The sequence below is a fragment of the Bufo gargarizans genome, chromosome 3, assembly GCF_014858855.1.
Source record: "Bufo gargarizans isolate SCDJY-AF-19 chromosome 3, ASM1485885v1, whole genome shotgun sequence".
Classification (NCBI taxonomy): domain Eukaryota; kingdom Metazoa; phylum Chordata; class Amphibia; order Anura; family Bufonidae; genus Bufo; species Bufo gargarizans.
Genome location: NC_058082.1, coordinates 60825454 through 60897542, shown reverse-complemented (window position 1 = coordinate 60897542; position 72089 = coordinate 60825454). Strand labels below are relative to the sequence as shown.

Here is a 72089-nt window from a genome sequence, read left to right as displayed (position 1 = left end):
GCTGCCACCTTCAGACTCTGTCATTGGACTACTCTGTGGTCTCCTCATGCTGCTGCCACCTCCACAGTATGTCACCTAGCCACTCTGTGGCCTCTTGATGCTGCCGCCACCACCACACTCTGTTATTGTATCTACCACTTTTAGCCTCCTAAAACTGAAGCCACCTACAGACTCTGTCATTGGGCCACTCTGTGGTCTCCTCATGCTGCCTCTACCTCACTATGTCATAGGGCCACTTTGTGGACTTTTAATGCTGTTCCTAACCTCCTCACTTCATGACTAGGCCACTATTTAGCCTTTTTGGCTTGGCTGACATCATCATTTATTTAACCCATCCACTGATCTGTCAGAAGGAAGGAAAAATGAGACATCTGTGTAGCAGCTATAAGGCCTGTATGGTCCCATCAGAATTGGCTTATGATTTGGTATCCAAAAGCAGGAGTGGGTACAAAACACATAAGACATGCAAATATTCTATTCACGTGTCATCTCTGTTTTGGATCCACTCTTGTTCTTTTTGGTATTAGAAATACTGATGGATTACTGACCAAATGCTGACCGAGTAAAGGCAGATGCTCCACAGACAGGATTCATTTTTTTGTGGGTTATTGTTCTGACGGATCAGAGTAAGGGCAAAATAATCAGTGAGGTCAACACAAACTTACTGCTGACACCCTCTCTACTCTGTCGAGGGGGGGCTCTACTTGTATAAGCGTTTAATAGAACAGGTTCTGTAGACATCTATGTGGAATCAGCTGACGACAGTGTAAAAGGAGTGCGCTTCTCCTTGGTGCTAACATCGACATGTAAAGCTGAGGTCATGCTTGATTTATTTGGTCAGTTTTTGCCCCATGACTGCCCAAATAAGTAAAGTGTGCAGTGATTCTAAGTGCGACGCCTGTCATCTGCATGTCATATGGACTCACATTATTATTTCACTGCCAAAGCAGACTCCGTATGCGTATTACTGCAAGCACAGTGTTCTACACCACTATAAAGGCTCTCTGCAGCCAGGAAATAGACATTCTTTAACGTAATTCGCCAAAAATTTATTCGGATCAAACCAAATTTTTCCCCAAAAATTTGGCGAACCAGTGAATTGAATTTTAGAAAAATTCACTCATCTCTAGATGATAATATAATTATGTCTAAAAGCAAGTTAGTGGTGACACAAGTGTATTGTATACATGCAGTAAAATAATTACTGCTAGTCATGGGTTGTGGTTATGGGTGGACTTTAGTTTTAGGCAGATTTACAAACTGTGCAAAAATGCCACAAAAGATTATCAAACAAAACTAATACATGTTGGCCAGAGTTGTTGATGGCCAGCTAAGACCTGTTCTAGGTTGCTAATATAGGTTATATGTTTATACAGCTAGACCTGCTAATAACCTTAATACAGTTCCTATGAATATATGTTAAAGACAAAAGCAGTTATTTACTGTGACTTCATGTTTTTGGATAGTAAATGGTTGGATCGCACTCTGAGATTGGAAATTTTCGTGGGTGTCAGGAGACGGTTCCCAGGCCGAGTTGCAATGTAGAGAAAGACTCCTGAAATCCACTTGTTTGCTTTAAGTGCAGTACTTTATTGCATAGGTTGTTTTCCAGTTCACATTAATTAAACGTTTTTCGACACATAGCCTTCCTCAGATCACTGGAACAGTTATACAAGATAAGGCAATAATTAGTGACAGTGCAATATTTGCAATGTACATAGTAATGTAAATGCAGTACAAGATTTGAATTGACGGGTGGTCATCCTATTGAGGTGAAGAGTCCCAGGCGATAATGTGCTAGGTGTGACAGAGACCCATATAAATTGTTCGTGTACGTGGGAGGATACCCTCGGGTGAATCCGGATGGTAGTAGGTAGCCAAAGTACATCAAGGCCGTATGTTAAGGGAAATGACCTTTTTAAATCTTGACATGAACAGACTGTTATATTGGAAGTAACCGGACATTTCATGCAGTAATGAGAACTTATACATACAGTTGCAAGAAAAAGTATGTGAACCCTTTGGAATTTTATGGATTTCTGCACAAATTAGTCATAAAATGTGATCTGATCTTCATCTAAGTCACAACAATAGACAGTCACAGTCTGCTTAAACTAATAACACACAAAGAATTACATGTTACCATGTTTTTATTGAACACACCATGTAAACATTCACAGTGCAGGTGGAAAAAGTATGTGAACCCTTGGATTTAATAACTGGTTGAACCTCCTTTGGCAGCAATAACTTCAACCAAACGTTTCCTGTAGTTGCAAATCAGACGTTCACAACGGTCAGGAGTAATTCTGTAATAAATATATTAGTTGGATGCACAGGATGGTTGATGCACCAAAAAGGGTGCTCTCAGTCTTGCAGTGTCACCCCACTGCTAAAAAAGACAAAAATTATGAAAGAGATGACTGGGCACTAGAGTTGAGCGAACACCTGGATGTTCGGGTTCGAGAAGTTCGGCCGAACTTCCCAGAAATGTTCGGGTTCGGGATCCGAACCCGATCCGAACTTCGTCCCGAACCCGAACCCCATTGAAGTCAATGGGGACCCGAACTTTTCGGCACTAAAAAGGCTGTAAAACAGCCCAGGAAAGGGCTAGAAAGCTGCAAAAGGCAGCAACATGTAGGTAAATCCCCTGCAAACAAATGTGGATAGGGAAATGAATTAAAATAAAAATTAAATAAATAAAAATTAACCAAAATCAATTGGAGAGAGGTCCCATAGCAGAGAATCTGGCTTTACGTCACCCACCACTGGAACAGTCTATTCTCAGATATTTAGGCCCCGGCACCCAGGCAGAGGAGAGAGGTCCCGTAACAGAGAATCTGGCTTCATGTCAGCAGAGAATCAGTCTGCATGTCATAGCAGAGAATCAGGCTTCACGTCAGCCACCACTGCAACAGTCCATTGTCATAAATTTAGGCCCAGCACCCAGGCAGATGAGAGAGGTCCCGTAACAGACAATCTGGCTTCATGTCAGCAGAGAATTAGTCTGCATGTCATAGCAGAGAATCAGGCTTCACGTCAGCCACCAATGCAACAGTCCATTGTCAGATATTTAGGCCCAGCACCCAGGCAGAGGAGAGAGGTCCCGTAACAGAGGATCTGGCTTCATGTCAGCAGAGAATCAGTCTGCATGTCATAGCAGAAAATCAGGCTTCACGTCAGCCACCACTGCAACAGTCCATTGTCAGATATTTAGGCACAGCACCCAGGCAGAGGAGAGAGGTCCCGTAACAGACAATCTGGCTTCATGTCAGCAGAGAATCAGTCTTCATATCATAGCAGAGAATCAGACTTTACGTCACCCACCACTGTAAGAGTCCATTTTCATAAATTTAGGCCCAGCACCCAGGCAGAGGAGAGAGGTCCCGTAACAGACAATCTGGCTTCATGTCAGCAGAGAATCAGTCTTCATATCATAGCAGAGAATCAGGCTTCATGACACCCACCACTGTAAGAGTCCATTTTCATAAATTTAGGCCCAGCACCCAGGCAGAGGAGAGAGGTCAAGTAACAGACAATCTGGCTTCATGTCAGCAGAGAATCAGTCTTCATGTCATAGCAGAGAATCAGGCTTCACGTCAGCCTCCACTGCAACAGTCCATTGGCATATATTTAGGCCCAGCACCCAGGCAGAGGAGAGAGGTCCCGTAACAGACAATCTGGCTTCATGTCAGCAGAGAATCAGTCTTCATATCATAGCAGAGAATCAGGCTTCACGTCACCCACCACTGTAAGAGTCCATTTTCATAAATTTAGGCCCAGCATCCAGGCAGAGGAGAGAGGTCCCGTAACAGACAATCTGGCTTCATGTCAGCAGAGAATCAGTCTTCATGTCATAGCAGAGAATCAGGCTTCACGTCAGCCACCACTGCAACAGTCCATTGTCATAACTTTAGGCCCAGCACCCAGGCAGAGGAGAGAGGTCCCGTAACAGACAATCTGGCTTCATGTCAGCAGAGAATCAGTCTTCATGTCATAGCAGAGAATCAGGCTTCACGTCACCCACCACTGCAACAGTCCATTTTCATAAATTTAGCCCAGCACCCAGGCAGAGGAGAGAGGTCCCGTAACAGAGAATCTGGCTTCATGTCAGCAGAGAATTAGTCTGCATGTCATAGCAGAGAATCAGGCTTCACGTCAGCCACCAATGCAACAGTCTATTGTCAGATATTTAGGCCCAGCACCCAGGCAGAGGAGAGAGGTGCCGTAACAGAGGATCTGGCTTCATGTCAGCAGAGAATCAGTCTGCATGTCATAGCAGAAAATCAGGCTTCACGTCAGCCACCACTGTAAGAGTCCATTTTCATAAATTTAGGCACAGCACCCAGGCAGAGGAGAGAGGTCCCGTAACAGACAATCTGGCTTCATGTCAGCAGAGAATCAGTCTTCATGTCATAGCAGAGAATCAGGCTTCACGTCAGCCATCACTGCAACAGTCCATTGGCATATATTTAGGCCCAGCACCCAGGCAGAGGAGAGAGGTCCCGTAACAGACAGTCTGGCTTCATGTCAGCAGAGAATCAGTCTTCATATCATAGCAGAGAATCAGGCTTCACGTCACCCACCACTGCAACAGTCCATTTTCATAAATTTAGCCCAGCACCCAGGCAGAGGAGAGAGGTCCCGTAACAGACAATCTGGCTTCATGTCAGCAGAGAATTAGTCTGCATGTCATAGCAGAGAATCAGGCTTCACGTCAGCCACCACTGCAACAGTCCATTGGCATATATTTAGGCCCAGCACACAGGCAGAGGAGAGAGGTCCCGTAACAGAGGATCTGGCTTCATGTCAGCAGAGAATCAGTCTGGATGTAATAGCAGAAAATCAGGCTTCACGTCAGCCACCACTGCAACAGTCCATTGTCAGATATTTAGGCCCAGCACCCAGGCAGAGGAGAGAGGTCCCGTAACAGAGGATCTGGCTTCATGTCAGCAGAGAATCAGTCTGCATGTCATAGCAGAGAATCAGGCTTCACGTCACCCAACATTGGAACAGTCCATTGGCATATATTTAGGCCCCGGCACCCAGACAGAGGAGAGGTTCATTCAACTTTGGGTAGCCTCGCAATATAATGGTAAAATGAAAATAAAAATAGGATTGAATGAGGAAGTGCCCTGGAGTACAATAATATATGGTTAAGGGGAGGTAGTTAATGTCTAATCTGGACAAGGGACGGACAGGTCCTGTGGGATCCATGCCTGGTTCATTTTTATGAACGTCAGCTTGTCCACATTGGCTGTAGACAGGCGGCTGCGTTTGTCTGTAATGACGCCCCCTGCCGTGCTGAATACACGTTCAGACAAAACGCTGGCCGCCGGGCAGGCCAGCACCTCCAAGGCATAAAAGGCTAGCTCTGGCCACGTGGACAATTTAGAGACCCAGAAGTTGAATGGGGCCGAACCATCAGTCAGTACGTGGAGGGGTGTGCACAAGTACTGTTCCACCATGTTAGTGAAATGTTGCCTCCTGCTAACACGTTGCGTATCAGGTGGTGGTGCAGTTAGCTGTGGCGTGTTGACAAAAGTTTGCCACATCTCTGCCATGCTAACCCTGCCCTCAGAGGAGCTGGCCGTGACACAGCTGCCTTGGCGACTTCTTGCTCCTCCTCTGCCTTGGCCTTGGGCTTCCACTTGTTCCCCTGTGACATTTGGGAATGCTCTCAGTAGCGCGTCTACCAACGTGCGCTTGTACTCACGCATCTTCCTATCACGCTCCAGTGCAGGAAGTAAGGTGGGCACATTGTCTTTGTAGCGTGGATCCAGCAGGGTGGCAACCCAGTAGTCCGCACACGTTAAAATGTGGGCAACTCTGCTGTCGTTGCGCAGGCACTGCAGCATGTAGTCGCTCATGTGTGCCAGGCTGCCCAGGGGTAAGGACAAGCTGTCCTCTGTGGGAGGCGTATCGTCATCGTCCTGCCTTTCCCCCTAGCCACGCACCAGTGATGGGCCCGAGCTGCGTTGGGTGCCACCCCGCTGTGACCATGCTTCATCCTCATCCTCCTCCACCTCCTCCTCATCCTCGTCCTCCTCGTCCTCCAGTAGTGGGCCCTGTCTGGCCACATTTGTACCTGGCCTCTGCTGTTGCCAAAAACCTCCCTCTGAGTCACTTCGAAGAGACTGGCCTGAAAGTGCTAAAAATGACCCCTCTTCCTCCTCCTCCTCCTCCTCCTCCTGGGCCACCTCCTCTTCCATCATCGCCCTAAGTTTTTTCTCAAGGAGACATAGAAGTGGTATTGTAACGCTGATAACGGCGTCATCGCCACTGGCCATGTTGGTGGAGTACTCGCAACAGGGCACACAGGTCTCGCATGGAGGCCCAGTCATTGGTGGTGAAGTGGTGCTGTTCTGTAGTGCGACTGACCCGTGCGTGCTGCAGCTGAAACTCCACTATGGCCTGCTGCTGCTCGCACAGTCTGTCCAGCATGTGCAAGGTGGAGTTCCACCTGGTGGGCACGTCGCATATGAGGCGGTGAGCGGGAAGGCCGAATTTACGCTGTAGCGCAGACAGGCGAGCAGCAGCAGGATGTGAACGCCGGAAGCGCGAACAGACGGCCCGCACTTTATGCAGCAGCTCTGTCATGTCGGGGTAGTTGTGAATGAACTTCTGCACCACCAAATCCAGCTGCCACTACATTTACCCAGTGTGCAGTTAGGGAGATATAGCGCCCCTGGCCGTGCTTACTGGTCCACGTATCTGTGGTTAGGTGGACCTTGCCACAGATGACGTTGCGCAGTGCACACTTAATTTTATCGGATACTTGGTTGTGCAGGGAAGGCACGGCTCTCTTGGAGAAGTAGTGGCGGCTGGGAACAACATACTGTGGGACAGCAAGCGACATGAGCTGTTTGAAGCTGTCTGTGTCCACCAGCCTAAATGACAGCATTTCATAGGCCAGTAGTTTAGAAATGCTGGCATTCAGGGCCAGGGATCGAGGGTGGCTAGGTGGGAATTTACACTTTCTCTCAAATGTTTGTGAGATGGAGAGCTGAACGCTGCCGTGTGACATGGTTAAGACGCTTGGTGACGGAGGTGGTGGTGGTGTTGGTGGTACATCCCCTGTTTGCTGGGCGGCAGGTGCCAACGTTCCTCCAGAGGCGGAGGAAGAGGCCGAGGCGGCAGCAGCAGAAGAGGCCGAGGCGGCAGCAGCAGAAGAGGTAGCAGGGGGAGCCTGAGTGACTTCCTTGGTTTTAAGGTGTTTACTCCACTGCAGTTCATGCTTTGCATGCAGGTGCCTGGTCATGCAGGTTGTGCTCAGGTTCAGAACGTTAATGCCTCGCTTCAGGCTCTGATGGCACAGAGTGCAAACCTGCAAACCACTCGGGTCTTGTCGTCAGCACATTGTTTAAAGAAGTGCCATGCCAGGGAACTCCTTGAAGCTGCCTTTGGGGTGCTCGGTCCCAGATGGCGGCGGTCAGTAGCAGGCGGAGTCTCTTGGCGACGGGTGTTCTGCTTTTGCCCACTGCTCCCTCTTTTGCTACGCTGTTGGCTCGGTCTCACCACTGCCTCTTCCTCCGAACTGTGAAAGTCAGTGGCACGACCTTCATTCCATGTGGGGTCTAGGACCTCATCGTCCCCTGCATCATCTTCCACCCAGTCTTGATCCCTGACCTCCTGTTCAGTCTGCACACTGCAGAAAGACGCAGCAGTTGGCACCTGTGTTTCGTCATCATCAGAGACATGCTGAGGTGGTATTCCCATGTCCTCATCATCAGGAAACATAAGTGGTTGTGCGTCAGTGCAGTCTATGTCTTCCACCGCTGGGGAAGGGCTAGGTGGATGCCCTTGGGAAACCCTGCCAGCAGAGTCTTCAAACAGCATAAGAGACTGCTGCATAACTTGAGGCTCAGACAGTTTCCCTGATATGCATGGGGGTGATGTGACAGACTGATGGGGTTGGTTTTCAGGTGCCATCTGTGCGCTTTCTGCAGAAGACTGGGTGGGATAAAATGTGAACGTGCTGGATCCACTGTCGGCCACCCAATTGACTAATGCCTGTACCTGCTCAGGCCTTACCATCCTTAGAACGGCATTGGGCCCCACCATATATCGCTGTAAATTCTGGCGGCTACTGGGACCTGAGGTAGTTGGTACACTAGGACGTGTGGATGTGGCAGAACGGCCACGTCCTCTCCCAGCACCAGAGGGTCCACTAACACCACCACGACCATGTCCACGTCCGCGTCCCTTACTAGATGTTTTCCTCATTGTTATGGTTCACCACAACAACAAAAATATTATTTGGCCCAATGTATTGTATTCAAATTCAGCTGAATATAAATTTGAGGCCTAGTATTTAGGCGCTGGGTGACCGGTATGGATTTAGTGACAGAATTAGACTTGGAAATGCACAGTAGCGTGTGTGTGAAGTTATTCTGAATGACCCTATGTGCACCTTGAATATTATATACCCTTTTAGGGATAGATTTCAAATAGCTCTGATATAGCAGAAACCACTAAATTATGAAATTGCTAAATTGGGAATTGTATTTCAACCCTGAACAAAAAATGTGCTTTGACGGACACGAAATAACTTGCCCAGCCACAACAGTACAGCGGTAACGACAGATTTAGCGGGATATAAATTTGAGGCCTAGTATTTAGGCGCTGGGTGACCGGTATGGATTTACTAACAGAATTAGACTTGGAAATGCACAGTAGCGTGTGTGTGAAGTTATTCTGAATGACCCTATGTGCACCTTGAATATTATATACCCTTTTAGGGATAGATTTCAAATAGCTCTGATATAGCTGAAACCACTAAATTATGAAATTGCTAAATTTGGAATTGTATTTCAACCCAGAACAAAAAATGTGCTTTGACGGACACTAAATAACTTGCCCAGCCACAACAGTACAGCGGTAACGACAGATTTAGCGGGATATAAATTTGAGGCCTAGTATTTAGGCGCTGGGTGACCGGTATGGATTTAGTGACAGAATTAGATTTGGAAATGCACAGTAGCGTGTGTGTGAAGTTATTCTGAATGACCCTATGTGCACCTTGAATATTATATACCCTTTTAGGGATAGATTTCAAATAGCTCTGATATAGCAGAAACCACTAAATTTTGAAATTGCTAAATTTGGAATTGTATTTCAACCCAGAACAAAAAATGTGCTTTGACGGACACTAAATAACTTGCCCAGCCACAACAGTACAGCGGTAACGACAGATTTAGCGGGATATAAATTTGAGGCCTAGTATTTAGGCGCTGAGTGACCGGTATGGATTTAGTGACAGAATTAGACTTGGAAATGCACAGTAGCGTGTGTGTGAAGTTATTCTGAATGACCCTATGTGCACCTTGAATATTATATACCCTTTTAGGGATAGATTTCAAATAGCTCTGATATAGCAGAAACCACTAAATTATGAAATTGCTAAATTTGGAATTGTATTTCAACCCAGAACAAAAAATGTGCTTTGACGGACACTAAATAACTTGCCCAGCCACAACAGTACAGCGGTAACGACAGATTTAGCGGGATATAAATTTGAGGCCTAGTATTTAGGCGCTGAGTGACCGGTATGGATTTAGTGACAGAATTAGACTTGGAAATGCACAGTAGCGTGTGTGTGAAGTTATTCTGAATGACCCTATGTGCACCTTGAATATTATATACCCTTTTAGGGATAGATTTCAAATAGCTCTGATATAGCAGAAACCACTAAATTATGAAATTGCTAAATTTGGAATTGTATTTCAACCCAGAACAAAAAATGTGCTTTGACGGACACTAAATAACTTTCCCAGCCACAACAGTACAGCGGTAACGACAGATTTAGCGGGATATAAATTTGAGGCCTAGTATTTAGGTGCTGGGTGACCGGTATGGATTTAGTGACAGAATTAGACTTGGAAATGCACAGTAGCGTGTGTGTGAAGTTATTCTGAATGACCCTATGTGCACCTTGAATATTATATAACCTTTTAGGGATAGATTTCAAATAGCTCTGATATAGCAGAAACCACTAAATTATGAAATTGCTAAATTTGGAATTGTATTTCAACCCTGAACAAAAAATGTGCTTTGACGGACACTAAATAACTTGCCCAGCCACAACAGTACAGCGGTAACGACAGATTTAGCGGGATATAAATTTGAGGCCTAGTATTTAGGCGCTGGGTGACCGGTATGGATTTACTAACAGAATTAGACTTGGAAATGCACAGTAGCGTGTGTGTGAAGTTATTCTGAATGACCCTATGTGCACCGTGAATATTATATACCCTTTTAGGGATAGATTTCAAATAGCTCTGATATAGCAGAAACCACTAAATTATGAAATTGCTAAAATTGGAATTGTATTTCAACCCAGAAAAAAAAATGTGCTTTGACGGACATTAAATAACTTTCCCAGCCACAACAGTGCAGCGGTAACGACAGATTTAGCGGGATATAAATTTGAGGCCTAGTATTTAGGCGCTGGGTGACCGGTATGGATTTACTAACAGAATTAGACTTGGAAATGCACAGTAGCGTGTGTGTGAAGTTATTCTGAATGACCCTATGTGCACCGTGAATATTATATACCCTTTTAGGGATAGATTTCAAATAGCTCTGATATAGCAGAAACCACTAAATTATGAAATTGCTAAATTTGGAATTGTATTTCAACCCAGAACAAAAAATGTGCTTTGACGGACACTAAATAACTTGCCCAGCCACAACAGTACAGCGGTAACGACAGATTTAGGCCTCAGGCACACGACAGTTTTTTTTCACGGTCCGCAAAAACGGGGTCCGTGGGTCCGTGATCCGTGACCGTTTTTTCGTCCGTGGGTCTTCCTTGATTTTTGGAGGATCCACGGACATGAAAAAAAAGTCGTTTTGGTGTCCGCCTGGCCGTGCGGAGCCAAACGGATCCGTCCTGAATTACAATGCAAGTCAATGGGGACGGATCCGTTTGATGTTGACACAATATGGTGCCATTTCAAACGGATCCGTCCCCATTGACTTTCAATGTAAAGTCTGGAGTTCTTTTATACCATCGGATTGGAGTTTTCTCCAATCCGATGGTATATTTTAACTTGAAGCGTCCCCATCACCATGGGAACGCCTCTATGTTAGAATATACTGTCGGATATGAGCTACTTCGTGAACCTCAGATCCGACAGTATATTCTAACACAGAGGCGTTCCCATGGGGATGGGGACGCTTCAGGTTAGAATACACTACAAACTTTGTACAAGACTGCCCCCTACTGCCTGGCAGCACCCGATCTCTTACTGGGGGATATGATAGCACAATTAACCCCTTTAGGTGCGGCACCTAAAGGGGTTAATTGTACTATCATATTCCCCTGTAAGAGATCAGGGCTGCCAGGCAGCAGGGGGCAGACCCCCCCCCCTCCCCAGTTTGAATATCGTTGGTAGCACAGTATGCCCCCACCATCGCCCCCCCCTCCCTCCCTCTATTGTATTAAATCGTTGATGGCACAGTGTGCCAACCACCATCGGGCCCCCTCCCTCCCTCTATTGTATTAAATCGTTGGTGGCACAGTGTGCCAACCACAATCGGCCCCCCCCTCCCTCCCTCTATTGTATTAAATCGTTGGTGGCACAGTGTGCCAACCACCATCGGCCCCCCTCCCTCCCTCTATTGTATTAAATCGTTGGTGGCACAGTGTGCCAACCACCATCGCCCCCCCCCCCTCCCTCTATAGCAGTAACATTGGTGGCAGTGTGCGGTCTCAACAGTAGAAGATTCATACTTACCTGCTTGCTGCTGCGATGTCTGTGAACGGCCGGGAGCTCCTCCTACTGGTAAGTGAAAGGTCTGTGCGGCGCATTGCTAAAGAACTGTCACTTACCAGTAGGAGGAGCTCCCGGCCGTTCACAGACATCGCAGCAGCAAGCAGGTAAGTATGAATCTTCTACTGTTGAGACCGCACACTGCCACCAATGTTACTGCTATAGAGGGAGGGGGGGGGCGATGGTGGTTGGCACACTGTGCCACCAACGATTTAATACAATAGCGGGAGGGAGGGGGGGGCGATGGTGGAGGCACACTGTGCCACCAACGATATTCAAACTGGGGAGGGGGGGGGGGTCTGCCCCCTGCTGCCTGGCAGCCCTGATCTCTTACAGGGGAATATGATAGTACAATTAACCCCTTTAGGTGCCGCACCTGAAGGGGTTAATTGTGCTATCATATCCCCCTGTAAGAGATCGGGTGCTGCCAGGCAGCAGGGGGCAGTCTTGTACAAAGTTTGCAGTGTATTCTAACTAGAAGCGTCCCCATCACCATGGGAACGCTTCTGTGTTAGAATATACTGTCGGAAATGAGTTTTCACGAAGTGAAAACTTAGATCAGAAAAAGCTTTTATGCAGACGGATCTTCGGATCCGTCTGTATGAAAGCAACCTACGGCCACGGATCACGGACACGGATGCCAATCTTGTCTGCATCCGTGTTCTTTCACGGACCCATTGACTTGAATGGGTCCGTGAACCGTTGTCCGTCAAAAAAATAGGACAGGTCATATTTTTTTGACGGACAGGATACACGGATCACGGCCTCGGCTGCAAAACGGTGCATTTTCCGATTTTTCCACGGACCCATTGAAAGTCAATGGGTCCGCGAAAAAAAACGGAAAACGGCACAACGGCCACGGATGCACACAACGGTCGTGTGCATGAGGCCTTAGCGGGATATAAATTTGAGGCCTAGTATTTAGGCGCTGGGTGACCGGTATGGATTTAGTGACAGAATTAGACTTGGAAATGCACCGTAGCGTGTGTGTGAAGTTATTCTGAATGACCCTATGTGCACCTTGAATATTATATACCTGTGGCGAAACCAACCTCGCCACTGGGTTTTGGAGGGGGCTGTTTAAAAGCTTCTTGCCTCAGGATTATGGCCCATAGTAACTTTTAAACCCCTGAACCTATTCCAGGGAATTTTGGATAGGTTTGTCCCCCAAGTTATACTGTTTAAATTGATGTAAGTTATATGTATGGACAATGTAACCTCACAAAGTTGTAACAACTTATAATAAGTGTAACTTGTCAGCTTGGGAGGAATATGCTGGGTGTGGTTCTATTGTCCCATTGTGTGTTTAAATGGTGATGTCTGTCCTGTTGTCTCCACATGTGTATTGGCGATCTCCCCTTTGTCCTGAGAGATAATTGGATTGTCTTCGGTCGTCTCCCAGGCAGAGAGGAGGAAACCATGATGCATTGTGGGGATATGTTGTATCTGTCCTGTGTCGCAGTCTCCCTTCTGGTCCTCTAGGGGGCGGGAACGATTGGTTGCTGTATTTACATTGTGTGTGTTGTGAATTACTGATTGGTTGGATTTCAAAACCCTGTGGGCAGTACTATGTTTGTTTTCTTATTAATAAAAGAGGCTGTACCTGAAGTACAGTCAGACCACTGCTGACCCTCAAGACGGAGCCTTGTCTCGTTATTGGGGGGATTCCCTGTATGCTGTTGGAGACTGATTGCCAGGAGTGTAAGCTGACTGGACGCTTTTCCTGTTCGTCTGCTGACAGCTACTTGCGAGGTTCCAGTTTGGAGTGCTATTTTGTATCCAGTTCGGGAAGTTGGTGTTCTGCGGTAGCTGTGCCTGTCTCTCGGAAAGGGGCATATCGTCTAAACTGATTTTAACCCCTTGTCTGCTGAAACCGTGCCGTTACAATACCCTTTTAGGGATAGATTTCAAATAGCTCTGATATAGCAGAAACCACTAAATTATGAAATTGCTAAATTTAGAATTGTATTTCAACCCAGAACAAAAAATGTGCTTTGACGGACACTAAATAACTTGCCCAACCACAACAGTACAGCGGTAACGACAGATTTAGCGGGATATAAATTTGAGGCCTAGTATTTAGACGCTGGGTGACCGGTATGGATTTAGTGACAGAATTAGACTTGGACGTGCACAGTAGCGTGTGTGTGAAGTTATTCTGAATGACCCTATGTGCACCTTGAATATTATATACCCTTTAAGGCAGGCATGTCCAAACTGCGGCCCTCCAGCTGTTGCAAAACTACAACTCCCAGCATGCCTGTATAGCCTACAGCTATTAGGGCATGCTGGGAGTTGTAGTTTTGCAACAGCTGGAGGGCCGCAGTTTGGACATGCCTGCTTTAAGGGATAGATTTCAAATAGCTCTGATATAGCAGAAACCACTAATTTATGAAATTGCTAAATTTGGAATTGTATTTCTACCCAGAACAAAAAATGTGCTTTGACGGACACTAAATAACTTTCCCAGCCACAACAGTACAGCGGTAACGACAGATTTAGCAGGATATAAATTTGAGGCCTAGTATTTAGGCGCTGGGTGACCGGTATGGATTTAGTGACAGAATTAGACTTGGAAATGCACAGTAGCGTGTGTGTGAAGTTATTCTGAATGACCCTATGTGCACCTTGAATATTATATACCCTTTTAGGGATAGATTTCAAATAGCTCTGATTTAGCAGAAACCACTAAATTATGAAATTGCTAAATTTGGAATTGTATTTCAACCCAGAACAAAAAATGTGCTTTGACGGACACTAAATAACTTGCCCAGCCACAACAGTACAGCGGTAACGACAGATTTAGCGGGATATAAATTTGAGGCCTAGTATTTAGGCGCTGGGTGACCGGTATGGATTTAGTGACAGAATTAGACTTGGAAATGCACAGTAGCGTGTGTGTGAAGTTATTCTGAATGACCCTATGTGCACCTTGAATATTATATACCCTTTTAGGGATAGATTTCAAATAGCTCTGATATAGCAGAAACCACTAAATTATGAAATTGCTAAATTTGGAATTGTATTTCAACCCAGAACAAAAAATGTGCTTTGACGGACACTAAATAACTTGCCCAGCCACAACAGTACAGCGGTAACGACAGATTTAGCGGGATATAAATTTGAGGCCTAGCATTTAGGTGCTGGGTGACCGGTATGGATTTACTAACAGAATTAGACTTGGAAATGCACAGTAGCGTGTGTGTGAAGTTATTCTGAATGACCCTATGTGCACCTTGAATATTATATACCCTTTTAGGGATAGATTTCAAATAGCTCTGATATAGCAGAAACCACTAAATTATGAAATTGCTAAATTTGGAATTGTATTTCAACCCTGAACAAAAAATGTGCTTTGACGGACACTAAATAACTTGCCCAGCCACAACAGTACAGCGGTAACGACAGATTTAGCGGGATATAAATTTGAGGCCTAGTATTTAGGCGCTGGGTGACCGGTATGGATTTAGTGACAGAATTAGACTGGGATATGGCCAAAAAATAACCACACTATTGCTGGTTAAATGCACTTGGTGTTACAGCTTGACCAACCACACTACTGAGGGTTAAATGCACTTGGTGACGGGCGCAGCTTGCCCCTGATGTAGTATATGGCCAAAAAATTAACAGACTATTGCTGGTTAAATGCACTTGGTGTGACAGCTTGACCAACCACACTACTGAGGGTTAAATGCACTTGGTGACGGGCGCAGCTTGCCCCTGATGTAGTATATGGGGTGAGGTCAGGACTGACTGGGCCACTCCAGAAGGCGTATTTTCTTCTGTTTAAGCCATTCTGTTGTTGATTTACTTCTATGCTTTGGGTCATTGTCCTGTTGCAACACCCATCTTCTGTTGAGCTTCAGCTGGTGGACAGAAGGCCTTGAGTTCTCCTGCAAAATGTCTTGATAAACGTGGGAATTCATTTTTCCTTCGATAATAGCAATCCGTCCAGGCCCTGACGCAGCAAAGCAGCCCCAAACCATGATGCCCCCACCACCATACTTCACAGTTGGGATGAGGTTTTGATGTTGGTGTTCTGTGCCTCTTTTTCTCCACACATAGTGTTGTGTGTTTCTTCCAAACAACTCAACCTTCGTTTCATCTGTCCACCGAATATTTTGCCAGTACTGCTGTGGAACATCCAGGTGCTCTTGTGCAAACTGTAAGCGTGCAGTAATGTTTTTTTTTGGACAGCAGTGGCTTCCTCTCTGGTATCCTCCCATGAAATCCATTCTTGTTTAGTGTTTTACGTATCGTAGATTCGGTAACAGGGATGTTAGCATATGCCAGAGACTTTAGAAAGTCTTCCGCTGACTCTAGGATTTTTCTTCACCTCATTGAGCAGTCTGCGCTGTGCTCTTGCAGTCATCTTTACAGGACGGCAACTCCTGGGGAGAGTAGCAGCAGTGCTGAACTTTCTTTATTTATAGACAATTTGTCTTACCGTGGACTGATGAACAGCAAGGCTTTTGGAGATACTTTTATAACTCTTTCCAGCTTTATGCAAGTCAACAATTCTTAATCGTAGGTCTTCTGAAAGCTCTTTTGTGCGAGGCATTATTCACATCAGTAATAAACTTCACTAAATGAGTACAACAAATCCCATTGAATTTTAAAAATTATACATAATCTTTATTGAACAATCGTAATTGTGAACATGATTACACCTTTATAACATTGAATTATACCAATAATAATAAGCCATTGTAATAAAGGAATCTAATAGCTAATGCACCTATTACTTATATCAGACTGTTCTCATGGAAGGGACCATCAATGGTATATGTCAGCAGGAAGGTGGACTCTATTGAACTATAAAGCTGGGGTGCACTAGCGATATCATTCTAAATGCAATCACCCATATTAAAGTGTATGGAGACTATCACCATTCCTAAACAAAAGGACATATGCTGCTAAGTAAATGAACTAGTATCAAACAGCTAGCCATGGACAAAATGTAAACCTACCAATGAGGGTCAAAAATAGGCGTTGGATCTCCCCGACGTACGTTTCGCCGTGCTGCGTCCTCAGGAGGAGTGATTAAATGGGGCTAAAAGGCCAGTATTTATCAATGTTAGCTGTCCAATAGATAAGGGCGCTTGTGGTCACATGTGCAGGATACGGGATGACGGACTACGTTGGCGCATGACTTATCACTACCGGCCGCTTGTGGAGTTACTTCCGCCCGTCTCCTGAGTCAAGCGGCGGAGAGGGCAGTCACGTGTCGCGTGCGGTACTGACTGACGTCACCGACGCCGGATCTCCTTGGAGACAGAGGGAAGCCTGCTGGCCGTAGGACTGTCATGCGCACTATGCCGATCTCCTCTTCTGCTATGTGAACCTTCATTTATAACTCAAGGAGCGGTATGGAACATAATGGGGAAACGGACCATTTTATACTGAAGAAAATTATTGTTTTACATGATTTAATGGACCTAATCTTTATTTTGGGAGGGAGCTAAATATGGCTAAAATTAATAACATTTAATAAAAGGTATTCGTTCATGGCCGTAAGGGCTTATTTTAAAATATAGGTAATGAATATCTGATCTACCCGGGGTGCTCCTATAAAGATTAAACTAATATTGATATTTAATCTAGGCTATTATCTGAGTACAACTTAAGAATAAATAATTACAGTGAAAATAAATTACTGTTTGTGAATAATAACATTACTTACATACTGTCTTACATCGTTAAAATGCAGAATTAATAAGAGTGTGAACCTCTATAAATGTTAAAGCCATTATCAATAGATTGTAAATTAATCTAAAATAAAGTGCCAATGTGCAATATAATTAAATACAATTAGGAGCGTTAACCACATATATTCAAGTGACAAAATACAGAACAACTATTTCAAGTGCATATATTACCAGTGACAAAGTACAGAGCAACTATTTCATGTGCTAAAGAGCGTACAAAAATAATAAATAAATTGAGAAATAATGAATACCATAAAATTGTTTTATCAAATAATCCATTTTCTAACCACAACACATGTTTTGGTAGACCAAAAGAGTTTTTGAAATTATGAGTATCCTCCAAAAAAAGGGGATCATTCCCCGGGATGCTGCCTGTTTCTTCTCCAAGGACTCCTGAGTGAAGGAAAAAGCCTATAATAATTGTATATGGACAAAAAACAAAAGGTAAGTGAAAGAAGATCACAACTGGATAACACTGCTAAAAAGTATAATATTATATGATATTATATATCGTAGAATAAATTATAGACATTAAAATAACGTTTATTATCCCCATAAAATGAATTAAAAAACACAGCATTTTACAGGAAAGAGCTGAACCCAAGATTTTCATTCAGCCCTACGGGTGTCAAAGTGTTTAATCTGAAAATCCATTTACTTTCAAGTTGGGTCTTATGCATGTGGTAGATGTAAAGCTTGCAAAAATATGGAAAGGACCGACGTGTTTGTGGATGGAGATAAACAAAGAACATATGAAATTCGAGAATACATATCCTGCTCCTCCACAGGAGTAGTATATTATGCAACTTGCCCATGTGATAAAATATATGTGGGCCTGACCACACGAGAGTTACGGAAAAGGGTCAGAGAACACGTTAGGGACATCGAAAAAGCAAATGATGAGGAAGATTTAGCGAATCTAAAAACCATACCCAAACACTTCAAGATCTTTCATAGAGGAAATCCAAGTGGGTTTAAATTTAGGGGTATTGATCTGATCCACCTAGGGACAAGAGGAGGAAACAAGGGTAAAAAATTAGCCCAACTTGAAAGTAAATGGATTTTCAGATTAAACACTTTGACACCCGTAGGGCTGAATGAAAATCTTGGGTTCAGCTCTTTCCTGTAAAATGCTGTGTTTTTTAATTCATTTTATGGGGATAATAAACGTTATTTTAATGTCTATAATTTATTCTACGATATATAATATCATATAATATTATACTTTTTAGCAGTGTTATCCAGTTGTGATCTTCTTTCACTTACCTTTTGTTTTTTGTCCATATACAATTATTATAGGCTTTTTCCTTCACTCAGGAGTCCTTGGAGAAGAAACAGGCAGCATCCCGGGGAATGATTCCCTTTTTTTTGGAGGATACTCATAATTTCAAAAACTCTTTTGGTCTACCAAAACATGTGTTGTGGTTAGAAAATGGATTATTTGGGGGGGCGTGGCCAACTGCCGAACAGGGAGGAAGTGCATTGCTGGAGCTCCTGCGATCTCAACCCTATCCTAAGACATCCTACTTTATAAACTAATCATTGGACTCTGATAACATCTCGACTGTCCAGACGTCATCGGCAGAATTACTCTGACCTCTTTTTGAGAAGAATCGACCTAAGACAACGTTTGCTACAGCCTGCGGCCTAGACGGGGAGCGGAGCCGCGGACGCCATTACATCAGGATCCCGCCTCCAGACCTGCTAGCGGTCTCCCGCAAGAGGAACACGCCGACACCGGAAGGATCTTAACACCGGTAAGAAGAACTTACCCTCTTGTTAACCCCAAACGGCGGAGCAGCCAGTCCGGACACGCGGTGCGAGTGAGCTAAGGCCCGAACGCTGCAGTTATAGTCGCATAGACGGCAATCACATCGGGACCCTACCAAGCACATAGATAGCGTGACACCCGGATCACATCCCCGCTCACCTATTATATCCAAAGACCACAAACTGCACTTATTTCAAGAGGTCGCATCCACAGTCTGTGTGAACAAGTTACGCGCCACAGCAGTGATCGGAGCAAGCACACCTCACCCCACTCCCTTAAGGACCTGATTGCAAGAAACGGAGTGACTGTGTGGAATTCTGGTTTGGATCGATGATTCTCTGACCAGGCCACGAGGTACTGTAGTGATCCAAACACAGACTCATCTCCCGCTTGTAGCCACCCACCCCCCACATACTCAGTTTTAACTGATTCAGATAGTAGGTCACCTACAATTTTTTCCGGAGCCTCTTGTGAGGTTCTATTTTTACCTATACCAGCAAAGCACAACCTACCAGTTTTAACCCTGACCGTGCAGACTTCCCAGCATCCTATACTCAGGAATACCAAGTCTGCATTTACTCTAATCAGTGGAAGAATTGAAATGCCTTAACTCATTCTCACCTTCCAGACACAGGTGACAATCTATTACACAGTGGTCCCCAGACGTCAGCACCTATGGTAAAAGTGGGGAGATTCAGAGGCCCAGGCCAAGAAGATCTAGGCCAACCTAAACCCCCACACCTGTCTCAAACAGGATTAGATAAATTTGTAATGAAAAAAGTCCAAGCCACTTCAGGAGCACATACATCTACGCCAAAAGGTGCAATACCAAAAACAGCAATGAGAACACAAGAAGGAGATAGTGACGACGACGATACTACAGAATTGCCAACAGAGCTACCATTGTCTAGATCCTTTATATCCAGAGCACTATCTGATGCATTAAACCCAGTCTTAGAAGAATTATCAGAGATAAAAAAAGAAGTGAGGCAGATTGGTAGTAGGGTAGAGACTCTAGAAACTAACCAAACAGCACTCGCTAACTACACCAGACAAGCCTCTGACACCTTTTCAAAATACCATCAGCATATTAACTATCTCCACGACTACATAGAGGACCAAGATAACAGAGGCCGCCGAAATAACATCCGCTTCAGAGGCATCCCTGAATCTGTAGCTAATGAGGCAATCCCAAAGGCGGTAGAAGAAATATGTCTATCCCTACTAGAAAGCAGCACGCCAGACTCTATCACAATAGAGAGAGCTCACAGAGCCTTACGCCCCAAACCGAAACCAGGAGATCCTCCAAGGGATGTAATATGTAAATTCTTGAATTTTGCACAAAAGGAGGCAATAATGAAAAAAGCTAGAGAATCAGATAGCATTGAATACGAGGACTCTAAAATCCTATTATTCCAAGATCTAGCACCAGCTACACTTAACAAAAGACGCACCTTGAAACCCCTAACAGATTACCTAAGACACAAAAGAATAGCTTTCCGATGGCTCTTCCCATTTGGGATGCTCATAAGCTGGAAAGAAAAGAGATATACCATCAGAACACCAAAAGACTTACCAGACGTTCTTTCTGCCTTGGAGATTGATGACATAGACATTCCAGATTGGTCTATGGCTACAGATGCTCCCATTCCCTCAGAGATCATACTTCCTACCGCCTGGGAAACTGTGCTCTCAAGTAAAGCCATGAAGAACAAGAGAAGACAAGGAAAGATGACTCCAAGACGGCTCATCACTGAAGATGACTGAAGTTGATCCTATCTTTCTCAATTTAATTAACCCCCTCTCTAGAGGCACTGAGGGAACAGTCTCCTCTTCACACCCCTTCTTGAAGAGGAGGTGTGAGGGTGATACCCTTCTTTGTGGCATGTGCGTACATCCCTTTATCCAAACACAGTTGTCTTTGACACCTTGCACCTGAACACTTGTTCAATGGGGACGGATCCACATGTCACTCTTTTGAAATAGCAATTTCTACTAGTCAATCTAATATAGCCAGTTACATTTCAGATCATCATTTAACTCTGTTACAGGTTTCAATGTAAAGTTTTTTTTTTTGTCACCTGTGTCGTATATATGTTATATGACACATCACTTAGAAATAACATGTCTTAAAGGTTACATGTTTAGGTCTGCTGTTCAGACCTTTATTTTGCTCTTCGTTCTTACCCAATTTCATCCTGATTCCATGTCTTATGAAGAGATATTGTTATTCTTTCTATGTCAGGATAACCTCTGTTCTATTTTCAACCTACCCAGATTGTCTCCCCCCCCCCTCTCCTCCCTCTCTCCAAGACAACCAAGATTTCAAAATGGGAAACCAGTCGTCTCCCCTCAACTGACAGAACTTTCCAGGACAACTCTCTAGTAAGTAATTCAGCATTTCCATCACACCTACAAAACCACACTCATGGCAGAACTTAATCGTCACATACAATGTTAGAGGTTTTAAAGCCCCGGTAAAGAGAAGCCAGATACTAAACCAACTCAACAAAGAAAAGGCCAATATAATAATTTTACAAGAGACCCATTTTAAGTATGAGAAAATCCCAGACCTATCAAGAACTAAATATAATCTCTGGTATCACAACGCATCAACTTCAGCCAGCAAATCTGGCACAAGTATAGGGATCCACAAGAACACTGACTTCACACACATTGACACTGTGACAGATACCGAAGGAAGATTTATAATGGTTAAAGGTAAAATCAACTCACATCTGTATACTTTAGCAAACATTTATGCTCCCAACTCAGCCCAAAAACTATGGTTGGACAAATTTTGGCTAGAATTTGAGTCATTCAGGGAAGGAACTGCAATATTAGCTGGAGACTTTAACCTCACCCTAAATCCACGGATTGATTCCTCGACGGGAAAATCAGCAGTCCCTAATAAAGCCTTAAATGCAATTAAGAGATCCTTACATAACAGCTCTTTGGTAGATGTGTGGAGAGCACTTAACCCAAAAGAAAAAGACTTCACACATTTTTCAGCTCCACATAATTCTTACCAAAGATTAGACTATATATTCCTCCCCAATACAAATCTGAATCACTGTTCTGAAGTAAAAATAGGCCCCCTTATACACTCAGATCACGCCCCGGTCTTTCTCACTTTCAAACCTCCAAACATATCTCCTAAATATTTTAGTTGGCGTTTAAATGAAACATTACTTAGCTCGACAGACGTCCACATGGCCATAAATAAGAAACTCAAAGAGTATTTTATACACAACAGTCAGGGCGAGACCCCCCCACAATTTGTATGGGAAGCACACAAAGCGGTCATGAGGGGTGAATTCATCTCACTTGCTTCCAACGTAAAAAAAATTAGACAAAAAAAAACTGACGAAATCCTTACTAAGATATCTAATCTGGAATGTGCTCATAAACGCTTAAAAAAAAGGGACATACTAGATAAACTCAATATAGCCAGAGAAGAATTGAAAAACCATCTCAATGCACAATCTGCCAAATTATATATGGCCTTAAAACAAAAATTCTTTGCCCATGGCAACAGGCCTACTAAATTCATGGTAGCCTTAGTACGTCAACGCAAACGTAAATCCAGAATCCCTTATATTAAGACACAAAATAAACAAATGCTTAGAGACGACAACCAGATAGCCCAGGCCTTCCATGACTTCTACTCTGACCTATATAACATAAATTCAACAGACTCCGAGGAAATTACAAATAAAAGGAATGCACTTTCCTTAGATTTTCTCCAGAAACTAAATCTCCCAACTATCAGTGATGAACAGGCTGGCAAACTATGTGACACTATTTCTGAGAGAGAGGTCATGGAAACCTTGAAATCAATCGCCAAAGGGAAAGCACCAGGTCCCGATGGACTCCCAGCAATATATTACACCACCTTTAAAGAAATATTAGCCCCGCAAATGGCCCAAGTGTTTAATTCAGCATTACAAAAAGGAACCCCCTTTACTCCACAAACTCTAAGCGCACATATTACATTAATACCAAAGGCATCTAAAGATCCATCCCTCTGTTCAAGCTATAGGCCTATCTCCTTACTAAATCTAGATCTGAAAATATATGCAAAGATTCTGTCATCCAGAATAAAACCCCTCCTACAGACCTTGATACATCCAGACCAATCTGGATTTGTTCCCGGAAGGGAAGGGAAAGACGGCATGTATAAGATTATCAATGCAATGGTTCTAGCCAAATGTCGCAATACACCGATTGTACTGCTCGGGACAGATGCAGAAAAAGCTTTTGATAGAGTGGCCTGGCCTTTATCATAAACTCTTTAAAGAGGTTTGGTTTCCCAGACTCATTTATCAAAGCAATTTTTTCCATGTACGCCTCCCCGTCCGCATACATTAAAGCAAATGACACTCTGTCCCGGGCGGTACATATCAGCAACGGCACCAGACAAGGCTGCCCGCTTTCACCGATCCTGTTCATAATCTCAATAGAACCATTATTGCAGTCCATTAGGCAGAACCCTGAGATTAAAGGCATCAAATGCGGTGACTTGGAGATTAAACAAGCAGCATACGCAGACGACCTACTTTTGGTCATCTCGAACCCTAAAATGGCATTTAACCATATTATTGAAACCTTTGAGAGGTTCGGTGAGATATCAAATTTCAAAATTAACATCTCCAAGTCACAGGCAATGGGTGCACTTTATTCCAAAAAAGCACTTAAACACCTAGAAAATAATTCCGCCTTTCACTGGACTAGAAACTCCCTGAAATTTTTAGGTGTAGAAATTCCGCCAGACCTTAGTAAACTATACAAACTGAACTATATGCCGTTACTAGACTCCCTCCCAAATTTATTAAGTTCATGGACCCCTACCTTTATTTCATGGCTAGGACGAAAAAACATGTTTAATTCTTTAATACTCCCCAAACTCACTTATTTAATGCAGATTTTACCTATCAAACTTCCCAAAAAGTTTATTGAGTCTTTTAGGAAAATCTGTTCTAAATACATATGGGGCAACTTAAAACCAAGAATTGCTCACAAAATCCTCCAATTACCCTTCACAAAAGGAGGTATAGGCTTCCCTTCCTTAGACAGATACATCAAAACTATCCACTTTTGCCGCATTGTCGACTGGATAAGACGCCCAAAACACAAGATGTGGATTAATCTAGAAGAGGAGATAACTGGCTACCCTCTAAGAAGTCTAATACTTTCGGATCCCCAACTAGCGCCTGTTACGAAAAAGGAAAACATTTTAGTTAACGCAACAATGTCCGTGTGGAACATTAAAACTATAAGAGAGAGTTGCTCGAAATACCCATCTCATCTACTGGGTCTGGGAGATTGCCTTCTCACAAATGGAGAGAGCTTTAAAGCCCTTCCAGCACAAATCCAGTACGATACTACCCCACCTGCAGACCTTTTGGAAGAGGATGGGAGCATCCCAGATCTAGTAGCAATGAGAAGAAAGCTCAAGATACCACTTTTGAATAGCATACACCACAACCTTGTATCTAGGGCGTTAAAGAAAGCCCTGAACCCTGACCAACAGACAAGAGTCTCTTCCTGGTTCGAAAATTTGATCTCACAATCACAGACACCCAAAAAGCTTATACATAATATAAACCAACAACTCCTTCTAAATGAAATGCCAGGTTCGCTATATTTCCTAAGAGAATGGGAAAGAGATCTAAATACCAACTTCACAAAGGAAGACATTAAATGGATATTAATGGCACCAAAATGGTCCTCAAGATGCTCTAACATCCAAGAGAATACCTACAAAGTAATTGCTAGATGGTATCTCACACCAGTTAGACTAAGCCAGATGTATAGTAATACATCTGACAAATGCTGGAGATGCCTCAAGGATAGAGGCACCTACTTACACATTTGGTGGACCTGCCCACAGTTAAAAACTTTTTGGCTCCAGATTTTTAACAACATTAATGCCATTCTAGAGAAAGAGCAATTGAAAATTTCCACCAATCCAGAAATTGCACTTCTAAATATTCTCCCACATCACCTGACCTCTTACGATAAGAAACTGGTGAGAGTCCTGTTGGCGGCAGCAAGGTTACTTATAGCATCCAATTGGAAAACACAAGGACCTCTGCCCTACACTTGCTGGACAAATAAGGTAGCCTCCATCTCCAGGTTGGAAGAACTATCACACTGGGAACTTGGAACCCATAATAAATACAAAAAAATCTGGTCTCCATGGTTGAATTGGCTCTCTTCAAATAACCACGCATTAACAAATACATCTGGTTCTGTTTTGGATAACACTGATACTCCAGGAGTTTTAAAATAAGAGGGAGTATGTCCCAGCCCCCATCTAGGCACCAACACTAGTCAAGACACGGCAGGTTGTCGTCTACATGGACACTTTCCCCTTAATCCCCTTCCCCCCCCCCCACCCTTCCCCCTTTTTAAATGTACCCTGTGTTTATTGTTTCTTTCTTCACTTCTTTTGTTTTTCCCTCACCTAGCAGGTACTTATCAAGTCTCATGTCCATGACACGACTGTGCAGTCTAATTAGGTCTCGCGGCTTATTTCCTTTTGATTGTATAGTTGGTGTCTAAGAAATTGCCTCTAATCGCCTTATGGAATGTACCTAACAGTTTGGCAATCCTTGTCTTGCCTTTATGTTTGTAATTCACTTATTGAAAATTCAATAAAAAGATTTTGAAAAAGAAAAAGAAAATGGATTATTTGATAAAACAATTTTATGGTATTCATTATTTCTCAATTTATTTATTATTTTTGTACGCTCTTTAGCACATGAAATAGTTGCTCTGTACTTTGTCACTGGTAATATATGCACTTGAAATAGTTGTTCTGTATTTTGTTTATCGGAACAAATGCACATGAAATAGTTGTTCTGTATTTTGTCACTTGAATATATGTGGTTAACGCTCCTAATTGTATTTAATTATATTGCACATTGGCACTTTATATTAGATTCATTTACAATCTATTGATAATGGCTTTAACATTTATAGAGGTTCACACTCTTATTAATTCAGCATTTTAACGATGTAAGACAGTATGTAAGTAATGCTATTATTCACAAACAGTAATTTATTTTCACTGTAATTATTTATTCTTAAGTTGTACTCAGATAATAGCCTAGATTAAATATCAATATTAGTTTAATCTTTATAGGAGCACCCCGGGTAGATCAGATATTCATTACCTATATTTTAAAATAAGCCCTTACGGCCATGAACGAATACCTTTTATTAAATGTTATTAATTTTAGCCATATTTAGCTCCCTCCCAAAATAAAGATTAGGTCCATTAAATCATGTAAAACAATAATTTTCTTCAGTATAAAATGGTCCGTTTCCCCATTATGTTCCATACTGCTCCTTGAGTTATAAATGAAGGTTCACATAGCAGAAGAGGAGATCGGCATAGTGCACATGACAGTCCTACGCCAGCAGGCTTCCCTCTGTCTCCAAGGAGATCCGGCGTCGGTGACGTCAGTCAGTGCCGCACGCGACACGTGACTGCCCTCTCCGCCGCTTGACTCAGGAGACGGGCGGAAGTAACTCCACAAGCGGCCGGTAGTGATGAGTCATGCGCCAACGTAGTCCGTCATCCCGTATCCTGCACATGTGACCACAAGCGCCCTTATCTATTGGACAGCTAACATTGATAAATACTGGCCTTTTAGCCCCATTTAATCACTCCTCCTGAGGACGCAGCACGGCGAAACGTACATCGGGGAGATCCAGCGCCTATTTTTGACCCTCATTGGTAGGTTTACATTTTGTCCATGGCTAGCTGTTTGATACTAGTTCATTTACTTAGCAGCATATGTCCTTTTGTTTAGGAATGGTGATAGTCTCCATACACTTTAATATGGGTGATTGCATTTAGAATGATATCGCTAGTGCACCCCAGCTTTATAGTTCAATAGAGTCCACCTTCCTGCTGACATATACCATTGATGGTCCCTTCCATGAGAACAGTCTGATATAAGTAATAGGTGCATTAGCTATTAGATTCCTTTATTACAATGGCTTATTATTATTGGTATAATTCAATGTTATAATGGTGTAATCATGTTCACAATTACGATTGTTCAATAAAGATTATGTATAATTTTTAAAATTCAATGGGATTTGTTGTACTCATTTAGTGAAGTTTATTATTGATATTTTTGAGTATCCCAGTAACAGTTTAGTTACTTAATTTGACCGACTAGGTATTGTTCCTATTATTCACATCAGGCAATGCTTCTTGTGAAAAGCAAACCCAGAACTGGTGTGTGTTTTTTATAAGGCAGGGCAGCTGTAACCAACACCTCCAATCTCATCTCATTGATTGGACTCCAGTTGGCCGACACCTCACTCCAATTAGCTCTTGGAGATGTCATTAGTCTAGGGGTTCACATACTTTTTCCACCTGCACTGTGAATGTTTACATGGTGTGTTCGATAAAAACATGGTAATATTTAATTCTTTGTGTGTTATTAGTTTAAGCAGACTATGATTGTCTATTGTTGTGACTTAGATGAAGATCAGATCACATTTTATGACCAATTTGTGCAGAAATCCATAAAATTCCAAAGGGTTCACATACTTTTTCTTGCAACTGTATATGAAACATAATACATATATAAAACAAGGTTGAGCACAGGGTATAGGCATGCTGGGTAAGGTGTTACAGCTGTGAGGACGTTTAGACCTTTAGTATGTACGTAGATTATGGTGGTCTTTTAACAACCAAAGAGATGCAGGTATCTATGGAGATGTAGGTATCCTTACCTGGATGAGCCACTTGTGTGCTGGTACTTCAATGTGGACTGCTATGGTCCGCAGTTTTGGGGCTCTGTGGCCTAGAGGGTGCTTGTGAGAAGTAGGCTATTGCCCTGTGTTGTGGCATCATATTTGGGAGCGTGGCTTGTGCCTTTAAATAGGGTGTGCCGGAGTTGGGGCGGGACTGGGGTGGGTACGCAGAGACCATGGGCGGTAGGCGGCGCCGTATGCAAGGGAGAAGGCCGGAAGTAGGGGAAGTAGGGGAAGTAGGGGAAGTGAGTCACGCTGGTACTGCACATGCAGCGGAGTGCGGGAAGCTGGGGCATCGGGAACTTCAAAGTTCGGGTTACTTAGATGATGTCTAATTAGCAAACAAATGTGGTTTATGTTGATACGTTAACGCACTATTGCTGTAATCATCTGGTTGCCTCTGATACTGTATATTTCCCTTAATGATATATATGATTATTCGTTATTTAACCACCCCAGGACCGCCTGACGCACGGATGCGTCCTGGAGGCGGTCGATTCATTCCTCCTGCACGCATCCGTGCGTCATCTCGCGAGAGGCGAGATTTCCTGTAAACGCGCGCACACAGGCACGCGCGTTCACAGGAACGGAAGGTAAGAGACTGGATCTACAGCCTGCCAGCGGCGATCGTTCGCTGGCAGGCTGTAGATGCGATTTTTTTAACCCCTAACAGGTATATTAGACGCTGTTTTGATAAGAGCGTCTAATATAGCTGCTACCTGGTCCTCTGGTGGTCCCTTTTGCTTGGATCGACCACCAGAGGACACAGGTAGCTCTGTAAAGTAGCACCAACCACCACTACACTACACTACACCCTGTCACTTATTAACCCCTTATGAACCCCTGATCACCCCATATAGACTCCCTGATCACCCCCCTGTCATTGATCACCCCCCTGTCATTGATCACCCTCCTGTAAGGCTCCATTCAGACGCCCGCATGTGTTTTACGGATCCACGGATCCATGGATCGGAACCGCAAAACACATACGGACGTCTGAATGGAGCCTCACAGGGGGGTGATCAATGACAGGGGGGTTATCACCCCATATAGACTCCCTGATCACCCCCCTGTCATTGATCACCCCCCTGTAAGGCTCAATTCAGACATTTTTTTGGCACAAGTTAGCGGAAATTGATTTTTCTTGTGTTTTTTTTTTTTTTTTTTTCTTACAAAGTCTCATATTCCACTAACTTGTGTCAAAAAATAAAATCTCACATGAACTCTCCATACCCCTCACGTAATCCAAATGCGTAAATTTTTTTAGACATTTATATTCCAGACTTCTTCTCATGCTTTAGGGCCCCTAAAATGCCAGGGTAATATAAATGCCCCACATGTGACCCCATTTTGGAAAGAAGACACCCCAAGGTATTCCGTGAGGGGCATATTGAGTCCATGAAAGATTGACATTTTTGTCCCAAGTTAGCGGAAAGGGAGAAAAATCAATTTCCGCTAACTTGTGCCCAAAAAATTAAAAAAATTCTATGAACTCGCCATGCCCCTCATTGAATACCTTGGGGTGTCTTCTTTCCAAAATGGGGTCACATGTGGGGTATTTTTTTTATCAACTTTATTCTTTTCTTTCTTTTTTAAAACATATAATCTTTCATCACATCAATGACATAATGTAACATATTCCATATTACTACTATAATAAATATTATTAATTATTCCCCAAACACCCACCCACCACCCCTGGAGAAGAAGGGAAAAGAGAGGAACGGGAACAAAAAAAAAAAAATATATATATATATATATATATATATACGCTCAACCTAATATGGCCATTTATTCCAAATCTTATCGAATCCTACTGGATTTTTAGTATAGCACTCAGAAACCCGTTGAATTTTAATAAGGTTAACTACTGCTTCACGCCACTGTCCCACTGTGGGCGGATCTTCTTTTATCCACTTCCTAAGTATAAGGAGTCTAGCTTGAAATAATACTTTACCCAAAACCAGTCATACTTCCTTCTTTAATTTCAAATGTTCATTTGCTCCCAGTATACAGACTACTGGATCTTCAAACACCTGAACTTCCAGGAATACAAATACAATCTCTGCTATCTCCTTTCAATATCTGAAAAGTCTGGGACATCTCCAAAAACAATTAATTAAATCTGCATCCCTTTCCCTACATATTGGGCAATTATCCGACATTCTAACACCCATTTTCTTTAAGATCTTAGGCGATCGATGTAATCTATGTACTATAAAGAACTGTGATATTTTGTGTGAACCCCTATCCGACACCATTGGATAATTTCTAAGGGGTATTTATACTGCCCTGGCTTTTTAGGGGCCCTAAAGCGTGAGAAGAAGTCTGGGATCCAAATGTCTAAAAATGCCCTCCTAAAAGGAATTTGGGCCCCTTTGCGCATCTAGGCTGCAAAAAAGTGTCACACATGTGGTATCACCGTACTCAGGAGTAGTTGGGGAATGTGTTTTGGGCTGTCATTTTACATATACCCATGCTGGGTGAGAGAAATATCTTGGTCAAATTCCAACTTTGTATAAAAAAAATGGGAAAAGTTGTCTTTTGCCGAGATATTTCTCTCACCCAGCATGGGTATATGTAAAAAGACACCCCAAAACACATTGCCCAACTTCTCCTGAGTACGGCGATACCACATGTGTGACATTTTTTTGCAGCCTAGGTGGGCAAAGGGACCCACATTCCAAAGAGCACCTTTCGGATTTCACAGGGCATTTTGTACAGATTTTAATTTCAAACTACTTCTCACGCATTTGGGCCCCTAAAATGCCAGAGCAGTATAACTACCCCACAAGTGACCCCATTTTGGAAATAAGACACCCCAAGGTATTCCGTGAGGGGCAGGGCGAGTTCCTAGAAGTTTTTATTTTTTGCCACAAGTTAGCGGAAAATGATGATTTTTTTTTTTTCTTACAAAGTCTCATATTCCACTAACTTGTGACAAAAAATAAAAACTTCCATTAACTCACTATGCCCATCACGAAATACCTTGGGGTGTCTTATTTCCAAAATGGGGTCACTTGTGTGGTAGTTATACTGCCCTAGCATTTTAGGGGCCCAAATGCGTGCAAATTAGTTTGAAATCAAAATCTGTAAAAAATGGCCGGTGAAATCCGAAAGGTGCTCTTTGGAATGTGTGCCCCTTTGCCCACCTAGGCTGCAAAAAAGTGTCACACATGTGGTATCGCCGTACTCAGGAGAAGTTGGGGAATATGTTTTGGGGTGTCATTTTGCATATACCCATGCTGGGTGAGAGAAATATCTCGGCAAAAGACATCTTTTCCCATTTTTTTATACAAAGTTGGCATTTGACCAAGATATTTATCTCACCCAGCATGGGTATATGTAAAATGACACCCCAAAACACATTGCCCAACTTCTCCTGAGTACGGCGATACCAGATGTGTGACACTTTTTTGTAGCCTAGGTGGGCAAAGGGGCCCACATTCCAAAGAGCACCTTTCGGATTTCACCGGCCATTTTTTACAGATTTTGATTTCAATCTACTTTGCACGCATTTGGGCACATAAAATGCCAGGGCAGTATAACTACCCCACAAGTGACCCTATTTTGGAAAGAAGACACCCCAAGGTATTTCATGATGAGCATAGTGAGTTCATGGAAGTTTTTATTTTTTGTCACAAGTTAGTGGAATTTGAGACTTTGTAAGAAAAAAATAAATTCATCATTTTCCGCTAACTTGTGACTAAAAATAAAATGTTCTTTGAACTCACTATGCCCATCAGCGAATACCTTAGGGTGTCTACTTTCCGAAATGTGGTAATTTGTGGGTTTTTTCTACTGTCTGGGCATTGTAGAACCTCAGGAAACATGACAGGTGCTCAGAAAGTCAGAGCTGCTTCAAAAGAGGAAATTCAAATATTTGTACCATAGTTTGTAAATAACTTTTACCCAAACCATTTTTTTTTTTACCCAAACATTTTTTTTATCAAAGACATGTAGAACAATAAATTTAGAGAAAAATGTATATATAGATGTTGTTTTTTTAGAAAAATTTTACAACTGAAAGTGAAAAATTGCATTTTTTTGCAAAACTTTCGTAAAATTTCGATTAATAACAAAAAAAGTAAAAATGTCAGCAGCAATGAAATACCACCAAATGAAAGCACTATTAGTGAGAAGAAAAGGAGGTAAAATTCATTTTTGTGGTAAGTTGCATGACCGAGCAATAAACGGTGAAAGTAGTGTATTGCAGAATTGTAAAAAGTGGTCTGGTCGTTAAGGGTGTTTAAGCTGGGGGGCTGAGGTGGTTAATGAATTAATTGATATTATTCTCCTTACAGATGAGGTACTAACCCCCTTGCCTGAGATGAAGCCGCATTCTATATCCTTTTATATTCATTTTCAGCCTATCTGCACTCAACTATACCCCCCCTTTTCCTTAGACCCACCATCATACTCCCTTTATAAATTACATGATCTCCCCAGCCTCCGCTCCTATCTCTCTAGCGCATGCACTGTGTGTAATTCACACAGCGCCCGCCATCTTTGAAGTTCCCAATGCCCCAGCTTCTGGCGCATGTGCAGTACCAGTGCAACGTCACTTCCACTATTTCCGGCCTTGGTCTCCACGTACTCACCGGAATGAGGAGCCAGCGGGCCACTGCACAAGCCACGCTCCCAAATACAGTATGGTACCACAACACAGGGCAACAGCCTACATCTCACAAGCGCCCTCTAGGCTACAGAGCCCCCAAACTACGGACCATAGCAGTCCACATTGAAGTACCAGCACACAAGCGGCTAATCCAGGTAAGGATACCTACATATCCAAAGATACCTTAACATAAGGCCTTGATGCACTTCGGCTACCTACTACCATCCGGATTCACCGAGGGTATCCTTCCACGTACACAGACAATTTATATGGGTCTCCGTCACACCTAGCACATTATCGCCCGGGACTCTTCACCTCAATAGGATGGCCACCTGTTAATTCAAATCTTGTACTGTATTTACATCACTATGTACATTGTAAATATTGCCCTATCTTGTATAACTGTTCCAGTTATCTGAGGAAGTCTATATGCCGAAAAACTTTTAATTAATGTGAACTGGAAAACAGCCTATGCAATAAAGTACTGCACTTAAAGCAAACAAGTGGATTTCAAGAGTCTTTCTCTTCATGTTTTTGGATGTCATGTAACAGTTATTTATTGTGTTCACAGAAGCAGAAAAGATAATATGCCTTTAAGATTCATTATATACACTGCGTGCAGAATTATTAGGCAAATGAGTATTTTGACCACATCATCCTCTTTATGCATGTTGTCTTACTCCAAGCTGTATAGGCTCGAAAGCCTACTACCAATTAAGCATATTAGGTGATGTGCATCTCTGTAATGAGAAGGGGTGTGGTCTAATGACATCAACACCCTATATCAGGTGTGCATAATTATTAGGCAACTTCCTTTCCTTTGGCAAAATGGGTCAAAAGAAGGACTTGACAGGCTCAGAAAAGTCAAAAATAGTGAGATATCTTGCAGAGGGATGCAGCACTCTTAAAATTGCAAAGCTTCTGAAGCGTGATCATCGAACAATCAAGCGTTTCATTCAAAATAGTCAACAGGGTCGCAAGAAGCGTGTGGAAAAACCAAGGCGCAAAATAACTGCCCATGAACTGAGAAAAGTCAAGCGTGCAGCTGCCAAGATGCCACTTGCCACCAGTTTGGCCATATTTCAGAGCTGCAACATCGCTGGAGTGCCCAAAAGCACAAGGTGTGCAGTACTCAGAGACATGGCCAAGGTAAGAAAGGCTGAAAGACGACCACCACTGAACAAGACACACAAGCTAAAAAGTCAATACTGGGCCAAGAAATATCTCAAGACTGATTTTTCTAAGGTTTTATGGACTGATGAAATGAGAGTGAGTCTTGATGGGCCAGATGGCTGGATTGGTAAAGGGCAAAGAGCTCCAGTCCGACTCAGACGCCAGCAAGGTGGAGGTGGAGTACTGGTTTGGGCTGGTATCATCAAAGATGAGCTTGTGGGGCCTTTTTGGGTTGAGGATGGAGTCAAGCTCAACTCCCAGTCCTACTGCCAGTTTCTGGAAGACACCTTCTTCAAGCAGTGGTACAGGAAGAAGTCTGCAAGGTAAGAAAAACATGATTTTCATGCAGGACAATGCTCCATCACACGCGTCCAAGTACTCCACAACGTGGCTGGCAAGAAAGGGTATAAAAGAAGAAAATCTAATGACATGGCCTCCTTGTTCATCTGATCTGAACCCCATTGAGAACCTGTGGTCCATCATCAAATGTGAGATTTACAAGGAGGGAAAACAGTACACCTCTCTGAACAGTGTCTGGGAGGCTGTGGTTGCTGCTGCACGCAATGTTGATGGTGAACAGATCAAAACACTGACAGAATCCATGGATGGCAGGCTTTTGAGTGTCCTTGCAAAGAAAGATGGCTATATTGGTCACTGATTTGTTTTTGTTTTGTTTTTGAATGTCAGAAATGTATATTTGTGAATGTTGAGATGTTATATTGGTTTCACTGGTAAAAATAAATAATTGAAATGGGTATATATTTGTTTTTTGTTAAGTTGCCTAATAATTATGTACAGTAATAGTCACCTGCACACACAGATATCCCCTAAAATAGCTAAAACTAAAAACAAACTAAAAACTACTTCCAAAAAATATTCAGCTTTGATATTAATGAGTTTTTTGGGTTCATTGAGAACATGGTTGTTGTTCAATAATAAAATTAATCCTCAAAAATACAACTTGCTTAATAATTCTGCACTCCCTGTAGATGTAAGGTAAGCGCAATGACACAGCAGACACAACAGAAAGCATAGAGTTAAACTGTTGTTATTGAGCTGGAGTCTTGACCAATCACAGCCAGCCTCACACACAGCAGGAGTCTTGACCAATCACAGCCAGCCTCACACACAGCCTGTGTGGGAAATTCAATTCCCCTAGCAGGAGCTGCTAGAATCATTACACCAGAGGAGAGGAGCTGAAGAGACATTTACTCCACTAAGAGCTGTGTTTTATGGAAGCAAGAGGCCAAAATAGTTCCACCATACAAATTGCAAATTGCATACAAACTGCAAACTGCTCATACCAGATCATAAGCAATTGTACAGAGCAATCTGCAAACCAAGTTGAGCAAGTACAACTACTGGTTAAACCTCAGATATACCTCTCAGAGAGACCATAAAGTGCTTAAATAACTTAAAGTGAGAGTACAGATACTCAAGAGAGAAATATATCCACTATTTTATGTTGAATGACAAGATTGAACAGTTGAACCACCATCTTATGCATACCGCCATTTTGTGATACTTTATCCAACAAGTGTTTTGTACATGGACTATCTGTTGCGGAGGCGGCAGTGTTATATACAGGGAGTGCAGAATTATTAGGCAAGTTGTATTTTTGAGGATTAATTTTATTATTGAACAACAACCATGTTCTCAATGAACCCAAAAAACTCATTAATATCAAAGCTGAATATTTTTGGAAGTAGTTTTTAGTTTTAGCTATTTTAAGGGGATATCTGTGTGTGCAGGTGACTATTACTGTGCATAATTATTAGGCAACTTAACAAAAAACAAATATATACCCATTTCAATTATTTATTTTTACCAGTGAAACCAATATAACATCTCAACATTCACAAATATACATTTCTGACATTCAAAAACAAAACAAAAACAAATCAGTGACCAATATAGCCACCTTTCTTTGCAAGGACACTCAAAAGCCTGCCATCCATGGATTCTGTCAGTGTTTTGATCTGTTCACCATCAACATTGCGTGCAGCAGCAACCACAGCCTCCCAGACACTGTTCAGAGAGGTGTACTGTTTTCCCTCCTTGTAAATCTCACATTTGATGATGGACCACAGGTTGTCAATGGGGTTCAGATCAGGTGAACAAGGAGGCCATGTCATTAGATTTTCTTCTTTTATACCCTTTCTTGCCAGCCACGCTGTGGAGTACTTGGACGCGTGTGATGGAGCATTGTCCTGCATGAAAATCATGTTTTTCTTGAAGGATGCAGACTTCTTCCTGTACCACTGCTTGAAGAAGGTGTCTTCCAGAAACTGGCAGTAGGACTGGGAGTTGAGCTTGACTTCTTCCTCAACCCGAAAAGGCCCCACAAGCTCATCTTTGATGATACCAGCCCAAACCAGTACTCCACCTCCACCTTGCTGGCGTCTGAGTCGGACTGGAGCTCTCTGCCCTTTACCAATCCAGCCATCTGGCCCATCAAGACTCACTCTCATTTCATCAGTCCATAAAACCTTAGAAAAATCAGTCTTGAGATATTTCTTGGCCCAGTCTTGACGTTTCAGCTTGTGTGTCTTGTTCAGTGGTGGTCGTCTTTCAGCCTTTCTTACCTTGGCCATGTCTCTGAGTATTGCACACCTTGTGCTTTTGGGCACTCCAGTGATGTTGCAGCTCTGAAATATGGCCAAACTGGTGGCAAGTGGCATCTTGGCAGCTGCACGCTTGACTTTTCTCAGTTCATGGGCAGTTATTTTGCACCTTGGTTTTTCCACACGCTTCTTGCGACCCTGTTGACTATTTTGAATGAAACGCTTGATTGTTCGATGATCACGCTTCAGAAGCTTTGCAATTTTAAGAGTGCTGCATCCCTCTGCAAGATATCTCACTATTTTTGACTTTTCTGAGCCTGTCAAGTCCTTCTTTTGACCCATTTTGCCAAAGGAAAGGAAGTTGCCTAATAATTATGCACACCTGATATAGGGTGTTGATGTCATTAGACCACACCCCTTCTCATTACAGAGATGCACATCACCTAATATGCTTAATTGGTAGTAGGCTTTCGAGCCTATACAGCTTGGAGTAAGACAACATGCATAAAGAGGATGATGTGGTCAAAATACTCATTTGCCTAATAATTCTGCACGTAGTGTATAAAGAAAAGTTAAAGTTAATAAAGAAGTTATTTCAAGCATTTGGTGTGCTCTTTAAATCTAATGTTTCCATAGAACGGCACTAGAAGAATTATAGAGTAACAAACAGTCGTGCTGGACTAAAAAGTTAGATATATCAAAATTCTTCTAATGTCACAGCGCAATAGACACTTCATAGTGCTGCGCCTGCCACAAGAGTGTCCCTTATGATTAACATACCTATGTATCTACTAAACATGCTATATCTAGAAAAGTCCTGCATTCATAACTGTCAAAATGTTAGAAGAGAATGCTGTTTCTCAAATATTATGTCACTAGGATCTCATAATCCACACCCATTAATGTATACACCTCTTATTGTTCTTGTCTACTCTGTCCACACCCTGTACAATCACATTTGTCCACAATTTAAGTAGCAATCACTTTGGCACAATGCTCTCCTTATCCCATAGTCATGCATAGCTCACATTAGTTGAACAGCCATCAATGTTTCATCAAGTGACTTGGATGCTATAGTTGTTTATAGTTACTCTGAAGGGAAACTATATCAAGTTCATCATATTATAATTTCCTGTGCAATTATTTCAGATGAGCATAATTTATAAGCCTCATGAGCCATGGTAAGAGATGGAAAAATTTAAGTCCTATAATGATAAGATTTAATCTCTTGACTAGTCTAGATACAGTATGCAATGATTTAAAGAGGACAGTTTTTCAGATGTCTTCCTGGAAATCTAAGAATAAATTGATATCTTAGTGTTACTGTTCCAGATACGAATTCTGACTAGAGATGAGTGAACCGTTTAAAAATTCAATTTGACAGCTTTGTCAAAGTTCCCCAAGAAATTTGATTAATTACAAATTAATTTGTCACAAATCGCTATAAATCAAGTACACCCAGGCCACTCTGCCTTACGGTATGGCCACACAGAGAGGCAATGCTGCGGGAGGCCATCCTGCGGTGAAGAACCAACTGGCCACAGCTACCTTTAATTTAATAATGAATACCGCACTGTATAGTCGGTCTTCATTGTTAATAGCCATGCACCATCTTTAACGCACTTTTAAACAGAGGATGTTGTTGGTAAGGAGTTTGGCTGGTTAGGTAGGGGCACAATATGCTGGTATACCCACTTCTCCAACCCCAGCGCTCTACTGCCCTACAGGTGGGAACCTTTCTTTTGCTATCTGCTTTTCCTCCTTTTACACATTATCTGATATCAATGAGAATATGTCTCTAATTCTGACCAATCTATGTTCATAGTGTAAGGCTTTTTCCATAGAAAATTGGTTGGTATTTTATATCAGTACTTGTAAGTGGGAGTAGGTCTAAAACACTGAGAATGTTCGACTTCTGGTTTTGGTTTACAAATACAATGCAAAGTAAGCTTGATTCTTTTGTTTTATATCACTGTAACTATCAGCTAAAGCAAAATGATTTTCCCAAGAGAAATCCCAAGAAACCAGACAAATTAACCCAAGAGTTTGATATTGTCAAATCTGGACAACCAACTTTATAACCAAATTAAACATGGTGTCTCGTGGCTTGAACTGTTATCAAATGGTGTGGTCATGATATGTATGGCTAGAATGACAAAGCCAATATAAGAAGGGATCATTCTAGAGCTAGTAATACATAGTCAACAGCTTGGACATAGGTCATGCTAAAACTGGACATGGACAAATTCTGTATCAATTTGCAATATCTCCAGCTGTTTCCTTGCAGGGAGAAGAGTCATTGTGTTAGGATTTTTTAATAGCTTTTATTTCCCCACCTTTGTAGACATTTAACATATTTGAGCTAAATGTGCTTGTTATTGGAGGAATCATGAGTATTATTTGTTGAATAATGATTGCTCTGTGTGCCTGTTGAATTTAGCGCACATGATCTTGAATGATCACAATTAATGAGTAGTTTACTATGCTCCACAGTTAGCCAACAACTCCAAATATGTTTCAAGAGCCTTTTAGACAGTGGAAAAATAGCCAGTGATGTCTACAGCTGTAAAATTATACAAATTATTGTTTTAATTACTTTTTTCATTTGGAAAAATGTATTTGTTAATCTGTACTACAAATACTAGTTAAAAAGAAGTGTAATGTGGGGGAGGACAGGAGGTATCAATGCAACAAATTCCCCAGGTACCCAGAAGAGTACCAACAAACTTTGCTTTTGTAAAGGTATTCAGATATAGGAATAGGACAGGCCTAGCTATGGCTTTGACAAATGTCATATTTAGTATTGTTTCATGGGGATGGGTGTAGATTTCTGATCTCAAAATAATGCTTGTCTTGTCTTGTTCTCAATGTTTTTTTTTCTCCTAGAATTTACAATTGGTCTTTACTTTTGCATGCAAGCAGACTTGCACTTCATATATTAGTGATGTCAGTAAATCAGATGAGCTCAGCGTTTTGATTGCTGAGAGGCAATCCCATTGTTGAAGTAAGATGATACATGCACATCCCTGCGACCAAACCCTTGTACTGAGACAGATAAAAAGGGACTTTCAGGCTCTGAGCTTTTTACTCTGCCTTTGTTCTGTGCACAATCTCAGCATCACAGATCCACAAGGACCATGTCTGCATCTCGCCAAACAACATACTCTGTTGGAGGAACAAAGAACTTCAGTGCTGGTTCTGCTGTTCCAGCAGGGGGAAATCGCAACAGTTTTAGTTCTGTTTCAGTCTCTCGCTCTGGCTGTGGAGGTGGAAATGCTGCCCGGGCTAGCTCTGGGGCCTTTGGTAGCAGAAGTCTGTACAGCTTAGGAGGAACCAGAAGGATCTCCATTCCGACAAATTTACAATCTAATGGCGGAGTTGGATCTGGATTTGGTGGCGGTGCTGGTTATGGATTCGGCTCTGGGTTGGGAGTTGGTCAAGGATTTGTTGGCGCATCTGACTTTCCTGTATGCCCACCTGGTGGAATCCAGCAGGTTACTATCAACCAAAGTCTTTTAGCTCCACTGAATTTGGAAATTGATCCAACCATTCAGAAAGTGCGCACAGAGGAAAGGGAGCAAATCAAGACTCTTAACAACAAGTTTGCAACCTTCATTGATAAGGTATGATAGTAAATTCAAATTTAATTTGATTTTATTAATAAATCACCATAATAAATGTTCATGCTATCCTTGTTATGTAAATGCATCACTGATAGCCTATTTATCCCTGCTTCTTTTTCTGTTACTTTAAGGTCAGATTCCTAGAACAACAGAACAAAGTCCTGGAGACCAAATGGAACCTTTTGCAAGAACAAGGAGTAAAGACAGTTAAAAATACCATTGAACCCCTCTTTGAAGCCTACATTAATCAACTTCGGCGGCAGCTTGACAGTCTAATCAATGACAAGGCTCGTCTGGATGGAGAACTTAAACATATGCAGGAATCTGTAGAGGACTATAAGGCCAAGTAAGTTAGCAAGTCTACATTTTCATTATGTCTTTCACATACATTAAAGAGGTATTTTATTCATTCCAGCCAGAAACACTGCATGGGGGATCAGTGGTGTTTGACAGTAGGACTGCTGAGCACTATAATCCCAGACTTGAATGTTGGACAAATGCATAGTCACCCATAGCTCCATTCAAACTTCTTATAGTTGCAGACTTGGAGCTGGAGGCGATAGAGGAGGGGGGGATTATCGATCCCTTACTATGAGTGTGAGAATTTGTTTTCAAACATATGTTATGTTTTTGACTGAAATTCCCCATAAATGCTATACTGGCAAGTTCAAATGATCATCTAACATAATGTAAAGAGCCAAAATAGAAATAATTTACTGAGTGGTATACAAAATATCAATGTTTTTAGAATATGATTTTGTTCACCAGTATATACAATAAAAAAAAGTGGTGGCTAATATCTCCACAATATTGCCTACTATGTCTTTTGAATGAACATTTTTTTTATAAACACTTTCCTTTCTATTAGGTATGAAGATGAAATCAACAAGCGCACAACTGCTGAAAACGAGTTTGTGGTACTCAAGAAGGCACGTGTTTTATGTATATCAGTAGCATATAATCTATGCCTACTTGAGCTTCTAACAAAATGTGGAACTATCCTCTTTTTAGGACGTGGATGCTGCCTACATGAACAAAGTGGAACTGGAGTCTAAAGAGTCTAGTCTAACAGATGAGATCAACTTCATGAGGGCTCTGTATGAAGCAGTAAGTGTCTCACCTTTTAATTTCCTGCAGCAATTGTTGTTAATACTGTGTACATTTCATGCTACTTCAAATAACTTTAAACATCTAAGAACACAAGTCAAGTTTAGACAGTATCAATGGGTACCCTGGACTGTTACAAACTAGGTTTGTAGTAAACGATAGATCTGTTGAACTGTTCGATTCCTCTGTTTTTGGACTTAAAAAAACTGCACTCAACAATCTAAGAAAGATAGTTTAACAATTCTTAGACACAAAACCATGATTGGTGTAAGTTGAACCTAAAAAGCAGATAAAATTTTTAATGATTCACTAGAGAAGAGTATTTATTCAAGCTGATAAGTTTTATGAGTTCTTACTTTTACAAGCAATCAAAGCTTTGCTCAATAGAATACAAGGACAACTCTGACATCGAAAGTGATTTAACCATAGCTAATACAAGGCTGGCCATACACATTAGCTAGCTATTTGCCAAACATACATTTGCTCGATAACTATCTCTTCCAACTCCTCCAAACATATTCACACTTCGTGCAGCCGAGCATGCATGTGTTCTGAATGTGGCGAAAGAGAGTAGAAAGCTGCTCCCTAAGAACAAAACGATTGAATATGTTTGAGTCCAACTTAAACTTCATCTATTATCGGAGGAGAGTTGGGATGCCCCCATACATATGAGATGGTTGGCTTGTTCCATCAACATTTATCTTAGGCTACTTTCACATTAGCATTTTTTTGCGGATCTGTCATGGATCTGCAAAAACGATTCCGTTGCCACAATACAACCGCATGCATCCGTCATGAACGGATCCGGTTGTGTTCTATAGCCACGACAGATCATGAACACCAATGAAAGTCAATGGGGGACGGATCAATTTTCTCCGCACCACATCGCAGACAGAAAAACGCTGCAGGCAGCATTTTGGTTTCCACCTCCAGAGAGGAATAGTGACTGAATGGAAGCAAACTCATGCATTCTGAGCAGATCCTTTTCCATTCAGAATGCATTAGGGCAAACTGAAAACTTTGAGAGCCCATGATGGATCTCAGAAATGGAAAGCCAAAACACTAGTGTGAAAGTAGCCTAATGTGTCTGACCAGCTTTAAATGTAAAGTTTGCAGAAATTTTAAGGTTGGATCAATTCACATCTAATCCTCAAATTGAGAACATTCTAAGAAACAGGTGGACAGGTAGTGGAAGCATACATTTAATCTCTTTGGCCCCAATAAAATAATCTAACATGTACTATAACACTGGTGTCCTTATATGCGACAAAGAGGCCTGAAGGTGTATTCTGGCTACCTCTGCATCTATTCTAGATATGCCCTTGACCAGCAGAATGCAGATATGACATAATTAGATGTGCAGTGCATAGTTGATGTGAAGATGGTGTGATGTGAAATGATGGTATTAAGCACAGAATTTCAGCAAGGAATACAAATCCATTAGGAATGCAAATCCATCATTTAGTTTAGAGTTCATGGAGGTATACTTGAAAATAATAGCCATTGCATTAAATCTTTAGATCATTATGGTATAACTGTGATGAAGTTCTTCTGTTGCTGTAATACTCTGTTGTCATCTGACTTTTAGGAACTTTCCCAAATGCAAACACAGATCTCAGATACTTCAGTCATCTTGTCCATGGACAATAACAGAGATTTAGATCTAAACAGCATTATCACTGAGGTCAAGGCTCAGTATGAGGATATTGCCAACCGAAGTCGCCAAGAAGCAGAGTCCTGGTACCAAACTAAAGTGAGTGAACTGTTTAGATACCACTTTTATCATTTCTGTGAGATTTTATTGTCAAACTATAACATTGAATACGGTTATTTATAATATCTTGGCCAAAGAGAACATTTTATTTCAGTACTCTGAGCACACTCTGACTAGACATAGAGGGCAACAAAGTGATAAATTATCTATATAGACCATACAATTATGAATACTATAATCAATGCAAACATCAATAGGACTACTTAACAAAGTATTCATCTTCTGCAGTATGAGGAGCTCCAGGTTTCTGCTGGAAGACATGGTGATGATCTGAAGAACACAAAGACTGAAATCTCAGAGCTAAACCGTATGATTAACAGGATGCGCTCAGAAATTGACAACGTGAAGAAACAAGTAGGTGGAATAGCTGTGGGCATTATAGTAAACATGAAATCCTTACTACTATATGGTGATGATGAGCTATTATACTGTCAAAGATTGAATGAAAATTATGATTCCATGCATGAACAATGCTATGACATAATAGTGGAGTTTAAAACTCTAAAACCAAAAAACTTTCCCTGCACTCTTCTTTCCTCTCAGTTGAAAATGATGGACATATCTCTTTTTTGAGCATACTATGTAACAATTATGTTATTTATCCATTCTGGTCATACAGCTGGTGCCATAGTTGCATTTTTTTTTACATACTATTTATTGTAATGGGCTCTTGAAATATACTAATGGGTACTATCATTTATTCAACTAGATTGTCAAGCTGCAGACTGCTATTGCTGATGCAGAGCAGAGAGGAGAGCTTGCAGTGACAGATGCCAAGAAGAAGCTTGCAGAGCTTGAGGATGCTCTACAGAAGGCCAAGCAAGACATGGCTCGCCAACTCCGTGAATACCAAGATCTGATGAATGTTAAACTGGCTCTAGATATTGAGATTGCCACCTACAGGAAACTGCTAGAAGGAGAGGAGAGCAGGTAAAATACTAAATGAGCTCAATAAATGATAATTTTTTATTTCATTCAGTTTGTATTTACAATGAAATTTTAACATTTGTTATAGGTTGGCTGGAGATGGTGTTGGACCAGTTAACATATGTAAGTAGCAATTTTTAAGCCTGATTATTATAAAAAAAATCTGCATACTAAATCTAACAATGTGACCCTTTTTTTTCAGCTGTTGTGAGCTCAACCTATGGAACCAGTAGTGGAGTAGGTCATGGATATGGAGCCGGAAGTGGTTTCGGTAGTGGAGGTGGAAGTGGATTTAGCAGTGGAAGCGGATTTGGATTCGGAAGTGGACGGCAAGGGATCGGTGGTGGAAACTTCAGTGCAAGCAATTTAAAACAAGCCGGATTTGGCAGTGGCAGCAATTCCAATGTAAAAATTGTGTCAACAACTTCCACAAGCTCCCGGAAGTTTTAAGATTCTTAAATACACTACATCTATTAATACATTGAATTTATTGCCTCTGAAACATTATGACAATAATAAGTCACTTATATCTAATAGCGTAAATGTGGTCAAAAATTATATTTGAATTCTCTCTGTAATGAATGGGGTTTTTATTGCTTTTTGTGTTGTTTTGGCAAAAAAAAAAGCTTAACCTTCCTGAAATTATTCAATAAAATGCATTATGATGAAAAAATGTCTTTCTATAATTTTTCTTTTATTTATAATAAATAAATGACTGGTATAATTGACACCAGTACCAAGAATACTTCTAAGCAGGACAACATCTTCAGAGAATTTGCACAGTATATTCTTCCTAAATTTGGGACCATAGAACACATTAAAAACTTGTTGATAATAGACTGAACTACATTGCATTATATTGATAAGCATTTGTCACACATTATCCACTTGTTAGAAGAGTCCCTTGAAAATAAACACATTTCAAATTTTCCCTGTGCTATGATCCTTAGCGAGCAGCAGTAATCTATGGAGAAACCTGACAGAAAGTGTTTCGTTTCCCTACAGGGCCACCACAGGGGAATGTCAACATTACTCAGTGAATGGGTTGTCTTTATAATGCAGGACAGGACAGATCCTGTCAGGTCATCCAGAGCAAGAAATATAACATCAATAGGTCTACAAGCACCAGGCTCTATTTTCTAATAACCATCATTCGTGGATAGAAGGATGAGTAAGGCATTCACTTTTTCTTGCCTACCAGGTCAATAGTCACCAATGCTCCACAGAGCTTAGCTAGACGAGTGGACATTGCATTCAATAAGTGTGATTTGAGCTGCTGCAGTTAGTGGCTCTTCTAAGTGTGTACATAGCTGAAACTGCAGGTTTTATATAGTAGCAGGTTAAACCAGCGTAATTGTATCACTAGGAGGAACACAATAGTCATTATTACTTAAAAAGACTTAAAGAGATAAGTTTGTCAGATAATTTATTTATTTTTTACTTAATATTCATAAAAAACAATTGCATTTGGTTGCATTTCATTTTGGCAGTATTATACCATTGAAAATAAAATACAAACTATTGTCCCTCAGTAAAGATGAGCGAAGTTATGAAAACTTTGATTCGGCTGCTTCGTCGAATTTCACAAAGAAATTTGCTTTGTGATATATTACTTGGTCACGAAGAGCATTGCTTTGTAAGTAGCTGGAGCAATAACTGGGAACAGCAATTGCACCCCCCCCCCATCCTTGAACCCCTCAGATGCCGCGTTCTTCACTGATCGTGCATCTGAGATGAAAAATTAGGAAATTCAGGGGTTAAAAAAAAATACTCATCCATTTGAGCATGAAAAGGGAAGAGTGAAAATGAAGAGGCTTCCGAAACTATCTTGATTGAAGATCCTGCCCGAAATCTTGAGCAGTGTGTCATTAAGTGCGTCATCACGCGCTGGCTCATGTGATGATGTTATACGTTGCCATGCGCGAGATTTCACATGGGATCTTCAAGCAAGATGGCCACAGTGGCCTCTTTGCTCTCAAAAGGATGAGGTGAGTATTTTTTTAACGCCATTTCAGGAAAAACGGATTCATTTCCACAAAGCACAAGGAAATTTGGCTTTGCAGCTAATTGAATTTTCCATGAAATTCAGATTGAAGTTCACTTCGCTCAACACTAGCAATCAGCACAGAGATATAAAACTCCTATACAGATAGGGAACCCTAGGGGCCAACAACCCCAGTGGTCCCAAAAATATAACTCAGTAAAAAATAATAATAAATCACCTGTCCTCAGTGCCAGTGCTGCTAATGATCTGCTAGTGACTTGCTGATCAAGCAGTTGTGACCGCTAAGGTCAATGAATGGTTGCAGCAGTTATGAGACCAAGCCACTTTAGGTACAACTGGAGCTAGAAGTAGCTGCGAATAGGGCAGTGTTTCTAGAAAGGCTGGACGGCAGACAGGTGAGTGGGTTTTATTTAATGAGGCACACCTTTCTACTACTGGGGTTGTTTGGCCCTAGGAAAACCTTTAACTCACAACTGTGTATAGTTCATATTTTTTGTGGCAAGTGGCATGGGAGATGTAAGACCTTATCATGTGACATGGTCACTATGCCTTCATTATAAATTAATAGTTTAACCCCTTAAGGACCAGGCTCATTTTCACCTTAAGGACCAGGCCATTTTTTGCAAATCTGACCAGTGTCACTTTAAGTGCTGATAACTTTAAAACGCTTTTACTTATACAGGCCATTCTGAGATTGTTTTTTCGTCACATATTGTACTTCATGACACTGGTAAAATAAAGTCAAAAAAATTATTTTTTTTGCATAATACAATACCTAATTTACCAAAAATTTGGAAAAATTAGCAAATTTCAAAGTTTCAGTTTCTCTACTTCTGTAATACATAGTAATACCCCCAAAAATTGTGATGACTTAACATTCCCCATATGTCTACTTCATGTTTGAATTATTTTGGGAATGATATTTTATTTTTTGGGGATGTTACAAGGCTTAGAAGTTTAGAAGCAAATCTTGAAATTTTTCAGAAATTTACAAAAACCCAATTTTTAGGGACCACTACAGCTCTGAAGTCACTTTGCAAGGCTTACATAATAGAAACCGCCCAAAAATGACCCCATTCTATAAACTACACCCCTCAAGGTATTCAAAACTGATTTTACAAACTCTGTTAACCCTTTAGGTGTTGCACAAGAGTTATTGGCAAATGGGGATGAAATTTGAGAATTTCATTTTTTTGCCTAATTTTCAATTTTAACCCATTTTTTCCACTAACAAAGCAAGGGTTAACAGCCAAAAAAGACTGTATCTTTATTGCCCTGACTCTGCCGTTTACAGAAACACCCCATATGTGGCCGTAAACTACTGTACGGCCACACAGCGGGGCGTAGAGTGAAAGGTGCGCCGGATGGTTTTTGGAAGCCAGATTTTGCTGGACAGTTTTTTTGACACCATGTCCCATTTGAAGCCCCCTGATGCACCCCTAGAGTAGAAACTCCATAAAAGTGACCCCATCTAAGAAACTACACCCCTCAAGGTATTCAAAACTGATTTTACAAACTTCGTTAACCCTTTAGGTGTTGCACAAGAGTTATTGGCAAATGGGGATGAAATTTGAGAATTTCATTTTTTTGCCTAATTTTCAATTTTAACCCATTTTTTCCACTAACAAAGCAAGGGTTAACAGCCAAAAAAGACTGTATCTTTATTGCCCTGACTCTGCCGTTTACAGAAACACCCCATATGTGGCCGTAAACTACTGTACGGCCACACAGCGGGGCGTAGAGTGAAAGGTACGCTGTATGGTTTTTGGAAGCCAGATTTTGCTGGACAGTTTGTTTGACACCATGTCCCATTTGAAGCCCCCTGATGCACCCCTAGAGTAGAAACTCCATAAAAGTGACCCCATCTAAGAAACTACACCCCTCAAGGTATTCAAAACTGATTTTACAAACTTTGTTAACCCTTTAGGTGTTGCACAAGATTTAATGGAAAATAGAGATACAATTTCAAAATTTCACTTTTTTGGCAGATTTTCCATTTTAATATTTTTTTTCCAGTTACAAAGCAAGGGTTAACAGCCAAACAAAACTCATTATTTATGGCCCTGATTCTGTAGTTTACAGAAACACCTCATATGTGGCTGTAGACCGCTGTACGGGCACACGGCAGGGCGCAGAAGGAAAGGAATGCCATACGGTTTTTGGAAGGCAGATTTTGCTGGACTGGTTTTTTGACACCATGTCCCATTTGAAGCCCCCTGATGCACCCCTAGAGTAGAAACTCCATAAAAGTGACCCCATCTAAGAAACTACACCCCTCAAGGTATTCAAACTGATTTTACAAACTTTGTTAACCCTTTAGGTGTTGCACAAGATTTAATGGAAAATAGAGATACAATTTCAAAATTTCACTTTTTTGGCAGATTTTCCATTTTAATATTTTTTTTCCAGTTACAAAGCAAGGGTTAACAGCCAAACAAAACTCATTATTTATGGCCCTGATTCTGTAGTTTACAGAAACACCTCATATGTGGCTGTAGACCGCTGTACGGGCACACGGCAGGGCGCAGAAGGAAAGGAATGCCATACGGTTTTTGGAAGGCAGATTTTGCTGGACTGGTTTTTTGACACCATGTCCCATTTGAAGCCCCCTGATGCACCCCTAGAGTAGAAACTCCATAAAAGTGACCCCATCTAAGAAACTACACCCCTCAAGGTATTCAAACTGATTTTACAAACTTTGTTAACCCTTTAGGTGTTGCACAAGATTTAAAGGAAAATAGAGATACAATTTCAAAATTTCACTTTTTTGGCAGATTTTCCATTTTAATATTTTTTTTCCAGTTACAAAGCAAGGGTTAACAGCCAAACAAAACTCATTATTTATGGCCCTGATTCTGTAGTTTACAGAAACACCTCATATGTGGTTGTAGACCGCTGTACGGGCACACGGCAGGGAGCAGAAGGAAAGGAATGCCATACGGTTTTTGGAAGGCAGATTTTGCTGGACTGGTTTTTTTGACACCATGTCCTATTTGAAGCCCCCCTGATGCACCCCTAGAGTAGAAACTCCAAAAAAGTGACCCCATTTTAGAAAGTACGGAATAGGGTGGCAGTATTGTTGGTACTAGTTCAGGGTAGATATGATTTTTGGTTGCTCTATATTACACTTTTTGTGCGGCAAGGTAACAAGAAATAGCTTTTTTGGCACGTTTTTTTTTTTGTTATTTACAACATTCATCTGACAGGTTAGATCACATGGTAATTTTATAGAGCAGGTTGTCACGGACGCAGCGATACCTAATATGTATACAATTTTTTTTATTTATGTAAGTTTTATACAATAACTTCATTTTTAAAACCAAAAAATTGTTTAGTGTCTCCATAGTCTGAGAGCCATAGTTTTTTCAGTTTTTGGGCGATTATCTTGAGTAGGGTCTAATTTTTTGCGGGATGAGATGACAGTTTGATTGGCACTATTTTGGGGTGCATATGACTTTTTGATCGCTTGCTATTACACTTTTTGTGACGTAAGATGGCAAAAAATTGCTTTTTTTGCACAATTTATTATTTTTATTTTTTATGGTGGTCACCTGAGGGGTTAGGTCATATGATATTTATATAGAGCCGGTCGATACGGACGCGGCAATACCTAATATGTATACTTTATTTTTATTTATGTAGGTTTTACACAATGATTTTATTTTTGAAACAAAAAAAATGATGTTTTAGTGTTTCCATAGTCTAAGAGCCATAGTTTTTTCAGTTTTTGGGCGATTATCTTGAGTAGGGTCAAATTTTTTGCGGGATGAGATGACGGTTTGATTGGTACTATTTTGGCGTACATGCGACTTTTTTGATCACTTTTATTACCTTTTTTGGGAAGTAAGGTGGGCAAAATTTCAATTTTCTCATAGTTCTCATTTTTTTATTTTTATGGCGTTCACTGTGCGGGGAAAGTAACATGACCGTTTTATAGATCAGGTCGTTACGGACGCGGCGATACCTAATATGTGTAGTTTATTTTATTTTTTTTAATTTTTATTCAGTGATAAATGTTGTTTTTTTTTTATCTTTTTTCACTTATTTTTTTTTTTTTTGACCCAGACCCACTTGGTTCTTGAAGATCCAGTGGGTCTGATGTCTGTAAAATACAGTACAGAACCTATATAGGTATCTGTAACTGTATTTTACTTACACTGAACAGATCTATGCTTTCAGCACAGATCTGTTCAGCACCATGGACAGCAGGACGCCTGAGCAGGCGTCCTGTTGTCATGGGAACCTTCCCCGTCTGCTCAGTTATGGTCAGAACTGCGCAGACGGGGAAGGGTAAGGACGGGGTTCTGGGGGGGCTGTCTGGGGGCTCTCTCCCTCTCCCATCGGGGGGCTGCAAAGGCACAGCAGCCCCCCGATCGGAGAGGGAGGGAGCTCCCTTTTACTGTTAACCTTTTCCATACAGCGGTCCGTACGGACCGCTGTATGGAAAGGGTTAAACGGCTGACATCGCATCAACGATGTCAGCCGTTTATACCAGGGTGCCAGCAATGTGCTGGCACCCTGGTATACCCACTGTACACCAACGATTATTCAATGGGAGGCGGGCGGGGGATCGCGATCCCGCCTGCCGCACCGCCCGCCTCCCGCAACGCCCCCACCGCCTGCGACACCCCCCCTGCACCACCCGCTGCCATCAAATCATGCAGGGGTGCAGGGGGGGGTGTACTATATTGATTTTAGACACTCTAAAGTTTCTGATCCCCGCGGTCAGGGACCGCGGGGATCAGAAACTGCAAAAAGCGCAGCAAACCGCAGGTCTGAATTGACCTGCGGTTTGCTGCGATCGCCGACACGGGGGGGTCACATGACCCCCCCTGGCGTTTTAACAGGATGCCGGCTGAATGATTTCAGCCGGCATCCTGTTCAAATTAACCCCTGCGGCGCCGGAATGCCGATTTTAAAGTCAGGACGTACCGGTACGTCCTTGGTCCTTAAGGACTCGGGAAATAGGGCGTACCGGTACGTCCTATGTCCTTAAGGGGTTAATAGAATATTTGAGACTATTAAGACTGGCATGTAAAAAAATCTGGATTTATTTATCACCTCTGGATTTTTTTTCTATTGTATTCTTTATCACCTCCTTTCTTCACTATACTCCACTGTTTAGTAATTATATAGTGATTATATAAATTTGGTGTGCCCTTAAAAAATCTCAACAACAGCCATTGATATCTAATCCGCTGGCAGCAAAAGTGAGTACACCCCTAAGCGAAAATGGCCAGATTGTGCCCAATTAGCCTTTTCCCTTCCCTAGTGTCATGTGACTCATTAGTGTTACAAGGTGTCAATGGGGAGAAGATGAGTTAAATTTGGTTTTATTGCTCTCACACTCTCTCATACTGGTCACTGGAAGTTAATCATGGTACCTCATGGCAAAGAATTCTTTGAGGATCTGAAAAAATAATTGTTGCTCTACAAAAAGATGCAAAAATCACTGCAAAAAATGTACCAAAATGATACGCAACGGACAATACTAGCTAATTCCTTAGGCCGATGTTAAAAGCTGAAACGTTGCCAATATCTTCCAGTCAGGAACATATCGGAGCCCCTCATGCACCACATCACGGTGTCTCAGCACGCATGGGGTTCTACCACTCAACTGCCCGTGGCGTGTGAACAGGGTCTGAATCAGTGCTATAAATCAACTCACAGCCAGACTCTCACATGCCTAGTGGTATCTCCAATGCACTGTGAGGTAGGATAAAGCTGTGAGCCGCACCCACAGACCATGTTACACAGAAGATACCAGGTGCAAAAGAATGTTACCAACAAAATAAAATGGCACATTCCATACACATAAAGACAAAAAACTCGGCCTAAACGGGTGAAAATGCTCCAAAACCCAGACACTGTAGCGTGTCTATAATCGGTGGAGCAATTCCTCCGCATGTGGTCCGCAGACAATGGCAATCCCCAGCAAAAAAATGCGTACAATGGAGGATGCAGGGGCGGACCGCATACACAAAATTATGCATTGTGTAGATGAAAAAATATACATACAAAAATCACTGCAAAAAATGCACCAAAATGATACGCAACTGACAATACTAGCTAATTCCTCAGGCTGATGTTAAAAGCTGAGAACTTTGCCAATATCTTCCAATCATTTTGGTGCATTTTTTTCAGTGATTTTTGTATGTATATTTTTTCATCTGCACCCTTCGGCATCCTCCATTGTACGCATTTTTTGCTGGGGATTGCCGTTGTCTGCAGACCGCATGCAGAGGAATTGCTCCCCCGATTATAGACACGCTACAGTGTCTTGGTTTTGAACTTTTTTCAGTGAGTTTTTTGTCTACAAAAAGATGACCTAGGCTATAAGAAGATTGCAAACACGCAGAAATTGAGCTGCAGCATGGTTGCCGAGACCATACAATGATTTAACAAGGCAGTTCCACTCAGAACAGGCCTCCCCATGGTCGACCAAAGAGGTTGACTGCTAGTGCTTAGCATCATATCCAGAAATCTTATCAAAGTCTTTTCAAAATAGATGTATAAGTGCTGCCAGCATTGCTGCAGAGGTTAAAGGGGTGGGGGGTCAGCCTGTCAGTGCTCAGACCATACGCCACACACTGCATCAAATTGGTCTGCATGGCTGTCGTCCCAGAAGGAAGCCTCTTCTAATGATGATGTGCGAGAAAGCCTGCAAACAGTTCGCAGAAGACAAGCAGACTAAGTACAAGGATTACTGGAACCATGTCCTGTGGTCTGATAATACCAAGATAAACTAATTTGGGTCAGATGTGTTAATCGTGTGTTGCTGCAACCAGGTGAGGAATACAAAAACAATTGTGTCTTGCCTATAGTCAAGCATGGTGGTGGGAGTGTCATGGTTTGGGGCTGCATGAGTTCAATGAGGGAACCATGAATGCCAACATGTACTGTTACATACTGAAGCATGATCTTCTCCCTTCAGAAACTGGGCTGCAGGGCAGTATTCCAATTACTCCTATTGAGCATCTGTGGGGCATCCTCAAATGGAAGTTGGAGGAGCGCAAGGTCTCTAACATCCACCAGCTCTGTGATGCCATAATGGAGGAGTAGACAAGGATTCCAGTGGCAACCTGTGAAGCTCTAGTGAACTATATGCCCAAAAGAGTTAAGACAGTGCTGGAAAATAATAGTGGCTACACAAAATACTTTGGGCACTATTTGGCCATTTTTACTTAAGCGTGTACTCATTTTTATTGCCAGCAGTTTAGAGATTAATTGCTGTGTGTTGAGTTATTTTGAGGACACACCAAATGTATACTGACTACTTTACAGTGTATCAAAAATTAAAAAATATAATAAAATATTTTTGTGAGATACTGTGTGTGTGTATATATATATATATACATATATATATATATATTCAATTGGAGTCAATTTTTCCAAATTTATTAAAAGGTACACGTCTCGAGAAATTTTCCACATTCTGAACCTACCTAAACTTATAAAATAAAAGATGCCAACTGCCAAAATTTGTGCCAAATGTTGCCCCATTTTCTGCTTATGGTATTAATAAAACTGTACAAAGATTTATTATTTGTTATTGAAAAGGTTGCTTAGAGTAAAATATGAATAAACAATCCTCAGGATAAGTCATCAACATCAGATCAATGAAGAGAAGATACACAGGGGTGGATTGGTCATAGACCTTACAGGGAAATTTCCTGGTGGGCCGATGCCCACGGGGCCAGCCAAACCCTCCTCTCTGCCGCTGGCTGGGTACATAATGAGGTCTCAGCAGTAATTAACCTTGTAAGAATCAGTCTGTGAAGGTTCTCATTTATCCAGGTCATGGTATATATCTGTAAAGAATAATTCAAGGCAACTGGACATACTGTACATTTCTTGAAAACGTTTCACTCGTTCTTCCAACGAGCTTTCTCAATTCTGATTGATTGTACAAAAATTCTGGGAATAAATATGTAACTGAATCCACATCTGGTAATTATACCCAGCATTGGAATCAACACCTTTGACCCAATGCTGGGTATAATTACCAGATATGGATTCAGTTACATATTTATTCCCAGAATTTTTGTACAGTCACTCAGAATTGAGAAAGCTCGTTGGAAGAACGAGTGAAACGTTTTCAAGAAATGTACAGTACGTCCAGTTGCCTTGAATTATTCTTTACAGATATACTTGTAAGAATCAGAAACTCATGTACCTCACCAGCGACTGCACCTGCACTTTGAATTCAACTGCTGTGGCCCTTATCTCACCTCCTAAGCCCCCTGCTCCATATCTTAATCAGAGACAATTGGAGGAGAACAGAAAATGGCATCTAATGATGGCCACCACAGAAGGACAGCTTTTGGGGCAGGTATACTGTGCTATGTGGAATATATTTTTTTGGGACAGTATTTTGCACTATGGTATTGATGGCCCTGCCTATTTGTGTTGCCCCGCCTTCTGTCAATTTGAACACCCCTACAACATGGGGCCACTTTTAGGTTTTTTCCATGGCCACTTTAACTTCTGAGTCAGTCCCTTGATACAAATTACCCCCACCCATTGCTATTTAATGAGGCTCGGGCCCTCCGTTGACTGCTTCAGCCTCTTCTTAGACCAGTTAAGTCACATTCTCTCTAGGGAAAGACTGCACACAGAAAATGCACCTAAAAATTGTTTATTTTTTCCTGTAGGTTTGTTTTAATGCAGAGGTACAAAACATTTTTAGTCTGAGAGCCACATAGTCAAATAGGACCACTTCTAGGGCTGCAAGAAAACTTATTGAGATATTTATGGCATAGTGAAGCTATATGTCATAATCTCTCCTCTTTGGCACCCCAGAGAGCTACACACCTAGAGGATTAGGATAGATCATCTTTATCACATCGATCAATCAGCTGTTTCAGGGAGCTGCCACGCTCACCGCCTCCCAGCAGCTTTCCAAGCACAGTGCCATACATTGTATAGTGGCTGTGCTTGCCATTGCAGCTAAGCCCCACTGACTTGAACAGGGCTAAGCTGCAACTAGGCCATGCGACCGATGTCACATGGCCTAGGAAGTGATGGCCTCTTCTAACAGCTGATCAGTGGCAGGGCCGTCTTTAATATTGATTGGAGCCTGGGCAAAAATTTACTTGGATCTCACCTTCCCACACCCTAGCATGCAATCACGCCCTCCACCACAACACACACACACACAAAAAAATCCACACACCTGGTAGAGTACAGTGAATGACTGTAAATACTTCCAGTTCTGAAGTCTCCAGCAGCTCAGGATCAGTGCTCTGGGCAGCTGGGCTCAGGCTGGAAGTAGGCACCGCTCTGCAGGAAGGAGACCGGGGCTCGGCTCACCCTAGCGTTACAGTGCACCCCAGCACCCCACAGTATGCAGTATAGCACCCTATAGTATACAGCACCTCACAGTATGCAGTAAAACCCCCTATAGTATACAGCACCCCACAGTATGCAGTATAGCCCCCTATAGTATACAGCAACCCACAGTATGCAGTATAGCACCCTATAGTATACAGCACCCTATAGTATACAGCATAGCACCCTATAGTTTACAACACCCAACAGTATGCAATATAGCACCCTATAGTGTACAGCACCCCACATTATACAGTACCCCACAGTATACAGCACCCAACAGTATATAGTAGAGGAGTATAGCACCCCACAGTATACAGCAACCCACAGTATACAGCACCCCATATAATACAGTATACAGCACCTCACAGTATATAGTAAATCAGTATAGCACCCCACAATATGCAGCATCCCACAGTATACAGCACCCCAAACTATACAGTATACAGCACCTCACAGTATACAATAGAGCAATATAGCACCTCACACTATACAGCACCCCACAGTATACAGCCCCCACAGTATACAGTAGAGCAGTATAGCACTCCACAATATACAGCACCCCACAGTATACAGCACCTCACAATATACAGTATACAGCACCCCAAACTATAATGCACCTCATCACAGTATACAGCACCCCACAGTATACAGCACCCCACAGTATACAGTAAAGCAGTATAGCACCCCACAGTATACAGTAAAGCAGTATAGCACCCCACAGTATACAGCAACCCAATGGTATACATCACCCCACAGTATACAGTAGAGCAAAAAATCTGTTTGGAACATTCTTAAAAAGAAGGAACGCACTCTAAGCTTAGGAACACCAAAAGACCCAGAAGACCACAGAAAACAACTGTGGTGGATGACCGAAGAATAAATTCCCTGTTGAAGAAAACACCCTTCACAACAGTTGGTCAGATCAAGAACACTCTTCTCCAGGAGGTAGGTGTATGTGTGCCAAAGTCAACAATCAAGAGAAGACTTCACCAGAGTGAATACAGAGGGTTCACCACAAGATGTAAACCATTGGTGAGCCTCGAAAACAGGAAGGCCAGGTTAGAGTTTGCTAAATGACATCTAAAAAAGCCTTCACAGTTCTGGAACAACATCCTATGGACAGATGAGACCAAGATCAACTTGTACCAGAGTGATGGGAAGAGAAGAGTATGGAGAAGGAAAGGAACTGCTCATGATCCTAAGCATACCACCTCATCAGTGAAGCATGGTGGTGGTAGTGTCATGGCGTGGCCATGTATGGCTGCCAATGGAACTGGTTCTCTTGTATTTATTGATGATGTAACTGCTGAGAAAAGCAGCAGGATGAATTCTGGTGTTTCGGGCAATATTATCTGCTCATATCTGCTTCAGAACTAATTGGACGGCGCTTCATAGTGCAGATGGACAATGACCCAAAGCATGCTGCAAAAGCAACCAGCAGTTTTTTAAGGGAAAGAAGTGGAATGTTATGCAATGGCCAAGTCAATCACCCGACCTGAATCTGATTGAGCATGCATTTCACTTGCTGAAGACAAAACTGAAGGGAAAATGCCACAAGAACAAGCAGGAACTGAAGACAGTTGCAGTAGAGGCCTGGCAGAGGATCACCCGGGATGAAACCCAGCGTCTGGTGATGCCTATGCGTTCCAGACTTCAGGCTGTAATTGACTGCAAAGGATTTGCAACCAAGTATTAAAAAGTGAAAGTTTGATTTATGATTATTATTATTGTGTCCCATTACTTTTGGTCCCTTAACAAGTGGGAGGCACATATGCAAACTGTTGTAATTCCTACACCGTTCACCTGATTTGGATGTAGATACCCTCAAATTAAAGCTGACAGTCTGCAGTTAAAGGGCTTCTGTCACCCCACTAAACAGTTTTTTTTTTGTTTACTTATAATCCCTGTACTGTGATTTATGCCTACATAATCTAATTAATCATTTTGGTTCAGTAGATTGTGTGTTAAAAATGTGCTTTTAAATTACGCCCCCTCCGCATGTTGATTGACAGGGCCAGTGCACATCCTCTGGCTTGCCCTGTCTGCTATCAAGATCTCGCGCCTGCGCCGTAACGGTATTCAGTCGGCGCAGGCGCACTGAGAGGCGGCTGCTCCATCCTCAATGCGCCTGCACCGATGACGTCACATCTTCACCCGGCGCAGGCGCATTGAGGATGGAGCGGCCGAGCAAGCGTCCGCGCTGATTGAAAACAGGTACTGAGCAGGCACGAGATTTTAAATGCAAACAGGGCCAGCAGAGAACGATCCCATTCCCTGGCCCTCTCAATCAACATGAGGAGGGGGCGTCTTTAGGATCGGAGGATGCAGCTGCTACCAGCAAGTAGCCGCCCGACTTGCTGGTAGCAGGGTAATTTGCATATTTTAAATGCACGTTTTTAACACAATCTTCTGAACCAAAATGATTAATTAGATTATGTAGGCATAAATCGCAGTATAGGGATTATAAGTAAATAATAAACAGTTTAGTGGGGTGACAGAAGCCCTTTAAAGCACATCTTGTTTGTTTCATTTCAAATCCATTGTGGTGGTGTATAGAGCCAAAAATTTTAGAATTGTGTCGATGTCCCAATATTTATGGACCTGGCTACAGGTTATCAATATAAACTAGAAAAGCTACAATTTCTGGGGAAATTGTGTGAAGTGTTCTTGCCTCCACCAGTAGCTTACAACTGGAGTGGGCGGAGTAACTGGGTGGAGTGGCTTGAGTAACTGTTGTGTGGTTGGATTGGCTGGAGTAACTGTGGAAAGGTTGCACCTAAAAGTCCGGGTGGTTGCACCTAATCGTTGGGGTGGTTGCACATAAGGGTCGGAGTGGGTGCACCTAAGGGTCGGGGTGGGTGCACCTAAAAGTTGGGGTGGTTGCACCTAAGGGTCGGGGTGGGTGCACCTAATCGTTGGGGTGGTTGCACCTAAGGGTCGGAGTGGGTGCACCTAAGGGTCGGGGTGGGTGCACCTAATCGTTGGGGTGGTTGCACCTAAGGGTCGGAATGGTTGCACCTAAGGATCGGGGTGGTTACACCTAAAAGTCGGGGTGGTTACACCTAAGGGTCGGGGTGGGTGCACCTAATCGTTGGGGTGGTTGCACCTAAGGGTCAGGGTGGTTGCACCTAAGGGTCGGGGTGGTTGCACCTAAAAGTTGGGGTGGTTGCACCTAAGGGTCGGGGTGGGTGCACCTAATCGTTGGGGTGGTTGCACCTAAGGGTTGGAGTGGGTGCACCTAAGGGTCGGGGTGGGTGCACCTAATTGTTGGGGTGGTTGCACCTAAGGGTTGGAGTGGTTGCACCTAAGGGTCGGAGTGGGTGCACCTAAGGGTCGGGGTGGTTGCACCTAAAAGTTGGGGTGGTTGCACCTAAGGGTCAGGGTGGGTGCACCTAATCGTTGGGGTGGTTGCACCTAGGGGTCGGGGTGGTTGCACCTAAGGGTCGGGGTGGTTGCATCTTGAAAATGAGGGAGTGGTGGCAGTTTAGAAATCATGTCCTGATTTTTCAGCTTTTGCCAGCTCCCACTCTAGCTTTGCCATTCATTCCTATGGGACAATTTTCGCCACAAGAACCATGATATTCCGTGAACCATTCGGCGAAACGTTCCACAAAGTAATAGCAATCCGATCGGGAACAATCTGCACGTTTTGGTAAATTTTTGTCTATGTAGTGTAAAAACTGTGAGAGGAGTTAGGGTGGCAAATTTGGCTATAATAAGAATAACTAGAAAAGCTACAATTTCTCGGGAAATTGTGTAAAGTGTTCTTGCCTCCACCAGTAGCTTACAACTGGAGTGGGCGGAGTAACTGGGTGGAGTGGCTTGAGTAACTGTTGTGTGGTTGGATTGGCTGGGGTAACTGTGGAAAGGTTGCACCTAAAAGTCCGGGTGGTTGCACCTATTTGATTGGCCATTGTAGACTCCGCCCACTTTTATAAATTTTGACCTTTGTCTCACACTGACCCACCCTGCCGAGTTTGGGTGCTGTGGCTTAAATACTGTGAGAATGATAGCTGTTTAAAGGTTTCTTATTGAAGTCAATAGGGAAAATCTGATTGGTTGTTTGTGGCTCCGCCCACTTTTTAGCATCCCCAAAATAAGATATACATTGGCACAGTCCTCCAGTGACCAACTGTGCCAAGTTTCAGAACCCTGCCATTAACAGTCTAAGAGCAGCGGCAGTTTGAATTTTTCCCATTTAAACAAATGGCTGAAATTTGATTGGCCGTTGTAGACCCCGCCCACTTTTAAAAAATTTTTTACCCCAGTCACCCAATGACCTACGGTGCCAAGTTTGGGTATTCTGGCTTAAATACTGTGAGAATGACAGCAATTTAAAGGTTTCTCATTGAAGTCAATAGGAAAAATCTGATTTGTCGTTGTTGACTCCGCCCACTTTTCAATTTTTGAAGCCGAAGTAATCTATGACCAGATTTCTGAGATTTGAAGCCCCTGACATCAATAATGGCAGCATTTTTCAATTTTCTGCATTTTTTAATTTTCCCATTGAAATCAATCAAAGAAATCTGATTGGTTGTTTTTGGCCCCGCCCACTTTTCAGAATTTTAATCCTAATCCTAAATTGTCCAACTGTACCAAGTTTGGAGATCCTGCCATTAACAGTCTAAGAGCAGCGGCAGTTTTAAATTTTCCCATTAAAACATATAGTTGAAATTTGATTGGCCGTTGTAGACTCCGCCCACTTTAAAACATTTGAATTCTAGTCACCTATTAACCGAATATATTAAGTTTAACAACCCTGCCATTAACAATGTTGAAATGGCAGCAATTTAAAATTTTCTCATTGAAGACAAAAGGGAAAATCTGATTGGTTGTTTGTAGCTCCGCCCACTTTTTAATGTCCCCAAAATGTGACAGAAATTTTTAGGTTGACCCCATGACTAAGTGACCCAAGTTTGGTGAGTTTCACTTCGAAGCTGTATGAGTGACAAATGTTTGCATTTTTCCAATAAAACTCTATGGGAGAAAAAAAGAGGTTTTCGGGCCCGGAGGGTGGGATCGGTTAACAAAGCACAAGCAAGATCCTCGGGTATGTGCCGACCAAGAGTGCAAAGTTCGGTATTGATACTCCTAAATCTGTGGGAGGAGTAGCAATTTGAACGTCTCATTGTAGTCAATGGGGAGAATTTGATTGGTTCTGTGTGGCCCCGCCCACATTTTCAAGTCTCCGAAATGTGCTAACAAATTGCGCATTGACCCCATGACTAAGTGACCCAAGTTTGGTGACTTTAGTTTAAAATCTGTGTGACTGGGAGCGATTTGAAAATTTTCCCTGTCAAAGTCAATGGGAAAAACATGGATTTTGGGGGCCCTGTCCAGGGGCCCGGAGGGTGGGATCGGGTAACAAAGCACAAGCAAGGTACTCGGGTGGGTGCCGACCAAGTCTGCAAAGTTTGGAATTTGTACTCCTAAAAATGTGGGAGGAGTAGCAATTTGAAGGTCTCATTACAGTCAATGGGGAGATTTTGATTGGTTCTGTGTGGCCCCGCCCACTTTTTGGGGTCCCCAAAATGCGCCCAAAATTTTCGGGTTGACCACATGACTAAGTGACCCAAGTTTGGTGACTTTATCGTCAATACCTGGCGAGTGGGAGCGATTTGAAAATGTACCCTGTCAAAGTCTATGGGAAAAAAGGGGGCTTCCGGGGCCCGCCACGGGGGCCCCGGGGGTGGGATCGCTTAGAAAAGCACAAGCAACTCGAGTCGCTATAGGTCGAAGAAGTGTAGAAAGTTTGGGGTATGTAGCTCCAAAACTGTAGGAGGAGTAGCTTGCCCTTCAAATGTGAGCTTTGCAGAGTAGAGTTTCAATGAATGAGTTGCAAACAAATGGTCATATTGTGAAAACTATCAGGACTGTGGCTTATCCGTGGACATTTTTAGTGGCAGCAGGGATAGCTGAACGTTTTGATATAAGATTTGTGCAGGTGGCCTGAAAATGAGGGAGCGGTGGCAGTTTAGAAATAATGTCCTGGTTTTTCAGCTTTTGCCAGCTCCCACTCTAGCTTTGCCATTCATTCCTATGGGACAACTTTCGCCACAAGAACCACGATATTCCGTGAACCATTCGGTGAAACGTTCCACAAAGTAATAGCAATCCGATCGGGAACAATCTGCACGTTTTGTTAAATTTTTGTCTATGTAGTGTAAAAACTGTGGGAGGAGTTAGGGTGACAAATTTGGCTATAATAAGAATAATAATATATATGTGAGATAACATTAAGTGGTCTTGCTATGCAAGAACACTTAATAAACAGATAACCCCTTAAACCAGACTGTCCAGAGACGTGACAAATGTATCACAGACGCAGCGGCACATTTGTCTAACATTAAACCACATATAGGTAGGCTTACTTAGTACCAAAATAATGACACAATATAGATGCAGAGTTGCATCTTTAATATATTTCACCTCGAATATTTCACCCCCAGATCACTATTTTTTGTTTTCTCACTGCCCCCTTTCCCCCCAGTGTCAGCGCTCAAAGCTGCACTGGAATAGACATTCCAGACTGCTGTGTTGTTCTAAAATAATGGAGAGGACTCGTGTGCAGACGCAAAGCAGTCCTGACAATGTATTTTAGTGATGCTCTGAGCACTGACAGTGGGGGAACAGGAGGCAGTAGCAAAATAAAAACTAGTGATCTGGACTCCTTATCTGCAGTATTACTCATGTATTGCTGTAGATAATGGTCCAGAATTGGGGTGACAGATTCCTTTTAAGTCATGCCCTTTTCCTTTAATTTACAGCCCCTTGTCTATTAAGCCACAATGGCAGAAGGACAGCTTTTGGTGCAATATATTGTGCTGCTGTCTGGTATATGGTTCTCTCGGGATGGTATTTTGTGCTGTGCTAGTGCTGCCCCTCCATTTGTTGCCCCGCCTTCTGTCAGTTTGAACTCCCCTTTAACATGGGGCCACTTTTAGTGTTTTTTTTAAGGGCCACGTTAAATTCCTAATCTGCCCTTGACTGTAACCTAGATATAAATGATTTGTGTCTTTATCTTCTTGTAGAATATTTATGGGGCCACTGGTAAATTTTAAACCTAGACCTTTTCTAGTAATACCCAGACTGGCCTAGTTAAAAATTACCCCCTTCCACCCTAGCTGGTCTTTTAATTGTGATTTACTGTATGAGTGAATGTTTTCTAAGTGAAATAATTGTCTTCATTATTTTTCAGTAAAGTATAGCAAGCTTTTTATCATAATGATATAACTACTATTGGATGTGAATGAAATGTCTGTGCCCAACCCAGCAAACTACAGTTGACTACATATGTTTGTCTTACACATACCATTTTATATGGCAATTCAGGTGTTCAGTAAATGTATGAGTAAGGCTTGGATAATTACAAATTGCAATGGATTATCCTGCGCCTGTCTATTTTTAACTTAAAGAGTACATTTTTCCCCTTAAATTAATAGTACAAACGGAATAGGAAACTTTGTAACATATTTTATTAGAGAAAAAATCTATTTCTTCACTTGTGTGAGGCGCTTACGGTAGTACAGTGAAGAACCCTAGGAAATCAGGGAATAAGCGTAGTCGGTTGTGGTGTGCCGAAACCGAGGATGAGGTAGGCCTGAGAAAGAAGAGGGCAAAAATGAAATAACCAGTTATTGTAGTCAAATATACATGAATAGCTCAACCCGACATGTTTTGGAAAGTATCTCTTAACTCTTGTGGTGGATTGGGAATGTATCGCGAGTAAGCGGATGACTTCCAGCGCCCCCAATTCCCGATGACATGAGTGGACGCGGCTCCAAAGCGAAAGGAGTGCCCTGAGTAGTTGGCTGCGTTGAGGCCCAGTTGTGTGAGGGGTGACCTGACATGGGTCATGAAGGTGGTGGTGGTGAGTACCGAACCATGTAGTGAAGTAGCGGTTGAGAGGGTAGAAACTTGTGACGTTGTCTGCAAGCATCCAGAACCCTGACTGGACACCCTCTGTTGTGCGTGGGGTGATATGAAATGTTGACGGGTAAGTGCTGACTACTCTTGGAGTGAGGTAAGGTCAGGACTAGGGATGAGCGAACTCGAACTGTATAGTTCGGGTTCGTACCGAATTTTGGGGTGTCCGTGACACGGACCCGAACCCGGACATTTTCGTAAAAGTCCGGGTTCGGGTTCGGTGTTCGTCGCTTTCTTCGCGCTTTTGTGACGCTTTCTTGGCGCTTTTTGAAAGGCTGCAAAGCAGCCAATCAACAAGCGTCATACTACTTGCCCCAAGAGGCCATCACAGCCATGCCTACTATTGGCATGGCTGTGATTGGCCAGAGCACCATGTGACCCAGCCTCTATTTAAGCTGGAGTCACATAGCGCCGCCCGTCACTCTGCTCTGATTAGCGTAGGGAGAGGTTGCGGCTGCGACAGTAGGGCGAGATTAGGCAGATTAACTCCTCCAAAGGACTTGATTAACTGATCGATCTGCAGCTGTGGATCATTGAGCTGCTGATCCTCAATTGCTCACTGTTTTTAGGCTGCACAGACCGTTTGTCAGTCACATTTTTCTGGGGTGATCGGCGGCCATTTTGTGTCTTGTGGTGCGCCAGCACAAGCTGCGACCAAGTGCATTTAACCCTCAATGGTGTGGTTGTTTTTTGGCTAAAGCCTACATCAGGGTGAAGCTGTCACACCAAGTGCATTTAACCAGCAATAGTCTGTTCATTTTTTGGCCATATACAAAATCAGGGGCAAGCTGCGCCTGTCACCAAGTGCATTTAACCCTCAATGGTGTGGTTGTTTTTTGGCTAAAGCCTACATCAGGGTGAAGCTGTCACACCAAGTGCATTTAACCAGCAATAGTCTGTTCATTTTTTGGCCATATACTAAATCAGGGGCAAGCTGCGCCTGTCACCAAGTGCATTTAACCCTCAATGGTGTGGTTGTTTTTTGGCTAAAGCCTACATCAGGGTGAAGCTGTCACACCAAGTGCATTTAACCAGCAATAGTCTGTTCATTTTTTGGCCATATACTAAATCAGGGGCAAGCTGCGCCTGTCACCAAGTGCATTTAACCCTCAATGGTGTGGTTGTTTTTTGGCTAAAGCCTACATCAGGGTGAAGCTGTCACACCAAGTGCATTTAACCAGCAATAGTCTGTTTATTTTTTGGCCATATCCCAGTCTAATTCTGTCACTAAATCCATACCGGTCACCCAGCGCCTAAATACTAGGCCTCAAATTTATATCCAGCTAAATCTGTCCCTAGTGCTGTAGCTGGGCGAGTTATTTAGTGTCCGTTCAAGCACATTTCTTGTTCTGGGTTGAAATACAATTCCCAATTTAGCAATTTCATAATTTAGTGGTTTCTGCTATATCAGAGCTATTTGAAATCTATCCCTAAAAGGGTATATAATATTCAAGGTGCACATTGGGTCATTCAGAATAACTTCACACACACCCGCTACTGTGTATTTCCAAGTCTAATTCTGTCACTAAACCCATACCTGTCACGCAGCGCCTAAATACTAGGCCTCAAATTTATATCCAGCTAAATCTGTCCCTAGTGCTGTAGCTGGGCGAGTTATTTAGTGTCCGTTCAAGCACATTTCTTGTTCTGGGTTGAAATACAATTCCCAATTTAGCAATTTCATAATTTAGTGGTTTCTGCTATATCAGAGCTATTTGAAATCTATCCCTAAAAGGGTATATAATATTCAAGGTGCACATTGGGTCATTCAGAATAACTTCACACACACCCGCTACTGTGTATTTCCAAGTCTAATTCTGGCACTAAACCCATACCTGTCACCCAGCGCCTAAATACTAGGCCTCAAATTTATATCCCGCTAAATCTGTCCTTAGTGCTGTAGCTGGGCGAGTTATTTAGTGTCCGTTCAAGCACATTTCTTGTTCTGGGTTGAAATACAATTCCCAATTTAGCAATTTCATAATTTAGTGGTTTCTGCTATATCAGAGCTATTTGAAATCTATCCCTAAAAGGGTATATAATATTCAAGGTGCACATTGGGTCATTCAGAATAACTTCACACACACCCGCTACTGTGTATTTCCAAGTCTAATTCTGTCACTAAACCCATACCTGTCACCCAGCGCCTAAATACTAGGCCTCAAATTTATATCCCGCTAAATCTGTCCCTAGTGCTGTAGCTGGGCGAGTTATTTAGTGTCCGTTCAAGCACATTTCTTGTTCTGGGTTGAAATACAATTCCCAATTTAGCAATTTCATAATTTAGTGGTTTCTGCTATATCAGAGCTATTTGAAATCTATCCCTAAAAGGGTATATAATATTCAAGGTGCACATTGGGTCATTCAGAATAACTTCACACACACCCGCTACTGTGTATTTCCAAGTCTAATTCTGGCACTAAACCCATACCTGTCACCCAGCGCCTAAATACTAGGCCTCAAATTTATATCCCGCTAAATCTGTCCCTAGTGCTGTAGCTGGGCGAGTTATTTAGTGTCCGTTCAAGCACATTTCTTGTTCTGGGTTGAAATACAATTCCCAATTTAGCAATTTCATAATTTAGTGGTTTCTGCTATATCAGAGCTATTTGAAATCTATCCCTAAAAGGGTATATAATATTCAAGGTGCACATTGGGTCATTCAGAATAACTTCACACACACCCGCTACTGTGTATTTCCAAGTCTAATTCTGTCACTAAACCCATACCTGTCACCCAGCGCCTAAATACTAGGCCTCAAATTTATATCCCGCTAAATCTGTCCCTAGTGCTGTAGCTGGGCGAGTTATTTAGTGTCCGTTCAAGCACATTTCTTGTTCTGGGTTGAAATACAATTCCCAATTTAGCAATTTCATAATTTAGTGGTTTCTGCTATATCAGAGCTATTTGAAATCTATCCCTAAAAGGGTATATAATATTCAAGGTGCACATTGGGTCATTCAGAATAACTTCACACACACCCGCTACTGTGTATTTCCAAGTCTAATTCTGTCACTAAACCCATACCTGTCACCCAGCGCCTAAATACTAGGCCTCAAATTTATATCCCGCTAAATCTGTCCCTAGTGCTGTAGCTGGGCGAGTTATTTAGTGTCCGTTCAAGCACATTTCTTGTTCTGGGTTGAAATACAATTCCCAATTTAGCAATTTCATAATTTAGTGGTTTCTGCTATATCAGAGCTATTTGAAATCTATCCCTAAAAGGGTATATAATATTCAAGGTGCACATTGGGTCATTCAGAATAACTTCACACACACCCGCTACTGTGTATTTCCAAGTCTAATTCTGGCACTAAACCCATACCTGTCACCCAGCGCCTAAATACTAGGCCTCAAATTTATATCCCGCTAAATCTGTCCCTAGTGCTGTAGCTGGGCGAGTTATTTAGTGTCCGTTCAAGCACATTTCTTGTTCTGGGTTGAAATACAATTCCCAATTTAGCAATTTCATAATTTAGTGGTTTCTGCTATATCAGAGCTATTTGAAATCTATCCCTAAAAGGGTATATAATATTCAAGGTGCACATTGGGTCATTCAGAATAACTTCACACACACCCGCTACTGTGTATTTCCAAGTCTAATTCTGTCACTAAACCCATACCTGTCACCCAGCGCCTAAATACTAGGCCTCAAATTTATATCCCGCTAAATCTGTCCCTAGTGCTGTAGCTGGGCGAGTTATTTAGTGTCCGTTCAAGCACATTTCTTGTTCTGGGTTGAAATACAATTCCCAATTTAGCAATTTCATAATTTAGTGGTTTCTGCTATATCAGAGCTATTTGAAATCTATCCCTAAAAGGGTATATAATATTCAAGGTGCACATTGGGTCATTCAGAATAACTTCACACACACCCGCTACTGTGTATTTCCAAGTCTAATTCTGTCACTAAACCCATACCTGTCACCCAGCGCCTAAATACTAGGCCTCAAATTTATATCCCGCTAAATCTGTCCCTAGTGCTGTAGCTGGGCGAGTTATTTAGTGTCCGTTCAAGCACATTTCTTGTTCTGGGTTGAAATACAATTCCCAATTTAGCAATTTCATAATTTAGTGGTTTCTGCTATATCAGAGCTATTTGAAATCTATCCCTAAAAGGGTATATAATATTCAAGGTGCACATTGGGTCATTCAGAATAACTTCACACACACCCGCTACTGTGTATTTCCAAGTCTAATTCTGGCACTAAACCCATACCTGTCACCCAGCGCCTAAATACTAGGCCTCAAATTTATATCCCGCTAAATCTGTCCCTAGTGCTGTAGCTGGGCGAGTTATTTAGTGTCCGTTCAAGCACATTTCTTGTTCTGGGTTGAAATACAATTCCCAATTTAGCAATTTCATAATTTAGTGGTTTCTGCTATATCAGAGCTATTTGAAATCTATCCCTAAAAGGGTATATAATATTCAAGGTGCACATTGGGTCATTCAGAATAACTTCACACACACCCGCTACTGTGTATTTCCAAGTCTAATTCTGTCACTAAACCCATACCTGTCACCCAGCGCCTAAATACTAGGCCTCAAATTTATATCCCGCTAAATCTGTCCCTAGTGCTGTAGCTGGGCGAGTTATTTAGTGTCCGTTCAAGCACATTTCTTGTTCTGGGTTGAAATACAATTCCCAATTTAGCAATTTCATAATTTAGTGGATTCTGCTATATCAGAGCTATTTGAAATCTATCCCTAAAAGGGTATATAATATTCAAGGTGCACATTGGGTCATTCAGAATAACTTCACACACACCCGCTACTGTGTATTTCCAAGTCTAATTCTGGCACTAAACCCATACCTGTCACCCAGCGCCTAAATACTAGGCCTCAAATTTATATCCCGCTAAATCTGTCCCTAGTGCTGTAGCTGGGCGAGTTATTTAGTGTCCGTTCAAGCACATTTCTTGTTCTGGGTTGAAATACAATTCCCAATTTAGCAATTTCATAATTTAGTGGTTTCTGCTATATCAGAGCTATTTGAAATCTATCCCTAAAAGGGTATATAATATTCAAGGTGCACATTGGGTCATTCAGAATAACTTCACACACACCCGCTACTGTGTATTTCCAAGTCTAATTCTGGCACTAAACCCATACCTGTCACCCAGCGCCTAAATACTAGGCCTCAAATTTATATCCCGCTAAATCTGTCCCTAGTGCTGTAGCTGGGCGAGTTATTTAGTGTCCGTTCAAGCACATTTCTTGTTCTGGGTTGAAATACAATTCCCAATTTAGCAATTTCATAATTTAGTGGTTTCTGCTATATCAGAGCTATTTGAAATCTATCCCTAAAAGGGTATATAATATTCAAGGTGCACATAGGGTCATTCAGAATAACTTCACACACCCGCTACTGTGCATTTCCAAATCTAATTCTGTCACTAAACCCATACCTGTCACCCAGCGCCTAAATACTAGGCCTCAAATTTATATCCCGCTAAATCTCTCGTTACCGCTGTCCTGTTGTGGCTGGGAAAGTTATTTAGTGTCCGTCAAAGCACATTTTTTGTTCTGGGTTGAAATACAATTCCCAATTTAGCAATTTCATAATTTAGTGGTTTCTGCTATATCAGAGCTATTTGAAATCTATCCCTAAAAGGGTAGATCATATTGAAGGTGCACATAGGGTCATTCAGAATAACTTCACACACACGCTTCTGTGCATTTCCAAGTCTAATTCTGTCACTAAATCCATACCGGTCACCCAGCGCCTAAATACTAGGCCTCAAATTTATATCCCGCTGAATTTGAATACAATACATTGGGCCAAATAATATATTTGTTGTTGTGGTGAACCATAACAATGAGAAAAACATCTAGTAAGGGACGCGGACGTGGACATGGTCGTGGTGGTGTTAGTGGACCCTCTGGTGCTGGGAGAGGACGTGGCCGTTCTGCCACATCCACACGTCCTAGTGTACCAACTACCTCAGGTCCCAGTAGCCGCCAGAATTTACAGCGATATATGGTGGGGCCCAATGCCGTTCTAAGGATGGTAAGGCCTGAGCAGGTACAGGCATTAGTCAATTGGGTGGCCGACAGTGGATCCAGCACGTTCACATTATCTCCCACCCAGTCTTCTGCAGAAAGCGCACAGATGGCGCCTGAAAACCAACCCCATCAGTCTGTCACATCACCCCCATGCATACCAGGGAAACTGTCTCAGCCTCAAGTTATGCAGCAGTCTCTTATGCTGTTTGAAGACTCCGCTGGCAGGGTTTCCCAAGGGCATCCACCTAGCCCTTCCCCAGCGGTGAAAGACATAGAATGCACTGACGCACAACCACTTATGTTTCCTGATGATGAGGACATGGGAATACCACCTCAGCATGTCTCTGATGATGACGAAACACAGGTGCCAACTGCTGCGTCTTTCTGCAGTGTGCAGACTGAACAGGAGGTCAGGGATCAAGACTGGGTGGAAGACGATGCAGGGGACGATGAGGTCCTAGACCCCACATGGAATGAAGGTCGTGCCACTGACTTTCACAGTTCGGAGGAAGAGGCAGTGGTGAGACCGAGCCAACAGCGTAGCAAAAGAGGGAGCAGTGGGCAAAAGCAGAACACCCGCCGCCAAGAGACTCCGCCTGCTACTGACCGCCGCCATCTGGGACCGAGCACCCCAAAGGCAGCTTCAAGGAGTTCCCTGGCATGGCACTTCTTCAAACAATGTGCTGACGACAAGACCCGAGTGGTTTGCACGCTGTGCCATCAGAGCCTGAAGCGAGGCATTAACGTTCTGAACCTGAGCACAACCTGCATGACCAGGCACCTGCATGCAAAGCATGAACTGCAGTGGAGTAAACACCTTAAAACCAAGGAAGTCACTCAGGCTCCCCCTGCTACCTCTTCTGCTGCTGCCGCCTCGGCCTATTCTGCTGCTGCCGCCTCGGCCTCTTCCTCCGCCTCTGGAGGAACGTTGGCACCTGCCGCCCAGCAAACAGGGGATGTACCACCAACACCACCACCACCACCTCCGTCACCAAGCGTCTCAACCATGTCACACGCCAGCGTTCAGCTCTCCATCTCACAAACATTTGATAGAAAGCGTAAATTCCCACCTAGCCACCCTCGATCCCTGGCCCTGAATGCCAGCATTTCTAAACTACTGGCCTATGAAATGCTGTCATTTAGGCTGGTGGACACAGACAGCTTCAAACAGCTCATGTCGCTTGCTGTCCCACAGTATGTTGTTCCCAGCCGGCACTACTTCTCCAAGAGAGCCGTGCCTTCCCTGCACAACCAAGTATCCGATAAAATCAAGTGTGCACTGCGCAACGCCATCTGTGGCAAGGTCCACCTAACCACAGATACGTGGACCAGTAAGCACGGCCAGGGACGCTATATCTCCCTAACTGCACACTGGGTAAATGTAGTGGCAGCTGGGCCCCAGGCGGAGAGCTGTTTGGCGCACGTCCTTCCGCCGCCAAGGATCGCAGGGCAACATTCTTTGCCTCCTGTTGCCACCTCCTCCTTCTCGGCTTCCTCCTCCTCTTCTTCCACCTGCTCATCCAGTCAGCCACACACCTTCACCACCAACTTCAGCACAGCCCGGGGTAAACGTCAGCAGGCCATTCTGAAACTCATATGTTTGGGGGACAGGCCCCACACCGCACAGGAGTTGTGGCGGGGTATAGAACAACAGACCGACGAGTGGTTGCTGCCGGTGAGCCTCAAGCCCGGCCTGGTGGTGTGTGATAATGGGCGAAATCTCGTTGCAGCTCTGGGACTAGCCAATTTGACGCACATCCCTTGCTTGGCGCATGTGCTGAATTTGGTGGTGCAGAAGTTCATTCACAACTACCCCGACATGTCAGAGCTGCTGCATAAAGTGCGGGCCGTCTGTTCGCGCTTCCGGCGTTCACATCCTGCTGCTGCTCGCCTGTCTGCGCTACAGCGTAACTTCGGCCTTCCCGCTCACCGCCTCATATGCGACGTGCCCACCAGGTGGAACTCCACCTTGCACATGCTGGACAGACTGTGCGAGCAGCAGCAGGCCATAGTGGAGTTTCAGCTGCAGCACGCACGGGTCAGTCGCACTACAGAACAGCACCACTTCACCACCAATGACTGGGCCTCCATGCGAGACCTGTGTGCCCTGTTGCGCTGTTTCGAGTACTCCACCAACATGGCCAGTGGCGATGACACCGTTATCAGCGTTACAATACCACTTCTATGTCTCCTTGAGAAAACACTTAGGGCGATGATGGAAGAGGAGGTGGCCCAGGAGGAGGAGGAGGATGAGGAGGAAGAGGGGTCATTTTTAGCACTTTCAGGCCAGTCTCTTCGAAGTGACTCAGAGGGAGGTTTTTGGCAACAGCAGAGGCCAGGTACAAATGTGGCCAGCCAGGGCCCACTACTGGAGGACGAGGAGGACGAGGATGAGGAGGAGGTGGAGGAGGATGAGGATGAAGCATGGTCACAGCGGGGTGGCACCCAACGCAGCTCGGGTCCATCACTGGTGCGTGGCTGGGGGGAAAGGCAGGACGATGACGATACGCCTCCCACAGAGGACAGCTTGTCCTTATCCCTGGGCAGCCTGGCACACATGAGCGACTACATGCTGCAGTGCCTGCGCAACGACAGCAGAGTTGCCCACATTTTAACCTGTGCGGACTACTGGGTTGCCACCCTGCTGGATCCACGCTACAAAGACAATGTGCCCACCTTACTTCCTGCACTGGAGCGTGATAGGAAGATGCGCGAGTACAAGCGCACGTTGGTAGACGCGCTACTGAGAGCATTCCCAAATGTCACAGGGGAACAAGTGGAAGCCCAAGGCCAAGGCAGAGGAGGAGCAAGAGGTCGCCAAGGCAGCTGTGTCACGGCCAGCTCCTCTGAGGGCAGGGTTAGCATGGCAGAGATGTGGAAAACTTTTGTCAACACGCCACAGCTAACTGCACCACCACCTGATACGCAACGTGTTAGCAGGAGGCAACATTTCACTAACATGGTGGAACAGTACGTGTGCACACCCCTCCACGTACTG

General features: G+C 42.7%; 1 protein-coding gene across 1 annotated transcript; it reads left to right on the top strand.

Annotated features, from left to right (window-relative positions):
* Nucleotides 1-39514: 39514 nt before the first annotated feature.
* On the top strand, nt 39515-44401 carry LOC122933191 (keratin, type II cytoskeletal 5-like). Its single transcript, XM_044288034.1, has 9 exons — nt 39515-40012; nt 40144-40358; nt 40881-40941; nt 41024-41119; nt 42708-42872; nt 43122-43247; nt 43603-43823; nt 43909-43943; nt 44023-44401. The coding sequence occupies exons 1-9, from the start codon at nt 39527-39529 to the stop codon at nt 44268-44270; spliced, it is 1653 nt and encodes a 550-aa protein (XP_044143969.1). The 5' UTR covers nt 39515-39526; the 3' UTR covers nt 44271-44401.
* The last annotated feature ends 27688 nt before the right edge of the window (nt 44402-72089 follow it).

What these genes read in the sequence shown, in the direction of transcription:
- LOC122933191 (XM_044288034.1), top strand. Translation starts at nt 39,527, where the DNA reads ATGTCTGCATCTCGCCAAACAACATACTCTGTTGGAGGAACAAAGAAC. An exon ending in TTGCAACCTTCATTGATAAG is followed by an intron (nt 40,013 to 40,143) that starts GTATGATAGTAA and finishes TGTTACTTTAAG; the next exon opens with GTCAGATTCCTAGAACAACA. An exon ending in GTAGAGGACTATAAGGCCAA is followed by an intron (nt 40,359 to 40,880) that starts GTAAGTTAGCAA and finishes CCTTTCTATTAG; the next exon opens with GTATGAAGATGAAATCAACA.